This window comes from Nematostella vectensis, chromosome 14 (assembly GCF_932526225.1).
Source record: "Nematostella vectensis chromosome 14, jaNemVect1.1, whole genome shotgun sequence".
NCBI lineage: Eukaryota > Metazoa > Cnidaria > Anthozoa > Actiniaria > Edwardsiidae > Nematostella > Nematostella vectensis.
The window spans coordinates 8307053-8378174 of record NC_064047.1 but is presented as its reverse complement, the minus strand read 5'-3'; the positions used below and the strand labels follow the sequence as shown (position 1 = coordinate 8378174).

General features: G+C 40.7%; 5 protein-coding genes across 10 annotated transcripts in view; 3 read left to right on the top strand and 2 right to left on the bottom strand.

Annotated features, from left to right (window-relative positions):
* The window catches only part of LOC5510448 (mannosyl-oligosaccharide 1,2-alpha-mannosidase IA), a 16245-nt gene extending 7092 nt beyond the window's left edge, over positions 1-9153 (bottom strand). Inside the window, exons 1-10 of the mRNA XM_048722001.1 lie at positions 8858-9153; positions 8506-8780; positions 6780-6995; positions 6392-6472; positions 5900-5994; positions 4677-4800; positions 3023-3116; positions 2416-2531; positions 2148-2246; positions 1486-1603 (exon numbers count right to left, since the gene is read on the bottom strand). Coding sequence (XP_048577958.1) covers positions 1486-1603; positions 2148-2246; positions 2416-2531; positions 3023-3116; positions 4677-4800; positions 5900-5994; positions 6392-6472; positions 6780-6995; positions 8506-8780; positions 8858-9104 — 1465 coding nt within the window. The 5' untranslated portion in view covers positions 9105-9153. The remainder of the gene's footprint in view (positions 1-1485; positions 1604-2147; positions 2247-2415; positions 2532-3022; positions 3117-4676; positions 4801-5899; positions 5995-6391; positions 6473-6779; positions 6996-8505; positions 8781-8857) is intronic.
* Positions 9154-13278: 4125 nt separating this feature from the next.
* Positions 13279-24189, bottom strand: LOC5500840 (zinc metalloproteinase nas-14). 6 transcript variants are annotated; one of them, XM_032369216.2, is made up of 18 exons: positions 24078-24187; positions 22558-22640; positions 21840-21908; positions 20561-20740; positions 19386-19497; positions 18242-18426; positions 17631-17849; positions 17064-17234; positions 16719-16898; positions 16454-16588; positions 15863-16119; positions 15404-15671; positions 15153-15257; positions 14816-14920; positions 14622-14726; positions 14170-14274; positions 13817-13923; positions 13279-13367 (listed from the first exon to the last, which is right to left on the bottom strand). In XM_032369216.2, the coding sequence occupies exons 2-17, from the start codon at positions 22634-22636 to the stop codon at positions 13817-13819; spliced, it is 2382 nt and encodes a 793-aa protein (XP_032225107.2). In that variant the 5' UTR covers positions 22637-22640; positions 24078-24187; the 3' UTR covers positions 13279-13367. The 6 variants fall into 6 exon arrangements, with proteins under 6 accessions (XP_032225107.2, XP_032225106.2, XP_032225108.2 ...); XM_032369215.2 differs by having other exon boundaries at positions 22558-22643; positions 24078-24186; XM_032369217.2 differs by having other exon boundaries at positions 21840-21905; positions 22558-22643; positions 24078-24186.
* A 4001-nt stretch (positions 24190-28190) lies between these two features.
* Positions 28191-38628, top strand: LOC5500839 (L-ascorbate oxidase-like). The gene is made up of 11 exons (XM_048721702.1): positions 28191-28588; positions 29345-29468; positions 30100-30228; positions 30417-30526; positions 31815-31954; positions 32355-32523; positions 33295-33634; positions 34258-34623; positions 35902-36115; positions 36759-36997; positions 37615-38628. The coding sequence occupies exons 1-11, from the start codon at positions 28359-28361 to the stop codon at positions 37771-37773; spliced, it is 2220 nt and encodes a 739-aa protein (XP_048577659.1). The 5' UTR covers positions 28191-28358; the 3' UTR covers positions 37774-38628.
* Positions 38629-49461: 10833 nt separating this feature from the next.
* On the top strand, positions 49462-62912 carry LOC5500400 (L-ascorbate oxidase). The gene is given in 12 exon segments (XM_048721703.1): positions 49462-50845; positions 52462-52585; positions 52799-52927; positions 53797-53906; positions 54627-54766; positions 55299-55467; positions 56358-56697; positions 57342-57668; positions 57670-57702; positions 58759-58972; positions 60145-60383; positions 61004-62912. Coding segments are annotated over 12 exon segments (2214 nt in total). The 5' UTR covers positions 49462-50615; the 3' UTR covers positions 61163-62912.
* Positions 62913-64152: 1240 nt separating this feature from the next.
* Positions 64153-71122, top strand: part of LOC5500835 (peroxidasin) — a 15244-nt gene continuing 8274 nt past the window's right edge. The window contains exons 1-5 of the mRNA XM_048721704.1: positions 64153-64283; positions 67023-67170; positions 68053-68299; positions 68889-69204; positions 69368-69631. Coding sequence (XP_048577661.1) covers positions 67038-67170; positions 68053-68299; positions 68889-69204; positions 69368-69631 — 960 coding nt within the window. The 5' untranslated portion in view covers positions 64153-64283; positions 67023-67037. The remainder of the gene's footprint in view (positions 64284-67022; positions 67171-68052; positions 68300-68888; positions 69205-69367; positions 69632-71122) is intronic.

The following is a 71122-nucleotide window of genomic DNA, read 5'->3' as shown; positions in this document are numbered from 1 at the left end:
AGCAGATTGTGCGTGACACTAAGAGCGGCTGGTAAGCAGATCGTGCGTGACACTAACAGCGGCTTGTAAGCAGATCGTGCGTGACCCTAAGAGCGGCTGGTAAGCAGATCGTGCGTGACCCTAAGAGCGGCTGGTAAGCAGATCGTGCGTGACACTAAGAACGGCTGGTAAGCAGATCGTGCGTGATACTAAGAACGGCTGGTAAGCAGATCTTGCGTGACACTAAGAGCGGCTGGTAAGCAGATCGTCAGTGACACTAAGAACGGCTTGTAAGCAGATCGTGCGTGACACTAAGAGCGGCTGGTAAACAGATCTTGCGTGACACTAAGAGCGGCTGGTAAGCAGATTGTGCGTGACACTAAGAGCGGCTGGTAAGCAGATTGTGCGTGACACTAAGAGCGGCTGGTAAACAGATCTTGCGTGACACTAAGAGCGGCTGGTAAGCAGATTGTGCGTGACACTAAGAGCGGCTGGTAAGCAGATCGTGCGTGACACTAAGATCGGCTGGTAAGCAGATCGTGCGTGACACTAAGAACGGCTGGTAAGCAGATCGTGCGTGATACTAAGAACGGCTGGTAAGCAGATCGTGCGTGACACTAAGAACGGCTGGTAAGCAGATCGTGCGTGACACTAAGTGCGGCTGGTAAGAAGACCGTGCGTGACACTAAGAGAGGCTGGTAGGCAGCTACACAATAAATCCGCTTCAAGACTTTTGAAAGATGGTAGCCAGAAAGCGACTCAGCTGTTGAATATCGTCGAGGACAGTTCAAAGAATATTGGGAAGAGGATTTTTCCTAAAACATTTAAAAAATTAAGTAAAATAACCAAAATTAAAAAAAAAAACTTAAGAAAATGTATAGATTAATCCCAAAATAAAGACATTGTATAGATTAATCCCACTAGATTCTCTGTATATCTTATTTATCACAGACAATTAACTCCTTTTCGCTAATTAAACTTGGTAATAGTCAACAAGGCAATTTATTCCCATAATACAACTGCTGTAGTGCCATTTTTAACGCCACAGAAGAAACACTAATCCCCATCAACAATGCGCGAATATTCATTACCCATAAACAGTTATCCTGACTAAGAATATCCTGGGATAGTCATTCACTCGTCTAAAAACGTATTTTGTTAACTATTTGCGTGTTGTTAGTGATCTATTTTTTCGAAAGTGAGAAAATCTGTAATGAAACTTAAAGAACGCCAATCACGCCGCCATTTTATGCTTCCGCTCAATGCAAAGTAACTCAAAGCATCCATTTCCATGGGCTGATTCAAGCGGATAACCAAGAAATTTTCAAAATCAAATATTGTCAAATAATGAATCAGCCTTCGTTTTTAGATTGTTATTTTTTACTTTCGCAAGTTTCATTGCAAAAAAACACTTGTATTTTCAATTATAAACAATGATAAAGGAGTGGTTGATGGACATTCTTTAAATGGCGAGTCTAGCTGGCGAGAGTGCAATAACAAAGTCACCTGTACGCTTGTATGCCTCATGGCACGTGTTGGCCAACTCAGCACCAAGTTGTAAGTAATGCTTTTCGTTCTTGGATTCTTTTGCTCCCAAAGCGAACATTCCAGCCGTGAAACAGGCCTATTGAAGGTGTCAAAACATACACGTTATTTATTACCATAGTACACTTAATTTTCGCGTCACTTTAATTTCGCGAATTTCGCGATTTTAAAAGATTCGCAAAAATAAAGACGATAAAATTTAGTGTCGCGAAAATAAGGATGCGCGAAAATTAAGTGAGTACACAAGAAGCCTTCGGGGGAATATTGGCCGTTTAATAAGCTTTATGGAAACACCTTGTCTATTTAGTCATCTAATGTACATATAGTACGGTAAGGGGTTGAGTTGGACTTGTATTTATAGATTTTTTTCCAGCTTTGATGATAACAGCACATTTTTATTCCTCTTGTTTTGCTTGATTTTATTATCCCAAAATCGCGAAAACGCGAAAATAAAGTGATCTGTGTTTTTACAAAAATCGCGAAAATAAAGTGTCGCGAAATATCCCCTAAATTGAGCCTGCAACAGGTCTGAAAATGACATAGAAAAAAAGCTTATTGCTGAATATTTGCATTTTACTGAAAGCGCTGATTTTGATAAAACATAACAATGCCACTGGTCTCACCAGGTGATCCATCTTATGCTCAAGCCGACCATACTTATACTCCGCCAGGTATGTCAGGTTGGACTTCCGAGAACGTTGGACAAGCATTCTCTCGATTGCCTGCACAAAGAGAACACGAATGATTTATGAAACTTCCAATAGACACACTGCTTTCAATATTTTGAAATATTTTTCGCGTTTTCCATTAAAAATCATCGGAGATTGTTACGTGATCGACCGGAAGTAAACTGGTGACAATGCGGCTTTAATGGTAAGTAAGGGAACAAACCTCCACTGCCTTGTCGTACATGTCTCTCGCTTTTTTGTCCATCTTCCCTGACATTATCCAGGACTTGAGAAGGTATTCGTAGAAACTATCACCGAGGGCTCCGAGAGACACATGTTCTGTGATAGAAATTTTCACCTACATAAGCATGGGGCTTTTTCTTAGATACCAAACCGGCAAACAGTGACATACATATGTAACTTCAGTAACGGTAAGGCCCAAACGTTTACTTATTTTTCCAATAAAGAGCTTTGACAGGGCTTTTGAAGAGGCGAGAGTGGGGTTGGAAGCTTATCTTAGAGGAGCACTCCGTCAAGCAGTGTAAGGGTTCTCCACTAAAATGACGTCAAGCAGTGTAAGGGTTCTCCACTAAAATGACGTCAAGCAGTGTAAGGGTTCTCCACTAAAATGACGTCAAGCGTCATATAGGAGCTCCGCTATAATAATAAAAAGAGTGATGCACCAAACCAACATTGCACTACAGGGGAGCTAGCAGTTTTTGTTTTGTTTTGCAGAGGGGGATGGGTGGGGATTATAGAGGAGCGATCCACCAAGTTCCGCATGGGAGCTCCGCTACAGGGGAGCTAGCCCTTCTTAACCCCTGACTTACGTGAGCCCCAAACTCCAGTGCGAGGATTCAGATAGTTCGGATAGAGCCCATTCGGCTTTTGCACCTGATCCACAACTTCACGAACTCGATGGACCTTGAGAGTTATAACAATATCAGTGCAATATCTCTAATCTTTACACAATGTTAGGGAAATATGCTAGCGTGAACTGGGTGCTATCACGAAACCTTAAGCATGCGAGCGTAGTCAGAACGTCGAGAACGGTGTGGGCGCAAATCCAACGTCCGCAACGTTCTACATTTTCGTGTGCTTAACACATTGACCCCTCAACCGGCCTGTACCGGCTTTCGAAAGTACCCACAACCCAAAAAATTCATATTAAATGCAAAATAAACACAACAAGATGAAGATACTCAGGCATCAGTCTAAGGGATAAATGGTCTTGCAGATATGCATCCAACCAAGGTGTTGGCATCTACTCTTAAGCCAAATAATAGCACAGGTTCTTTGACAAATTTCAAATCGAACAAGGAGAGAAAAGCAGAATCACCCATCTCAATAAAACGCTCAAAATACCACACAAGGGAGAGAGATCAGCAAACACAGCTCAAGACACAAATAGATTCCTTTATTCTTATCCTCCAGGTACATTTCCATGGCCTCAAAACACAATGTCCACTCCTTGAAGGCTTGTACAACCACGAAGATGTCTTTACGTATTGCAAAGCATTCTGGGAGATCCAGGGGAAAATTCACGAGGGGAGGGCCAGTCAACACTCCTCTCCCCAAAGTCAGACGTCTTTTCACCCAGAAGCCAAACAAATCAATTCCAGGTCATACAGACCCAGAATAGCAGTGTAAACAATTTTGGAATCAATTTGGTTTCAGAAAAGACAGCATTTAGGAGAGCTGTGGTGATTCATTAGAAAATTATTTTCTCATCCAGGCAAAGCCAAACAAGAAAAAATCATCATGAACCCACCTTTGCTTGCAAATATCCATAAGCAAAGCACTCAATTATGCCCCAATAGACTTCATGATGTCCTGAGACACTCTCCTAATATGCTCATAGCTGTATTTTTTTATGAAAAATACAAGCAACCATCAACTTGTGCTGGCTTCAGCACATCGACGAGGGATTAAAAGTGGGGACCACAAAGCACTGTTGGAAAGCTTGGATACTGCTGACTAGGTGCAGCTGTGTTTGACTTTGACGGGCTGTATAAAACTCAGAATAGGGAGGGAGGTATCTGTTTTCAGTCTGTTTTTTGTAAATTCAGCTCAAAAAAAGCCATGAGTCAATGGGTTAAGGTCCCTATTGTTCTAGATCTCCATACTGTATTTAACCATGCTTTGACATGCAATGGCTACAAATTTCAATGCTTTGTTTCTTTACTCAAACAAGCACTTCAAATCAACTGTGCTCCTTGTGCATTTAAAAACGCTAATGGTATAGTTCTGCTTGCTGGAAAGGCAGACTAAGATGCATAAACAATTGATGCAATAATAACTTTCGAGAGTTTAGAACAAAACAATAGAAAAACTTGATATAACTTGATCACCTCTCTGAAATTTGCAAAAGGTCCCCCTGAAACCTAGGCTTCCCTGTTTGATGTGTCCTTGGTGTCTCTTTACAACAGACACACGGAAATCCAAAACTGGACTATTGTGTCTTCCATTGCAGACATTACATACCTTTTTGGCATACACTTGGTTGCCAGTGATGTGTGAAAGGTAGACAAACTCAAGGTGCAGGGTACCAAACTCTGCTAAGATAGAACAGCCGCCAGATGCCCAACCCCAGTTATGGCCACTGCCACTGAAACCAGATATCCAAAGTCATCACCTTCTTAAAGCCGCATTGTCACCAGTTTACTACTGGAGGTCTGACGGAAACCTCAACCGTTAAAAGACAAAAGAATCTATTAGAATCCGAGATATTTAACAGGCCATCCGCTCTAAATTATCGATCACATCCTCGAAGAAACTTCCAATAGACACACTGTTTTCAATATTTTGAAATATTTTTCACGTCTTCCGTTAAAAATCATCGGAGATTGCTACGTTATCAACCGGGAGTGAACTGGTGACAATGCGGCTTTAAAGTGGCAATGTTATCAGTTTACTTCCGGTCGATTGTGTAATCTCCCATGATTTTAAAGAGAAAACATAAATATTTCAAAATTGTAATAGCAGTGTGTCTATTGGAAGTTTCTTTGAGGATATGATTGATAATTTAGAGTGGATGGTGTGTTAAATAGCATGGATTCTAATTGATTCTTTTTTTCTCTTGTCAGGTGGAGTTTCCATTTGCCCTCCGGAAGTAAACTGTATGGTTGTGGCTTTATACAGTACAGCTAGATAATGTTGTCTATCTAGAGAGCAGTTCACCATCCTAACCTCTTTGTCCCTGTACTTACAGTATCATGGACATTTGTATTACCCACTTCTCATAAAACAAATGTTTACCCACAAGAAACAAAAATTACAAGTATAAATGCTTCTTCATCGTGTTATGTAAAAGAGTTTCTTTGGGAGAATTCAAGAGTGTAAAATTTATGAGTAAATCAGTGTAGAATTCAAGAGTAGATCAGTGTGAAGAAATCAAATGTAGATCAGGGCTTTTGGGGGGAGAATTCAAAAGCATCGGTGTAGAATTCAAGAGGAGTTCAAGGTTTCTTTGGAAGAATTCAAAAGTAGATTAGTGGGACAAGAGATTGCAGATCTATAACCAACCAATTTGAATGCTTCTTAGCCCAATACAGCCACATTAAGGATGAAAACACAAACTCAATATCCAGTTCAGGCTTGTTGCATCATTCCAGGAAACATAAGCAAATATGCAAAAGACAACCTTTGAAACCTTCTCCCCTAATGAATGACAAGCTCCACCCTCCCCCTCCCCCTGACTTGCTTACCTCGCTAGGTTGACCATAGCCCAGGGTATTCCAGTCGGTGTGTTGAATGCTGGTAAGAGCTTATCTCCAAGCTCCTTGGCTTTCACTTTAAACACCTAAAAATAACAAGCTTACTTCAAGGTGGTATACACCTATGAATTTTCAAATAAGAATGCACTAAAAAATTCAATTATCGTAACCTTCCCTTGTTAAATAATAACCAATTACTGTACATAAGTCTCAATTGTAAACAAAGCCGTAGAATGCTTGTTCATGTTCCTGTGAATATTTGATGATTCAGCCATTAATATGTTATCCATAAAAGTGCTGCTAGTTGTAATACGTTGATGCAATGTTATACTAGCAGAATTTTTGGAGCTTTTTTTCTAATAATTCAACATTATTGTACAGTAGTAATTATTTTAAAAAAAAAACTAGAAAAAGTAAATTAATCTGTAAAGCATTATAATTTTGCTATTGTTAAAATGTAAGCTACTTTTTTTTATGTCATACCTCCTCGCCTGACAGAGCGTAGGCACTTAGAAGTCCTCCAAGGAACCTTATGGTCATCTCAAAAACAGAGATATCAGATGCCTGGAAAAAGGCAAGGATAATAATATATTAATTTACAGCGCAACCTCACTCACAAGTTGTTCAAACAGTCAACTAGAAACATGTCTTAACAAGTCTCAGGGTCTGCCTCTCACGTCTGACTCTTCAGAAGACAATAGAAACTCTACACAGGATTAGTTGGTTGATTAGCTAAAACAGACCCACAAGCCAGGCTTTTTTTTTCCTTTTTAGCTTCCACCTTAAATGAGAAATATACTGTACTATGCAAGTTCATTAATCTCCAGAATTTCCCCTCTGTCCATTGTGCAGTAGGTTAACAAAACAGTACCTGGTTAAAATTGAGATTCTGCGCAACCCATTTTCGTCCACGTTCAAATTCCTCATTCATCCCCATCAATTTCAATGTAGAGAGAGCATCCACCACAGTTGCACCCATGGAGCCACGCCCAAAGATAGACGCTGAGTGTCCAGTATGACTAATAGGTCGGAGTTCATTGCTTCCCCAGGCATATGTCACATATCCATTCCATGCATGTTTCATCATCTGCAAGACAACCATACATACTTGTTCCCTGAGTATACTGTATTATTTGATGTTAGATTAAGTAGGAGGGCTGACAACAAGTAGAAGGCAGTCAGCTCTCATCATGGGTTATTCAGATTTTTTTTTTTTCAAATGTCGGGACTTCTGTGGTGCAATGAAGGCCAAGACTCAGCTTGACACATAGCCCCTTACTAACCTTCTCAATATGCAACAGAATTTCCAATATTAAAAAAAATCCAAATAACCCTGAATGGGAGCAAGCTAGCAGGGTACACTACAAGTTGCTTGGCCAACTTTAGAGCAATATTTTTTAGTTTCAAGCAACTTTTCCAATATCTTACATTTGAGCAACTTTTTCATTGTTTACTTTTTACATTTTATAATTTTCAAGTTAATAACCTGTAAAGCAGATACATGTTAGTGTTTTCACCTCATCTGCAAGGAAATCATACATACTCCCCTGAGTATATTATTATTTGATGGTTTAGTAAAATGATAAAATAACATCTCAATGATTTGTTAATTCCATATTAGGGACCTTAAGCATGTGAAAATATGGAGCGGGATTGGATTTGCATGCAAATCCTACTTCTGCGCCATTCTAGGTTTTTGCATGCTTAAGGTCCCTATTATCTATTATGCTCTAGAGTATATGCTCACAAGCTAACACCTTTTTAAAAAAAAGTTGTCAGTGCATAGGCAAATGTTGATAGGCAAATGGAAGTTCTACAGCCGAGACCTATACCAAAACAATTTTATACTTAAATACCACAGGAGCCCCACTCTGTAGTAAACACCCTATTGTCAATGGATTTTCCTTTGTAACCATGTCAAGTTGCATCACTGAGTTAAATCATATGGTTTGTTAACAGTTGAAGGAAAAAAAGTTTTTTCTTCTAATTCTGTGCCAAAACTGATCCCAGGACCCATACTATTTTTATTACTCAAAAATGTTGTGGCTATGTTGTACCATAGTTAGTCCTAACTATGGTTGTACCAGAAGGAGATTACATAGCTTACTAAACAAGAGAAACCCACCTTGCAAACCAATAGACAATCTCCACTTTGTTTAATGCAATTTAGGTTTAGAAAGCTTTTTAAAACCCCAAATTTAACCAATTTCCCATATGGAGAATTTTGAGAATTTGGGATTGCTTCTTAAATATATCTTTTTATTTATTTTATTTCTATTATTTATTTTTCTATTGGCTTAATAATAGATTAGCTGTCTCATTAACATAGCGGCTGAAATATTCCAGTCCAGCTGTATAAACAATTTTAGGGAGAACCAATTATCAGAACTCATAATTCATCTGAATTCATATTATATGTCAAATCAGACATGCAAATTGCAACCAACCTATTTTTTCACGTGTGAGGAATAAAGTCAATAAAATAAGATCAATTGGAAGAGACTTGAAATAGAATTTGCGTGAAGCATTAAGGATTCATTATTTCGAATAATAAAGAGGTCTTGTATCTTTAGATAGACAATAATAATAAACGGTACCTTTTTCACGAAGTCTCGCCGTTGTCTTGTTAATGGGTCCGGTGGAGCACCATCGATTATCTCAACTGTTCCAGTCTGTTTGGTAGCTAGCAACGACTCTAGCTCGGCTTTTTTAGCTGCTTCTTTCTGGCGTTTTTGCTCTTCAATAAACTTTTCTTTCTCTTCTTTTATATCTTTCATAAGCATGCTATGTATGGAAGGTTCAACGAGTACAGTTGAAATTCTATCAACTTTTTTAGTTGCAGGTATAGAGAATTTCGTAGCTGCTTGACTATCTGAAACAATACAAAAACACAAGACCCCAATATTATTGGCTTTAACATTACTTGATAAAAAAAGGACAATGATTTACCTTCAATTCTAACTTTTGGAGTTTTTGGAGGTTTTAGTGGAAAAATTTCGCCCCCAGCGCCTACGAAGCGTTTATAAGCATCTTCTAAATACGTCCTATCTCTTAAATCCGGAACGTAAAAAAACGCTCCAAAACATAACATTAGAAAAGCTATAAATATAAGAACTAATACGTATTTCTCTCGAACTCTAAGCCCCGATCTCTGTATTGGAATCGTTTGGAAACGATGAGTTGGCAGGATCGCCATCTTGAATCCTAGCACCTATTGGGTAACACCGCTGGTGCTAGGAGCGTGGGCGCCATGGTTACTCTGGAGTTCATAAGTGTATCACAGGTCCCCCAAGCTATTGTTGTATTTTACGTGTTTCATTCATAGTTACTGTAAGTATATGGTGCATTACGATAAAAAAAATTGGGACAAAAAATATAATAAAATTCCTTCAAATTTTTCTTACATGTTTGTGGAGTTGTTATTTACATCACTGTGAGGTTTCAATACATTTGGGGCAATATTGAGCGATTGAAGTTCCCCCATACTAAGAGAAGAGAAAGGTAATGATGCCGATCGGCAAAACGGGCGGTAGAAAATCGCTTCTAGAAAACTGGGAATTCGAAATTTCGCCAAAATACATGCAAACAATATTATACCGATACTTTACACTACCACACAGAAATTATGAATCCAGTTTATCAACTCTTTGCGTACCTAAAACGCCATTCTTTACCCGCCTTGCTGAATCAGGTATGCTTGACGCGAACCCATGGGATGGATAGTTCAACCGTCGTGACAAAACAGCCCGTCTACATCCCCCTTCTAACAAAAAGCAACAACTAACTACGAATACTCTCTTGAACTTCATCGATTTCGAGGAAGAGAAATAAACACTCAGCTTTATTTGTCGAGGACTGCATTTAATCGTATTTATAAGCTACATGTTTTCTTGTGTTGAAGTTCGGGAGAGAGTATTCTTAGTTAGTTGTTGCTTTTTGCGTTAAGGCTTTTGGCGTTTTAGGTACGCAAAGAGTTGCTCAACTGGATTCATAATTTCTGTGTGGCAGTGTTAAGTATCGGTATAATATTGTTTGCATGTATTTTGGCGAAATTTCCAGTTTTCTAGAAGCGATTTTCTACCGCCCGTTTTGCCGATCGGCATCATTAGAGTGCTACCTTTCTCTTCTCTTAGTATGGGGGAACTTCAATCGCTCAATATTGCCCCAAATGGATGGAAACCTCACAGGGATTTAAAAAAAACAATTCCACAAACTGGTTAGAAAAGTTTGAATGTATTTTATTTTCGTCCCAATTTGTTTTTTATTGAAACGCAACATATATTTACAGTGAATGAGACACGTAAAATACAACATATTAGCTTGGGGGACCTGTGGTGTTATCCTGCGTGACTGACTACAAGTGGTTATTCTAAAATGTTTTGTTTTAGAATATTAGAATATTGGGAATTCTGTGGCGCGATGAAGGCGGACGCGCATCTAGGCACGCCACAGGAATCCCAATATTCAAAACAAAAACATTTCTAAATAACCCCGAAAGAGAGCCGACTAGCCGGGCAACTTTTGAGCAGCTGTTACACATGCGATCAACTTTAACAATGCAGCTTTTAGTAACTTCTTTTCATGCAACAAATAAAATATATGAAAAGCTGTCATGCCCTAATAGCAGGGTAAACTACAAATTGCTCGGCAACTTTTGAGCAACCTTTTCACTCTCGTGCAACTTAATGGAGTAAGTACGCAGCTGCTTTGTCTCCTATTATCTTTGTTCTATAAAAGAGTTCTTTTGTCTCTATTCTTCTCGTTCTGCAAGACATGTTGAAGATGCTCGGTTTCCAACATGTACTTAGCCCGAGTATCAGGCAATTTTATTTTTCAAAAGTCGGAGAGGAAAAATAGCCTCCCGGTATATACTTCATAGGGAACGATAAAAGGGCCTGACACTCGGGCTAACATGTCCTTTGTCTTGTATCATCCGGCGAGGAAAAAAGTCTACCGTGGCAGATAAAGGACACAGCATAATTTATAATATAATGTAACGGCTACTTTCTCGGTTAATAGGTCATGACTATGGTGACATTCTGTTGGTGTGGAGGGAACGAATGGCTTGCTGTTACAGACTGATGTCCACATGAAGTGTTCTAGCAGTCAGTTCATAGAAGAAGAGTGTACACAGGATTTGTCTTGGGGGGGAAGGTTCTGGGTTTCTTTTATGCCACTGTAGTATCTCCACGGGACGTTTTTTATCGGATTTGGCTACAAAACATTTGACTTATCGATTAATGATCAAATGCCCTTTTTATATAATTCGCTCGTGCTTTATAGTTTTGTTTTCAAATAGCAGGGGCCGGTTGCACAAAGCCTGGATAAGTTTTCCGCTGGATACGCGCTAACGTATCCGGCGGAAATCCCTATCCAGCAAATAGTTATCCGGCGGATAAAATAGCGTTGCACAAAGCGTGGATAGAAGGCTGGATAACTATCCGCTGAATAGCCATCATTTACCACTAAATGGCTTCCCGTTTCCATGGTAAATATGCAAAGGTGGCGCTGTTTTTCCTTCAAACAAAATGGCGGCCGCTGAAAAATCTACTAAAAGTGCCAGAAAACAAACAGTTTATTGAGGCAAAGTGCATGTAAATCATGGAATGATCACAGGGGATAGTGTTTAGCTTCTTCCTGTCTTTGGGAGTCACATTTCTCGACAGAACGGACAATATAGTTTGATTCCAGTGCTGCCAGAGCTGCATGTTAATTCGTAGTTCATTGTAAATTTACCAACTGTAAAATTCGTCGTTTGCGTCGTTTTCACTGCGTTTAAATTAATCTAAATACTGACGAAAAATTTTGAAAGCAAGACGTAATTTTGTTTTCTCATCACATTTATTCGGTGGATAAGATTTTATCCGACCTCTATCATCCGGATAGCTTTAACCGTTGTATAACTTTTATTCGGGCTTTGTGCAACCGAATCACGCAACTCGGATAACTTATATCCGCTGGATAAGGATTTAACTGGGATAAGATTTATCCTGGCTTTGTGCACCAATAGACCGGCCCCTGGTCTATTGGGCAAGGTAAGCTTCAGGCAGGCTGGCAGCCAATCCTTAACTTATACATTGTTGTTCATTAAAAATTATATGTTTTGTCATTTCCGCTGGACAATAAAAGTTTTTACTGAATCGACGCTTACTGCAGCGCAAATTGTCCTGCTTTTAAGACTAAGAATAACCTATAAAAATAGGCCCGGACTTACATGTAGCTACTGTAGGCAAGTATTTGCAACTGTAATGTTATCATACATTTCTAGGCTATTTCTTATTATAATCATACTATAAAATGTATAGATGAACGGTATAAGACTCAAATAGATTTTTAAAAAGGAAAAAGAGAGAGAAAAAAGAAAAGGAAGGAAAATATTTAGTGTTTGAACCTGGACATTATGGGTTATATGTTTGAACCTACAGAGAAACCTCAATAAAGCTTTGCAACTTGACTTAATGTCGAATCGGATACGGGTGAAAAAACTTGAGCTTCAATACCAAATGAGAGCGTGTTTACATGAGATCGTGTGTTCCGGCACGTATTGCAAACTCTTTATAAATAAATAACCTGACTTTAAGTTTTTAACCGATCATAACTCAGAATGTGAATGGAATGCAGCCGCATTCGAGTTTATCAAACCAAGCCGTAGAAGCGAATATGTAAAAATTGTTTAACAAAACCCAAAAGATTTTTATTATTAAGATGTTTTCTTCTTTAGCTACAAAAAGGTGAAAGGACTACGTGAGAACTAGCACGCATGCTAACGACTCGCTAGTCGATAACTTGACGTAAACCGGTCGAGACTAAATCGGAACATGAGTCGAACACAGCCGTGTTCGAGTTTATTTATCCAAGCTATCTTACACAATTTGTATGTAGCGAATAAGTAGGGATTGTATGAAAGAACTCAAAAACTTTAGATTATTTATATGTTTGCTCCTTTATAAGTGATTCTAAGTTACCGCTTGGAAACAATCATAGCCCGAAATATATCCGACGACTAATTTTCCCAGCTAATCTCGCAGGCGTATTCTTACTTACGTTTTCCTTTTCGACACGACGACATAGTAGCTACCGCACACTAAGTGCAGTAGCTACAAAAATGGCTTAAGGTAATAAAAAGTTATTTGGGATCAGTGATCAGCTTTATTTTTGTGGGGTCGGGTTTTTTTTTTCAGAATATTTGGATCATAACATCTTTTTTTTGGATCAGGGCTCATTTTCTCAAAATCGTACGGGATCACAAGATTTTAGCCCTTAGATCGGGATCACTTGCAGAAAAATTATTACTCGTTACTGCTCTGAGATGGCTGGCTGGTTTTAGGAGGATGTAAAAGTTAATGAATGACGTAGACAATCAACATAGCTTGTTTTAATATGATTTTATTGACATCTTTTAAAGCCTTACAAAGTCCTCATCTCTGTTCAAATGAATTTGCACTTCAAGAGCACAGCCCTGCAAAAAAAAGATTTGTATAAGTCCCTACGTGTATTGTGGATTGGGAAATATCAGACATGAAGATCCAAGTCTTGCAAGGTAAAGGAAATAACCTAGGCGCTTTGCTACCCAAAAACATTTAAAGAATGTCTATCAACCATTCCTTTGTTATTGTTTATCATTGAAATTACAGCGGTTTATTTGCAAGGAAGCTTCAAAATAACAATCTAAGGATGAAGTCTGATATGTTATTGACGATATTTGATTCAAAATGTCTTGGTTAATTTCTTGAATTAGCCGATGGAAATGGATGCTTTGAGTGATAAAATGGCAGCGTGATTGGCATTTATACGTCCTATTACCGAAGATACGAGGTCTCTTTGACATGACAAAATCACAAGAAAGTGTAGATGGTTAATCAGCGAAACGTGATTTCTAGTAGTATCCAAGGCAAGTTTATTACCAACCTAGCAAACTTTGCATGTCTTAGAACAGAATCTTCTAATGTTCTCATAACGACAGTACTGTCCGTAGCGAGGACACCAAGATTTCTTGTCGTTGCAAGCTGCCAAACCTGCAATACAATCAAAGTGAAGTTATTTTGATGTTATCCAAAACCTTTGCAGAGTGTCTTAGAGAAAACCTTAAAAGTCGTTTGGTACGCAGACCAACAATTGAAAGGAAAACCAAAGCAGATAGATTCGAAAATTTAAATAAAACGGCTAAACATTTGAACATGGAAATTCATTCTTGTTGGGGCTGCGCTAGATTTATGATATTCGAATCAGTAATATGCAAGTGTAATTAACAAAAGACCCACCGCAGACTTGACAGCTTTTTTTACACTTGTCCTTCACGTATTGTGATTTGTGGCAGTACCCTGCTCTGGCCCACGCCCCACATTCTTTACGCGTATCAGAGCAATCTAAAAAAAAGACAAGTTCTTGTCACAAAACTACTCCTCAAAAACTCCAAATCTCCTTTCTATAAAGGACAGCTCTATCCATCTTTCTCGGCGTAGCCTGCTTGCAGGCGGTACTGGGTGTTATCATCGCGGAACACCAACTCCGTTCGGTGAATGGGCACAAGCTAGTATTTTGGGCCGCGCGGTTCCTGGGGGCGAGCGCAACAAAACGGAAAGAATGGTAACCTGGACGTTTGTGGCAGAGATGAGGGTTAGTGTCTGCCCTTCTCTTAACTGGGAAAGATTTATTTTCGTTGCGCTACTATTTATGAAATCCCAATCAGTAATATGCAAGTCAAAAGACTCACCGCAGACTTGGCAGCTGTTCTTGCAATTGTCCTTTACGTACTGTAATCTGTGGCAATACCCTGCACGAGCCCATGCCCCACATTCTTTACGCGTATCAGAGCAGCCTAAATATACAAAGACAAGTTATTTCCGTTGTGCTATTATTTATGATATCTTAATCAGTAATGAAACTGAGTAATATAAGAAGACCCACCGCAAACTTGACAGCTCTTCTCACAATTGTCCTTCACGTACTTTGATCTGTCGCAGTACCCTGCCCTGGCCCACGCCCAACATTCTTCACGCGTATCAGAGCAGCCTTAACACAAAGTTCTAGTTACAAAACAATTTCTTTTCTATAAAGGTCACCTCTGTCCATCTTTCTAAGCATTGCTCTCGGCGCTTGGACACTTGGTGAGGGCTAGTGTTTGCGTTCTCTTAATTTCTCTCAACTGGGAAAGAAATTACATTCTTATTTTCCTTGCGCTACTTATGAAATCCATGATAAAATCCCAATCAGTAATATGCAAGTGTTATATCAAAAGACTCACCGCAGACTTGGCAGCTTTTCTTGCAATTGTCCTTTACGTACTGAAATCTGTGGCAATACCCTGCACGAGCCCATGCCCCACATTTTTTACGCGTATCAGAGCAGCCTAAAATACCAAGAAAAGTTCTAGTTACAAAATAACCTTATTTACATAGGGACAGCTCTATCTAAGAAAGTCCAAAAGCATAAGGGTATGTCAGGTATGTCTTTCGAAGCATTGCTTTGGGCGTTTCGTTGCCATAGCAGTCATACCTGAGGGTGTTGGCCGTTCCGTGGTTGGCTCCTGGGTCGTCGGCAGCTCGGTAGTGGGTTGCTTGGTCGTCGGCAGCTCGGTAGTGGGTTGCTTGGTCGTCGGCAGCTCGGTAGTGGGTTGCTTGGTCGTCGGCTGCTCTGTGATCGGCTGTTGGGATGTGGGCGGAGCTTGTGTCACTGCGATGTCACAAGCATGTTCTTTGAATGTGACGTCATCAATGGCAATATCTCCTCTGTAATTCACCCCTCGTATTGCCTGAAACACGATCTGTGGCATAGAGATGGTTATTGTGAGCACAACAGATTCGATAACTCAGTGACTATCTTTCTATGTCATGGGAAATAACGACGTTCTCTTTATCTCGTGATACTCATTAGACACTTTACACGTATTTGGTACGTGTAATTGTAGTAGAATCTGAAAAAAATCTAAAAAATATCATAGCGCTTAACCCACACCTTGTATTTGTTACTGCTGGTAATTGTGCCATTTCCAGGAATCCATGAATTGCCCTTATTTCCGCTCTTGGTAAAGATCAGAGTCTCTGTCCCATTTACCGAGTCCTTCACAAAAACATTGAGTGTTCCAATTGCTGCACCGTTCATGTTGTAAAAGAATCTGACGCATCGACCAGAAGTAGCGAGGAACGCCTTGCTAACAAGGTCAGCCTTCTGTCCTTGTGCCACATTTGAAGCTTCAGCATATAGATAATAACCTGGCGAGGTTGGTAAACATAGCTGTTACCGAACGGCACGGTAAAATTGGATATAAAAAGAATTTGATACTAAGATAATTAAAAATTTAAACAATATAGCTTTTGTTGCCAGCTACGGAGTTTCGTTTATGTACGCTTGACTATGTCCGCTTTTCTTGCAATGCCTTGGCTAGTTCAATGATCGCCTGATGGTCCTACCTTGGCCAGTAGAGTGATCGCCTGATGGTCCTACCTTGGCCAGTAGAGTGATCGCCTGATGGTCCTTCCTTGGCCAGTAGAGTGATCGCCTGATGGTCCTACCTTGGCCAGTAGAGTGATCGCCTGATGGTCCTACCTTGGCCAGTAGAGTGATCGCCTGATGGTCCCGTGTTGGAGCTAGGAGTAGAGAACGATTTTCGTATCCATTGATAACCGTTAACAGTCTGGGTCCAGTTGCACATTCCAAGCTCAAACTCACAGTCATCTGGACCTGAATAGATATTTTTACGTTTGTTTGTTGTCCCTAATTTCGAGATTTCTTCAATGCATTCTTGTTATTGTTTACATTATTTTAATGCAAGGCAAAAACTGTTAATAACTTGAAAGATAGCGGTATTTACCAAGTCCACATGTGTGTTGTTTGCACGATTGTGACTGTTTGGAGTTTCCGGGACACGCTTTCCCGCCATTTTGCGGTTTCGGATCGTCGCATAGCCTCGTTCTCGTGTGTTGTCCGTATCCACATGTCTTACTGCAAGCGCCCCATGATGACCAGCGACCCCAGTGTCCGTCAACCGGTGCTGAAAACATAAATTATTGTCATGATGTAAATACCGATGACTGAGGGTCTGGAGGTCTGCTTCCATATACGCAATATATTTTTTTTAAACACGGTGCATGCCATATAAGATTGAGTGAAAGGTTATTCGATGACCTAAGTGTTTAATGATTAGCATATACATTACCGTAGCATTCTTTGTTATCGCATTGAATTTCCTCAGTCCCTATCCCATATACATTTGCCCCCGGACACTTGGTCTCCCTGTCTTCGGCGGTGCAGAAGCGTTGTCTATTCTTTTTGCAGGCGGGACTGCATGGGCTAAATGTTCCCCAGTTACTCCATCCGCCGGAAGGGCCTGAAGAACATATTGAGGGTTAAGACCCATCACGTCGTCATTGTACGCTTCTGCTCAATGCCAAGTCACCCAGAGAATCCATTTCCATAGGCTTATTCAAGCAAGTGGATGAAAAACTTCTAATCAAATTCCGTTGATATAAAATTAGGCTTTAATCTTGGGTTGTTATTTTGAAGTTTTATGCTAATTTACAGCTGTTATTTTATTTGATTGTAAAAAATGCCGGTGGAGTAATTGATCCACATTCTTAAACAGGGCAACTATAAACAAACGAATCCCCAGTTACTCCATTACACACCAAGGGTTAAAAGGGGAAATGTAAACAAAAGAACAAAGAAAAAAAAAACTGGCTCCAGAGCAAGCAATCAATAACTTCACAGCTAACGTTTAACGTACCTTTGCAGTCGTACAAAGCGTTCAACTCGAAAATATCGTTGACGCTGAACCCATCCCTCTGACCGAGACCCTTCGTGGGATCGCCGACCGCCTGGATGGTTCGCTTCCCATTTTTGCTGAAGCTGAACGACCCATAATGCATCAGGCTGGAGAAGTCGTAGTTAGCGTTCAAGTCGTCTATTTGCCCTCGGTCGTACTTGTTGAAGTTGTGGGATTTCCCTAAACAAACGTTTTAAACAAACTTTTAGGGCAACGGAACAAAACGCATCGATTCCAATACTCTGGACCCTACATGCATTGTGCTGTGTTTTTGTTTCAATTGGAACATTGAAATATCTTAGAATATGAGAAATGAGAAAAAAAACTTTGTTATCCATATATTGTTTTATCGTTTCCTTATAGAATGAAGCCGTTCGTGGTACAGGATGGATTGAATTTCATAATGATTAAAGCTAGGTGCATTTCATCATTGGTCATTCTATTCATACTAAAATTTCCACTTTCAAACCACCCTGTTGTCTGTTTCTTTTGCAAGATAATGTTTATAATAACACATCTCTTTAAATAGGTTCAATTGTCCACTTGTTAAATGTCATCCTTTCCACACTCACCTTCCGCTATATTTTCCCACATAACCTCCACGTAGTTGTTCCTGTCGGGTCTGGACTGCTCGTGCCAAAAACCGGAGGCGTGCATCATTTCGTGCATAATGGTCCCTTTGTTGTGACACCCGTCTCCTAGCGATAACTGCTGGAATCCTGCGGACCAATAACTTTTTCCAACTAACGACCAGCAGCTACAGATAAGAGATAACAACAAAGTCATGAATGTACCTGTTCTCGAACATACATTCCACAAGGCCGTAGCAGGGGGTGGGGCAACGGGGGGCACGCCCCCCCCCCAATATTTTCAAAAAGTATAAGAAAATGACCAGTAGGGGCGTGGCTGTGCCCCCTATTGTTTTCTTAATGTTTATGTATTGTGCCCCCCTCCAATAATTACAGTCCTTGGTAAACTATAACACGGGTGGCCTAGTGTGTTAGCGCTTCGGCTTCTCTCCACTGTGGCCTAGGTTCGAATCCTGGCTCAAACTGCCTTGATTTGAATTTGTGTCACAAATGAGTTGAAGTTATTCTCCCGTATTTCCAGTCTTCCTGGATAAGGAAACTAAACCAGAGGTCCCGTCTCTTCAAAGCTGCACTACACTAATCTTAATGGAAGGGACGTTAAAAAGCACTAGGGATGCAATAAACACTCTGGCAGTGAACACCCCCAGTAACATTACTTAGCAACAATACACTAAACAGGCCCGTACCCAGAATTTTTCTTGGGGAGGTGCGAATTCCGAAAAGGGGACCTATTTTTTCAGGGGCAGGGGGGGAGTTTTCTGATATAAATCTGACCACCACCGAAAGAACAAAAAGGGTTTAAGATTTAACTATAACTTTAATAACTTTAAGATTTTTGACATATCAAAGTGATCTAGAATGCCTTTTTTTGTTTTGTCTACAATGTACGTCAATTGTGAACCGGACTTTCCGCCGTTGTGGGAGGGGGGCTGCGAACGCACCCCCTGCACCCCTCCTGGGTACGGGCCTGCTCAAGGGGGTACTTGACTTGGAGTAGCTCTGTTGTACCTTCCGAACCAGTATAGCTGTACACGACGGACACAATGCTATGCATATAGTCCTTGGTACACAAAGGTGGAACTAAGAATCTCACTATACGGCTGAGAAATAAAACAATGTCTCTTACCCTGTTTCTTTGACAATCTTGACCCAGTTTGCTTCTGTTGTACGCGGTACCCAGCGAATGCACGTGTGTTTATTGAACTCCTCGATTGCCGCGCCGATGTTCGATACACCGGCTTAAAATAACAACAGATCAGAGTTTTCATCGTTTAGACGTGCAACGTTTATAAAAGCCGTTAAAAGCTCAGCTAACCAATAGGCTATTACATCTATATAGCACGCGCGCACGGCATGTTGGTTAATGTGGTAGATTTGTCGACCAAACTATACAAGTGGTAGTTGTGGTAGTTGGCCTCGGCATTGAATGAAAACGAGCGCGCGCACTTATATCTGGAATTGCCTATTCGAAACCACTAATGGTAACTTCATGCTCAGATTTTTCTGTGTCTAATCGATAAAAAAAAAGGTAGAAAAGCTTATCAGCGATTGCTGCGGTTTTAATTATTCTGCGAACTCTCGCCAACGAATCCCAATATCTATATTGTCTTCTTGCTTTCGCCATTTTTTTTTAAATCTTTGAAGCGTTTCCATTAGCCAACACTGAAATGGCTACTAATCACGCCAATCTCCGCAGCGCTGACCAATCAAAAAGCAGCAATGTATTTCCGTTACTTTGAATGAAGGAAGCCAAAAAGTGGTTTAGCAGTTTGAAATTACCGAAGATACACTGTAAGTAATGAAAGTACTGTAATTAATCAATGATAATAACCGATAATAAATTTGAGCAGAACATTATATTGACAATTAGAAATCTTTGAAATCCTGTTCGCTTTCAAAGTCCATTGATCCGACCTGCCAGACGTATGGTTACGTAGGTTACGCGTAGTCCTAATGCAAACGAGATGTGATAATCAAATATGAATCCGCTTGAATCAGAGTCCATTATTTCCTTGTGTGTACAAAATATATATATTTTTTATTTAGAAATGACCAAAGTCGATCTGCGGCTCTGCTTTTTCGATTTTTACGGAGCTCTGCACTTGACGTGGTCTAGTGGGAATGACGACTTGGAGAAGGTCTGCGCTTTTATACCGCGGGTCCTTGTTTTGCAGGGAAGGTTGTATTTTAAAAATGAGAGTTTTAAAATATTTAAAACAAAAATAACATTGGCACACAAGTCGGATCTACGGACTTTAAGCGCATGTAAAGCATGTGAAGGTTATCAGGTTATCAAAGTACCTAGCTCTGGTACGACTTCGAATGGAATAACCTTGGTCTTCCATATGGTTAAACGCGACCGGCGTGCATTGCGCGTGTATTTCTTGGCCAGCGGTCCATCCACATCTCCTTGCTCTCTCTGGTCCACGTCATCATGGTCCGTGACCACGATATCGCCCTCGAACAGATCCTTGTCTTTAGCTTGAAAGGAAATATCAATAGTTAGATAATGGCGGATCCAGGGCGAGGGGGTACACAGGGGGCGTCGGATTTCTAAATGAAAGCGCTAAAAAATGGCGCTTTTGCGACTGACGTGGACGGCTGCAAAGGAGACAAAAACATCTAGAAATGTTTATCTATCGTTATCTATAACTGGATGGATGGATATAGATCAAGCTGGTTGCAGACGACCAGTTACTCTTAGAGATATGAATGGGCCTTGACTTTATTATGTATTTTTTGCTTAAGCTTCTTCGGTGTAGATCTTAAGCGTTTAAACGTTTGTGAAATGATTGATTGAGAAAATATGCTTCGTATTTGCCGATCATTTTAGCAATGCATATTCTTCTTTATAGAGATTTATTTTGCCTCTGCCATTAATAACAATGGTTCAAAATGGACTGGGGGCCACAGAGCGAGAACAGGAAAATTAAATTTCACGATTTGGAAAGGTTGTCTCCCGTACATTATCCTTCATGAACATTACTTTTGAGAAGGTCAAAACCATAGGGGCGTAGTAGCAGGGGTCCGCCTAATCTCACGTGGCCTGCTACGGCTCTGAGTAGAGTAAGGGAACCGCTATATAATTGGGCCTTTTTCTTTTCTTGAGCTTCCCCCTTCTCGGTATAGAATTATTAATATCTTTTTTATTCACCTCAACTTTTGTACCAATTACCGCAGAGAGACAGAGGAAAAAAATGGCATGAAATTTTCCAATTCTCAATATATAAGCTCAAGATTTCGCATACAAGGAGTTCCTCTGACCAAAAGCTTAATTCCAAATTTCAAAGAAATTTTGAAGATTTGAAATTTAGATATTAGCGAGGAAAGTTGGCTTAATTTCTAATCAGAGCCCGACTTCTCTCAAAAATTAGGAGAATTCATACTTTAAACATTTGAAAATTGCACTTCAAGCCTCATATCTCGAAGACGAATCCATTAGAAAAACAAATACTTTTTGATATGTTGGTTTACATAACATAAGAAACCTCTATGCAAAAATTCAAGCTTACCAAACCTAACCAGACCTTATTTTGGGAAAACCTACCATATTTTTGCTCTGTCCCGCAGAGAGGTTTACCTTGGTTTATCTCCACAATCTTGTCCGTAGCACTTTTACCGTCATCTTCAAGGAGACTTTCTGAATCTGCTTTGTTAACGAAAAACACCCCACACATTAAAAAGAAGGCCAATCACGCCACCATTTTTAATGGCCCCCGAATAGTCTTTGGCGAGCACTTGCGAGCTTGCAAGCACCCCGTTTTTAATGCGAGACCGAGGATTTTTAGTTATTGAATAAATCGAGCAGCTAGCACATCGAAAAATACAATGCGAGCACCGCGGAGAAAAATTGCGCGAGCATGCGAGCATTGGCCGAAAACTGAGCACATCGAAATTTCGGGGGACCATTCGAGGGCCCTTTTTTGATGCTCCCGCTCAATGGCGATTTACACAAAGCATCCATTTCCATCGGCAAATTCAAGCAAGTAAACCAAGATTTTTTCAATCTAATATAGTCTATAACCTATCAGGCTTTATTCTTAGATTATTATTTTGAAGTTTGCTTGCAATCGCTGTATTTTAAATGATAAACGGCAATATCATAGTAATGGTTGATCGACATTCTTTAAAGACTTGAATCCTTCATTCAATCATAAAAGATAACTAGTTTAAATCCCTATAAGAAATTTAACTTCCCAGAAAATGTTTTTTCGGTCAAATCTAATGGCAGAACTTTAAGCTTTTTTGTGCATCCACAAAGGACGTTTTTCTGAATACTTTAAGAGTTTTAAAAGTACCTTCCTCGAAGAGATCCATAGTTCTCCCTTTGGCACAAACCAGCATAGCGACACAGGCCGAGATGAGTAGAGCTTTCATGTTGCTGCTTCAGAGTATTCCAAATGAAAATGAATGTTAAATTCTATTCTATAAATTTATATAGTTAATTAAAAGCGGGTAATGTTAGCCTTTAAGGAATCAACGACAGCGTATTCCAGTGTATATTTTCACCACAGGAGACGCCTTATAAATCAATAAAGATTAAAATAATTATTTCTTTATTTGTATACCTGGGTAGTTAGCCCTCATTATTATTATCGTTGTTCTCTATTGCTCTCAATACATTTAAATACAATTTCAAATATAAGCTTAGACCATCACTTCATGGGACTATATAGTCTCATTAACTCTGGGATTTCATTGAAAGCCCTCTCTTGTTTTTGTTTTCGTGAGAACAAGTGTTAGAGAAAGCAACTGTTCAGTATTTCGTTTAAAACAATTTCAAATACAATTCTAAATATAAACTTGACCATCGTTTCATGGGACTATAGTCTTATGAACTCTGGAAGTCCTGTAATTCCGCTGAAGGCGTTTCACCGCGTGTGTCCAGCTAGCTTTAACCCTGTCAGGGCCGTAGCCAGCATGAGGCAAGTATGGAACTCGCCTCGGTAAAATTTTAATGTTTAATGTTTCACAATTGCAAAGTATGAGAAAACACCTTTTGGATTTATCATGCAGTTTCTAGCTTTGCCTCAGTACAAGTTTGATTCTTGCTACAGGCCTGTCTGTTTTACTGTCTTTTACTATTGTTGATATTCTATTTGTACAAAATTAATGTGTAGTTTGTACGTCCTTAACAGATAATTAACAAAGATGATCATTAGCCACTTAAGCTCCATAACTGGATTTGACTTTGATTTGCATGTCCATGTCAAATCGTCCTACGCGTTCTATATGAAAAAATCGCATTCTTTAAATATCAAACATTTTAAAATACCTAAGACTAGATTAGATAATGTAGAAAATAATGCAGACTTGTCCCAACTCTTTGAATTATTCTAATAAGCGCGCCATCAATGTTCATTTTCCTCAGTAAGCGGAAGCAAAAAAAATCTGGCGCAGGGTACATATTAAAAGTCAGTTTCTAAAAAGCCAACCAACGAACCAATAAAGTTCTAGACATAATAGAGCACAGTCTTCTTTAAAGAAAAAAAGTCTACATTTAAAAGCAGGGAAATATGCAAAACATTTATCATATTACCAGTGTCTTAAACTAGAAATCGAGTGTTTTGAGAGCTTGATGATACGGGCACTATAAAACCGCTGTAGAAGCTATTGTTAGGCATTCTTCCCATATTTGTTTAGGATGGCCCATTTCTTCATTATAAGTCTATCTCATGTCATTAAGCTTTCGATAATATTTGTCATCTATTTTGTGCTGTATAGCCCCTCAAATAATCCCTCTGAATTGAAAAATACATTTTAAAGGATCTAAGCTATCTAAAGATCCCATATCGATACCTCAATTACGTTTTCTTACCTTAAGCGGTGCTCGCTGCTTGCGACGCGTAACTCAAGTAAGTTGTAACACTGCACAGTTGCTTGAATTTATAAGGACGGGCACCGAAGCATTTTCACAATACATTGCTTAGAATCGACAATCTATATTTTTTTTAAATAAACTGCAAAGGTTTGCAAAAATAAAAAAGGGTTAGATAATCTATTGAATTCGAGCGTTGTTTGGGGTATCTAAAAATACTTTAAAAAAATCCCAAACGACGCTCGAATTCAATACGTTGTATAACCTATTGTAGCGGCAATACTTTGCAGTTTTGCAATACTTCAGTGTGTAAATTTTATGTTATAATGATAAAACTTTGAAAAGATTTTGTACACAACAAATTTTAAGGCTAAAAATGTGCGTTCTCTCTAAGATTATTTCATTAGAAAAAACAAGTATTATTATTCGTATACGACGCGCGAAATAAATTCCATAACCCCTTTGTAGTGGCAAAGCTTTTGCATAACTTGTCTTTGATATGCTGATAAACCTTTGAAAAGAATTTTGTACACAACGAAACTTTAGTGTGTATGTAGAAAAAGAAATACAAAAAAAACATGTATTGGACGGACAACGGCCAATAAGATTGTTCGTGGGATGTTGTCAATGTTTTATTTCCTTGTCAGCGGGATCTTTTATATCAACTCGAAGGGTAAAACAAAGCATATGATACCTTTGTTGTTGCAGGGTTTGCGGGGGACTCATCCTAGGGGACCCAGGGCGTCGCGGAGGTCAGTGGAGGCCCCCTCCGCCGCGCTCGCCTCCGCTGACCTCCTCGACGCCCTGGGTCCCCTACCCTGCCCTCCCCTACCCTCGAACGTCTCTCTGTTTAGTGGCCAGCGAGGTTGACCGAACGTCTCTCTGTTTAGTGGCCAGCGAGGTTGACCGAACGTCTCTCTGTTTAGTGGCCAGCGAGGTTGACCGAACGTCTCTCTATTTAATGGCCAGCGAGGTTGACCGAACGTCTCTCTGTTTAGTGGCCAGCGAGGTTGACCGAACGTCTCTCTGTTTAGTGGCCAGTGAGGTTGACCGAACGTCTCTCTGTTTAGTGGCTAGTGAGGTTGACCGAACGTCTCTCTATTTAGTGGCCAGCGAGGTTGACCGAACGTCTCTCTGTTTAGTGGCCAGTATAGTTGACCGAACGTCTCTCTATTTAGTGGCCAGCAAGGTTGACCGAACGTCTCTCTGTTTAGTGGCCAGCGAGGTTGACCGAACGTCTCTATTTAGTGGCCAGCGAGGTTGGCCGAACGTCTCTCTATTTAGTGGCCAGCGAGGTTGACCGAACGTCTCTGTTTAGTGGCCAGTGAGGTTGGCCGAACGTCTCTCTGTTTAGTGGCCAGCGAGGTTGACCGAACGTCTCTCTGTTTAGTGGCCAGTGAGGTTGGCCGAACGTCTCTCTATTTAGTGGCCAACGAGGTTGACCGAACGTCTCTCTCTTAGTTGCCCCCCCCCCCCCCCCCTTCAGGAGGAACAAAATTTTCCATGTCCTTAAGCTTTATGGAAACACTTTGTCTATTTAGGCATCTAATGTACGTATACTACGGGAAGGGGTTGAGTTGGACTTGTATTTATATATTTTTATGAAACTAAATTTAGCCCACGCATCTTTTTGTTACAAATTATTCCAGTTTTGATGATTACAGGGGGGGTGGGGGTGGTTTCGGGGGCGCGGAAGAACTCAGGAAGAGAGGTCCCGCTCTAATGAAGGAAAAGCCATTAAATTTTAAAACCAATGCGAGCTAGGACGAACTACTCAAGAGAAAATCGTCCGATAATGGGTAAACGAGCAAATGCTAAAACGACGCCCGAATGCAACAGATTTCAAAAGATCAAGAAAAGAACTAAAATTATTGTGTTGTGTGTGTGTGTGTGGGGGGGGGACACTGACTTAGGCATGCACATAAAGAGGCGGCAACCTGGCCTTAAACACAACCAGGAGAAACTTTGATTTTAAGCCCCTTTTTCAGTATAGGGGGTCAGGGGGCATCCCCCGCCCCGCCCCAAAGTGCGCCTGTGCACATTACTACAATGATGTTGATGTTCAGTGCTGGGAACGAACTGCTCCCCTATGAAAATTTTGCCATTTTCAATATGAAATGCATACCACGTCTGAATCTGCGCTCTCGTAATTCAGCTTCCCAGCTGCGTGGTGATTAGCTACTCCAATTTATTTTTATTTAAATTTATTTTTTTATTTATTATTGTTAAAACCTAAATCGAAAACAGCATCATTAGGTCCTTCCCAACTGAAATCTTATTCAAATATGTACCACCAATACCACCAATCTGAAAGTTAGTAGGGGGGACTTTGACATGAATACAAAATTGTAAATTTATTGATGGGAGTGATAAAACTAAAACTGCAATAGATGAAAATAGTACAGGTCGCACTTTAGGGGATAATAATTTTCAATGCCAGCCAAAAGAAAGTCATAAAAGTGCAAGCAGAAGGCGCATCACATGAAGGCGCATCACAAAAAATTTATTCCAGACTTTTAGGCGGCTCGGAAATTTATCAGAAAACCTGTTGAAAAAATAAAGCCTTTCCCTAAACCCTGTATCAAAAATTGAGGCCCTCCCCGAAATAAATGCTCACAAAATAGCAACCCTCCCCCCAAACATAGCTAAACATACCTGCCCTCCCTCCCCCCCCCCCCCCCCCCCCCGCGTTAAATAATGACCCTTCCCAGGAGAACATGTCCTCCTGCCCTTTTCTAATGTTACCATAAAGTTATTACTTTGTGAGAACAGCTACATGGCGTGAGCACCAGACTTATTATTTTTCATTCAACGATTTCGTAGTCTGATTTTGCTTTGTTTTATAAGCGAATTGCTCAGTTTTGACTATCCTGCGTTCTACAGGAAATCCTTGGGTTTCTTATTCTTCTTTATTTTCGCGCATCTTAGATTTCGCGATAATTTTCTTGGCACATTTCGCTAAGGCGACCTCCTTCAGTACCAGAAGTTTGACACCTCTCAACTTTGCGCTTTATTTTGTTGCACGTAGGGCGTGGTCTCTCCAAGATAAAACGTCACCCTACCTAATCTAATACCAATAATACTGCTTCCAGATCGCAAGTTTAAATGAAATAAATCCACGGAGCTTGAAGATACTATTGTTTTCCAATTGCGGGGCGATTTTGAACAATTTTCACATGAGCGTTTTTGAGAAAATGAACGATGTTGATTTTTAAGGTTTAATGTATACTATATTAACCCGTATTATTTAGACCACTACAACTTCGTCCAGGGAGGTAAATTCGACAACCGAACCTGTCTAGTATTTTGCTTGATACCTATTTCTAAGAACTGATGCCAAAACCGATTGAATGTTTTTTTAGATCGCGAGATTTCTTTCTTATAACGTTGATGATGCCTCGCCATCTTAGAGAGCTACGTATTCGTAACGCCAGGAATAATTAGAGGTTCAAGTTCCTTTTTTCGTTTTTACAATAAAATGACGTTTAATGACTACTGAAACAAGACCAATATATTTGAAACAAAACCAACACCCTGTCCCTAAGCGGCAGCTGAATATGAATCTCCTTAAAGTCAGTCTTACAGTAATGGAAAAGTGTTCTTGTTCTCTCGAGCAATTATCGAGTACCGTTACACATGTCCTCAATAGAACCTTTAACGATTTCTCTATTAAAGCCGCATTGTCACCAGTTAACTGTAAATAAGTAAATTTACTTCCGGAGGTCAGACGGAAACCTCATCCGTTGAAAGACAAAAGGATCTATTAGAATCCGAAATATTTAACAGGCCATCCGCTCTAAATTATCAATCACATCCTCAAAGAAACTTCCAATAGACACACTGCTTTCAATATTTTGACATATTTTTCGCGTTTTCCGTTAAAAATTATCGGATATTGTTAGGTAATCGACCGGAAGTAAACTGGTGATAATGCGGCTTTAAATTTCGCGAGATCAAAGTCTTTGTCTTTGTTTTTCGCAGGTCTTTAAGTTTGCGAATTTTTAAAATCGCGAAAAACGCTAATATAAGTACATGCGAAATTAAGCAGAATAGTTTCTTTATAGTTCACAGGTCTCTTTTGGGGCAGCCATTCGTGTCGGAGTCATGTTGCTGCTGAAACGAATAATCCCTGGGGGATTAATTTTATAACTTATTATTATTGCATAAAACTTGTTATATAACACCCCCACATTATTAGGCTTCTTGTCAATGACACAGAAGGGGCTTCACAGTCCTTTATCATTTGAGCAGTAAAATACGAGCCAAGGAAATCTTTTCAATATGGCCACTAATTGGCAAATGATAAGGAAAGCGGTCGGCTCGATTATAATGTTTATAATGTTCCATGTTTCTAATACGGAGATTTGCACCAAGTCGATTTGCGAGTACGAGTTTGTTGTGCGGGAGACGAAGACCATGATGTACTCCGCGGACGCTAATAATGCGTACCAAGTGAAACTCGAAGACGACGGTTCCTTGTCTCTACTTGCCACTCCACATGGCTTTCACAGGTATGGCTGATGTCCTCTCTACGCTATCGCTTTGCGTGAGGGAATTTTGGTTTAGCATGACCTTGACAGCACTCAATGTGTAATTGCTTATGTAGTTTGCGCGACGAGATCTTTGAGGATCGATAACGTAAAATTATCTAGGGGCAACATCTTATTTTGCAACTTTTCGAGAAACTGCTGTTATGCGATTATCAAATTTAACCTTCTATTGCTCTAATTGACATGTCAAGAACTTATCTCCCATATCTCTCAAACGTTATATTATTAGCCATACTTAATGCAAGTGCATGTAAATGAAGATTCGAGAATCGGCTTTGTTTGTGTATACACAGGTAGCCCAAGCTCGGTCAATGAGTAATTTGAACCGACCGGCTCATTGACCGAGAGAACATATGGTGTTGTTACTTTATGCTAGTATTCTTAAAATGTAATAAATTCACTCCAATATGATGTAGTACTTGTAGTCGTCTATTATTTCCACGTTTAAAAGATTTAGAGCGTATTTGGGGCCGTTTTATTAGGGATGTTCGGTGAAATTTAGAATTTCCTTTATCGATTCTATAGTTCAAATTAGTCATTGACAGAGCTTGGGCTATTATTTGATGTCGTTCTCCCTCAGCCTTGCTTTAGCACTTGCCATTTTTACTACGCTTCAGTGTTTGCTTTTGAGTGACAGCTGAAGCGAACAAAATAAATACCTGGGGCTTGCCCCGCTGAACAAAGTTTTCTATTCAAACTGTATTTTTTTGTGTGTAGGACGGTACCAAACATTAGTATTCCTTTGGACAAGGTGCACACTGTTGACGGCATCAATAGAACAATCATTACTATCAACGACCAGTTCCCAGGTCCGACTATTGAGGTCACTGAAGGGGCCGAGGTAAGAGATCAGACAGATATAGGTAATGTCATTTCCCAAGTCCGACCATTGAGGTCACTGAAGGGGCCGAGGTAAGAGATCAACAGGTAATACATAGGTAAAATCAATTCCAAGGTCCGACTATTGGGGTTATGGGAGGTGCCGAGGTAAGAGATCAGACAGACGACTATTGAGGTTATGAAAGGGGCGAGGTAAAGAGTTGATAAGAGATCAGAGACATAAGCCAGAGATAAGACTGCTAGTCTTGATATAGAAGCTTTTCAAGTACGCAGAGGCTAGAGAAAACGATATAAACGTCTACTGTCGCATGTTTGATTTGCTAACTTTTCGGAACCCTTCTTTGTGGAACCTGCGAAGAGAGCAGGGGCGGAACCCCCTTTTAGGATATTGTGTTTAAAAATAGCAAGAAATATAAGGAAATCCCTGGAAGAACAATGAATCCGGTCCCCCTTTCTTGAAACCCTTGCTTCAACCCCCCTTTTTAAAACTCCTGGATCCGCCCCTGAAGAGCAACTTTTGCTAACAGGTTATTCTTTGAGGTAACATTTATGGAAAAAATAATCCAAATTGGTACGAATGAACCTAACTTAATCATTGTCAAAAAGGAAGATTTCTGTGTCGTATGTTTCAGGTTGTAGTGACAGTCGTCAATCACCTGTTAAAAGAAGGCGTGACTATTCACTGGCATGGAGTGCACATGCGCAGTAACCCATGGATGGATGGAGTCGCGTACATAAGCCAGTGTCCAATCCAGGTCAAGGTAACGCGTCACGTGACTTGTGACACGTGATCCTTTTCCTTGTGGGGTAAGTAGTATGGATTGCCAATCCAGGTCAAGGAAACGCGTCACGTGACTTGCGGTCTTTTTCCTTGTGGGCGCACATAGTTTGGATTGCCAATCCAGGTCAAGGTAACGCGTCACGTGACTTGTGGTCAATTTTTTTCTAGCAATCTTTCCAGTATCGATTTATCGCTGACCCCCCGGGGACGCATTGGTATCATTCGCACTTTGAGCTCCAGAAATCTGACGGGCTTTACGGTGCACTAATCATTCACAGGTAGAAAATTAATGCTTTATATATACTATATAATGCTTCTTATATATACACACCTGTTAATTATAGACCCCTGTCAGCCAATCACGCCGCCATTTTACGTTCCCGCACAATATAGAGTGACCCAAAGAATCTATTCCCGTCGGCTGATTCAAGCAAGTAACTGCGAAACTTTTAACCAAATTCCAATAACAATAAATTCCCCTGTCAGCCACACCTTTAAAGAAGGCCAATCACGCCGCCATTTTACGTTCCCGCACAATATAGAGTGACCCAAAGAATCTATTCCCGTCGGCTGATTCAAGCAAGTAACTGCGAAACTTTTAACCAAATTCCAATAACGACTAAACCGCTGTATTTTCAATGGTTAAAAACAACAAGGAGTGGTTGATAAATGATATCTAAAACAGTGTTTTCTATTTCATTTAGCAAACTCAATTCAAAATTTCAAAATCAGCCATAAAAATGGATGCTTTCTCACACATGGTGGATGATAGAGCCCCCGTAGATGACAATGAAAATACACTGGGGCAAAAAGAGCTCTCATATATTTAAAGGATATTTTCCATTGGTGCAGTGTCACATAAAGTCAATAGCCAGTGACCAAGAAAATGCTTACGATTTCAATCCTAAACATACCTATTTCCAGAGCTCTTTTTAGACTAACAAGACCCTTAATAAAGTCAATAGCCAGTGACCAAGAGATGCAAACGATTACAATCCTAAACATACCATTTCCAGAGATCTTTTCAGACGAACAAGACCCTTAATAAAGTCAATAGCCAGTGACCAAGAGATGCTAACGATTGCAATCCTAAACATACAAAGGAGCTCTTTTCAGACGAACAAGACCCTTGATGTTGCCCTTAGAGTATTAGGCTCAAGCTCTGACATAGAAATACGCCTAACTGTCGAATCCGTTGTATCGCGACCCGCGTTTTCAAAACACGATTTTTGTTTTGGTTTTCTGTTCCGTCAGTAAAATTATTCTGAGCCAATCAGAGTCTCGCTTTGTGAACTTCACTGGCTATCCTATGGACGAAAACCAGACAGTGTCGCGACAGAAAGCCAGGCAACTGCAATAGGCGAGAGATGGCAAGAACCTGATTGGCTTAGAATAATTCGACTGGCGGAACAGAAAACCCCAAAACAAAAACAAACCGATGTTTTGAAAATGCGGCGTTGCGATACAACGGATTCGATAGTAACAGAAACCCTAATTTGATTGAACCATTCGTGTGGGATTTAACATCCTGATTTTCAAAGCAAACTTGGAACACTTCGTTTCCAGATCGCTGCCCCGCCTGCCGTATCACGTCATCACTTTGAGTGACTGGTTTCCATGGCACTCCACTGAAATAGAGATTTCAAACCCACTGCGAATAACACGGAAAGGATATGGGGATATCTTCTATGCCGATGAGAAACGCAGTAAGGGGATTATTTATCCTTCCATGACCCGATGTTGTGTGGCTTGTAATCTAACGTTACATTATAAACTCCTTACAGACACAAGAACCCACCTCACATCTTCTTGCGTCCAAGAGGCGAATTAAAGATTTCTCTCAGTGCTTTATGTGCACCGCAATATGACTATTTGAAAATATGTAGCGGATATTCTTACCAATGCACGTCTCAAAGATGGGGTAGTTAGACAGATGGAAAAGGTAGCAAACAGAAAGGGCAAATATTCTGAATAATGTTCAATACTTGACTTTTTGTTTGATAAAAATAAGATATCTTCAAATTTTGTTAACCAATAGCTGGGATAACCAGCTAGGTAGAAAATAAGTGCTCTGACTAGGAATTTGCGATTGTTGTGTGTTTGCAGGTTATATGTTTGACTGGACGATTGAAAACCCCTTGCACTATTGGTCGGGTTTAGTGAATGGAAAAGGTCGCCATGGCAACAACACTGCACCGCTCAGCATCTTCAGGGTCAAACCGGGATCAACATACCAACTGCACGTGATCAACACGGGACTCGTCTATCCGTACAGGTAAATACACATTTACCAGCTGCACGTGATCAACACGGGACTCGTCTATCCGTACAGGTAAATACACATTTACCAGCTGCACGTGATCAACAAGGGACTCGCCTATCCGTACAGGTAAATACACATCTACCAACAGCACGTGATCAACACGGGACTCGCCTATCCATACAGGTAAATACACATCTACCAACAGCACGTGATCAACACGGGACTCGTCTATTCGTACAGGTAAATACACATCTACCAGCAACACGTGATCAACACGGGACTTGTCCATCCATGCAGGTAAATACACATCTACCAACAGCACGTGATCAACACGGGACTCGTCTATCCGTACAGGTAAATGCCTATCTACCAACAGCACGTGATCAACACACATACCAGGGCCGTAGCATGCCTCGAAATATTAGGGGGAATGGTGGTATAATACAGAAACATTAAGAAAATATTGGGAGGGGCACAGCCACGCCCCTACTTGTTATTTCCTTGTAATAACGGGGGTGACACATGCTCCTAGTGCCCCACCCCCTGCTATGGCCTTGCATACACATCAACACGTGATCATCACACAAATAATTTTATAAAAGAAACTAAACATTTTTCCTGTGGCTGCTTTTGAATCTCCAAAAAAGATTTGGCTCTCATAGCGCACTGAAGGCCCCCAAATAATGTTTTTTTTTAAAATATTGAGATAAATGCAAGTAAAAATGTTGTACCTTTTTATCTGTCTCTATTACTGTTTGATAATCCGAAATATGCCCTACGCAGATTTGCCATAGACCAGCATCAGCTGACAGTGGTTGAAAGTGATGGCCATCGCGTCAAACCCGTCACTGTAGATTCTGCGATTATCTTCAACGGCGAGTCCTACGTGTTCGAGTTCAAAGCGAAGACAAAGCCCACACACACTCGCTACTGGATGAGGGGAGTGAACTTCCGGACGGGCGTTGGACCAGGTGCTCCCCCAGATGGCTGGGTTTGGGACGCGAGGGCCGTACTCCAGTATGAATCAGAAGACAGTCGGGAGGACCCGATGACGGAAGAAAAAGCATGTAGCGAAGAGTCCCCCTGTGTGGTACTGAACTGTCCGTGGAGAATCTACAGCAAGGTACGGTGGTTTCTAGATAATGGTTATCCTGTGCATTTTAACGCGAAATAGAGATTGTTTGCCACTTGTCTAGTTCAAGATGCAATAAATGATCAATATGCATTAATAATTAATTTTTTGCATCTTGTACCAGACGAGAGGCTTTTAAAAGCTTTGAGAACGAGAAAGTTTTATGCTGGTTGCAAAACACCTCCGACGAGCCTGCTTAACAAGCGCTTAGTTGCGCTAGTAGCCGAGCGAGAATTGATCTTATTTGCGCGAGCAGGTTTTGGAGCCAAGATCTGGTTACATTAGCACATTAACCAGTAGTTCATTTGAAATGCAATGTATTGTTTTCCCTAAGATCTTGCTACATTGTGATATTGTGATTTTGAGATGGACTGTTCTCCCTAAGCAATAGCGGATCTAGGGGGAGGGTTCAGGGGGTTTAACCCCCCCCCCCCTCCTTTTGGCTGCCAGAAAGCAATATGGCAATATGTATAAAAAAGAACCTCACCCCTTTGTCATTGAGCAAAAACCCCCTTTTAGCGAAAAGCTAGATCCGCCCCTGCTATGATCTGGTTACATTAGCGCATTAAACCAGTAATTCAGTTGTGATATTGCGATGGACTGTTTTTCCTAAGGTCTGGTTTCCACACCACACCTGTATCCCCGTATCAGACCTACGCTTGGACAAAACATACTACGATCCCGAAGTCATTGACAATCAGCCCGAGCGCAACGACGACGTGCACGAAGTCTTTCTCAATTTTGGCTTCCCAATTGGCTCCTCTGTCAACGCGCGAAGGTTCATTAGTCCCCGGGCCCCGCTCTTCCAAGACCCTGACACGTGGGGACTCACGGACTGCGCGAAGGCGTGTTCGGACGAAGGCTGTTGGTGCACCCACGTGGTTGAACTCCCACCAGGGAAGACAATCCATCTAGTGCTGAACTCCTACAACAATGCAAAACTCAGTCATCCCGTCCACGTCCATGGCCACAGCTTCCAGGTACAGGCCACGTGACAGGTACAGGCCACGTGACAGGTACAGGCCACGTGACAGGTACAGGCCACGTGACAGGTACAGGCCACGTGACAGGTACAGGCCACGTGACAGGTTCAGGCCACGTGACAGGTACAGGCCACGTGACAGGTACAGGCCACGTGACAGGTACAGGCCACGTGACAGGTACAGGCCACGTGACAGGTACAGGCCACGTGACAGGTACAGGCCACGTGACAGGTACAGGCCACGTGACAGGTACAGGCCACGTGACAGGTACAGGCCTAGCTCCCGTTAACTTACCGGGGATTACCCTGAATGCGAAAATTGATACCCAAAACGTTGTTTTTCCTTAATATTTTCAGCTGAATTTATAGATCAACTATTCATCTTGAATTGGCCAAGTTGAAATATCAAAATTTGGTGCTTTTTTTCCGATTAAATATCGCCATTTTCAAGTTGTGTCGAGTTGTTGTGAGTCTTTATCACTTGAGAAAACCATTCCACTGCCCGGAAAGAAGGGGGCCAATCACGGCTAACATCGTTTTATGGGATTCCCTACCAGCCAATCAGGTTTTTTTCTCTCGAATAATTTGACATTTAGCTGTAACCGTGCGCCTTAAAAATGTAAACAACTTTGCGAAGGTATTGGAAGTTTTGCTTCAAAACGAGACTTTATCTACTTGTTTTTTGTCTTTTTTTTTTTAAAGTGCCGATGCCACAGCAGTGTTTGGGGTACCAGTTGTCTACAGACATCGACAAATCCACGATTTTTATTGATATTCAATAATTATTTTGCCAATCTATTCATTAACTCTGAAAATTATAATTTGCTTGTCGGGAACCCGTAAACAACCGGGACCCTACCGCTAGCTTTGAGAAACGCTCTTCCTCGCCCGGAAAACTCTCCCGGTACCCTAACGGGCCCGATTATAACCGGGAGTTTTGAGAAACGACCCCCAGGCCCGAAGCCAAGATTTTGAGAGGGGCTTCGTTTACCCATTTAACAGACCATTTTCTCTATCCTCTATCCTCTTTTATTCGTCTTAGCTCGCAGTGGCACACAGTTTGCTTTCATTACTGAGGATTTTCCAGTCAAGTGGGGGAGGGGGGGGGGTTCCAAACAAACCCTATGGGCCTGCTATCAGTTCTTTCAAAAATTCTAGATAAGATAGGAATAAATAAGCCGGACATTAGAAAACCATTAATTTTGTGATAGAATCAAAGTTTTGACTCTTTCAATCAAGTTCATCTGTGCTCTCTTTGCTGTTATTTGATCAACAGGTGTTGAAGATCGGCTACCCCATGCAGAACGAGACGACCGGTCAAATCTTCGGCATCAATCCCGACATCACTTGCGACAACGACTTCTGTAGCCGACAGAGATGGTCCGCGGGGCAGCCCAAGGATCTCAATTTCGACAACCCCCCTCTAAAGGACACGGTGGTTGTCCCATCGTTCGGTTACACGGTCGTGAGACTCAGTAAAGAGAATCCAGGTGCGTGCTATAGGAATACGCAGGGCTGTAACAGGGGGGTGCACTGGGGACACGTGCCTCTCCTCCCCCCCCAGTAGGGACGTGGCTGCCCCCCCCAGTAGGGGCGTGGCTGCCCCCTCCCAGTAGGGGCGTGGCTGCACCCCTCCCAAGACTTTCTTATTGTTTCTGTATTGTGCTCCCCCGAATATTTCTGAGCCTGCTATATTCCTGAAAGGAGTATAACTTTCGAACTCATTGAAAGAATCAGTCCATGTTCAGAAACGAGCGTTGCGCATAATGATCTCTTGAGTGCGTTAAAAAGACGCTCTCGTCAGAACTTTATTTCCAACATCAAAGGAGATAATAATACTCTATACCCGTAAATTTCAACATGTCGAGTCACAGAATGCCAGGTCTATTCACTGAGATCTAGTATAACTAGTTTTTGTAAAGTGTTTAAAACAAAACGGTTTTCCGAATTTGTGACTATACATAATAATAATAGTAAAAAAAATAATAATCTTTGATGGCGTTTTAAACTAAAAATTTAGTTGTAATACTGCAATTGGTTTAAATAAACACGTCTATCCATCTATCATCTATCTAACTTACACGGGAATCAGCTTCAATAATGTTTTCTACTATTTTTTTTGTTTCGTCGAAGGCTATTGGTTCGTTCATTGTCACGTGGGAAATCACATGACCGAGGGTATGGCGCTGATACTGAATGAGTCGTTTGCCAAGCAACCTCCCGCCCCGCCTGCATTCCCTACTTGTCAGCAGTTCTCTCTCGGGCAGAGTGCCTTCCAGGATATGCTAAAAAGCAATGAAAAGTGTCTTGATGGAGTTTGTACTGCGCATGCCCATCTTGTGACCAAGACGAGGAATGACGAGTATTGTGAGGTGAGCATTTGGTTGGATGCCTTTTTTAAAATCTTTTTTTTTTTAACTTATGTTTTTCCAGCTGCACAGTCAATTCATCCTTATTAGGACATTACATGCCATATTTGGAAGTCTGCTTCAATACCTTTTTCCTCGCTTTTTAATCGCCTCAGAACTGTGTACGTCGAGTGAATTTCCACTGCGTAAATTTGCAGGAATTCGGGTTTTCTAAGATTTCGCAGGCCGCCATTTTGAAAAATCCACCCAGGCCTTAACGTTTCAGAACACCACAAGTTTCCACCACAGGTCTTTGGGCCATATGGCTTCTAACATTTTAAAATTCTTTAGTGATGCCGGTCTTCTACCAAGATCTTATATATTATATAATTTTTATTTCGTGATATTTCGAGAATCTTGCGAATCTCGTGAAATTAAAACAATGCGTACATTTTAGGTACTAATATTAGTCAATTTCATCTCATTTTATTTGATCTCACTATATTTTCAAATTTCATTTTCACTCCACCTACTTTTGTTCTACGTCGACTAATTTACTTGTTCCTAAAATAAACTATCTTGATAGATATACATTTTTATTTTTTATGATTGTTTTAACTGATCACGTGTCTGTGTGACAGGTCCTGGTGGGTCACGTGACCGCTATCCTTGTTGTCCTCATTCTATTGGTTGTGCTGATGCTAGTGGTAACTGTCGTCTGCACCTGTTTACTTGTCAAACAGAGAAAGGGAAGTGACAGTGCAGTCATCTTTAGTTCTTCAAAAGGAGTACATTTGTGACTTTATAATTTTCTTCACAATATGACTTATCTAAAGGTACTAATACGAGCAAAAATAATTCAAAATTGTTTCGCAACATAAACGGTGCAAGCTGAATAAGTTTGTTTCAGAAAGTAGAAGGTCGTTCTACCTTATTCAACAAAGCTTGTGAATGTTGCGCGTACTACCACAAAGAACCAGGTTTTCTCGTAGCAAAATGACGTCAACACAACTCAAGCCACACTGACGCTTGTGATTGGTTGAGACAAGTTGGATGGTATTGTTGCTGATATTACCGTACCTTAAGCTAAATAACCGCCTCTTTGATAACTATGCATAATACTCAAGGTACTTTTCGTATTCATTCGCCAATCAAAAGTTAGGCATTCTGTCAGGGAACATCCTAAATGGTGCACATTTTTAGGAATTTGTGTGTGTGAATCAGAAAGCAAATTCCATAACAGAAAAAAAAACAGAACCTCCATATTATGGAGGAAGTCTCCCTCCCCACGCTTTCAACGAAAAGTTACATCCGCTCTTTCAACGAGAGAACAGACAAACTTGCCAAGTCTAAAATATTTCTATAATATAATTTTACACGTAGACCTCGAGTTTGAAGACGCTATTATTTTTCTGAATTATCAGTTTCTTTGTCAAATGTAACTATTGTATATTTTGCTTTTACTGAGTTGGTTAAGTGATCGAATGCGAATTACTAATTGAATAGCAGTCAAACAGCGAATTCTTCAGTCAAGGTCACTGGGGCAACCAACACGAGTGAACAAAAATAATCTTTTGAGCACGGGCTTTCGGATGGTTTCACAAATATATTTAGTAATGTCTTTTTTGTTTTAAATAAAAATATTCCCACCTCAACTGGTTGTATTTGCCCTGTTTTTGCTCAAGGTACAGTAATACGAGCAACAAAATCATCCAAAGTCTTGCAACAAAACTATTTGAATGTTGTGCGTGTTACTATAATGAATCAACTTTTGTTCTCGTATCAAAATGACGTCACATCGCAAGTCACACGTCTGAAGCTTGTTTGGTTGAAAGAGCAACAAGTTGGATAATTCTGTTGCTCGTAATACCGTACCCTTAAGGCCGATTTAGACGATACTATTTTTGCCTTTATCATCGTATGCGAAACGCTTGCGTCAGCATAAAACTCAAGACGCAAGGTCTAAATCAGCTCTACAACTCCGCTACGACAAGAGCTTACGACACGAAAAAGTTTTTTAATTATTTTAAATTTTTGAATCATGTTTCAAAACTCTACGACTTTGTGCCCATATTTGGTAAAACTCTACAACTTTGTGCCCATATTTTGGATTTTTGAATCATGTTTCAAAACTCTACGACTTTGTGCCCATATTTGGTAAAACTCTACAACTTTGTGCCCATATTTGGTAAAATAACAGAAGCATAGAGGCGAATCGTTCTTTCAGGGGAGAGACGGAAGGCGATGACTGTTTTGGTTTGTAAATATGGCGGAAATCCATACCCCATACGAAGATATCGTCGGCGTGGATATACGTAGCTCCACTAAGATTGAACAATATGTCCCATTCTGTCAGCCGTTTCTTCTCTCGGATCCTGCTTCGTCTTTTTCCATTTGTTCACGGCGTAAAATTTCATCAGCAAGTGCTTCAGCTGCAACAGTGCGACGGTCCGCCATGTTTTTTGTTGTTGGTCCCAGTCCTCGACGAGTAAAAAGCGCAAAAGTCGTACGCGATTTTCTATAGACGTGAGCAAAAATTCGTGAGTGTCTAAATCAGAGCTAAGTCATGTCGCATGCGATGGTTGTAGGCAAAAATCGTAGCGTCTAAATCGGCCTTTATTAAAGCTTTCGCGATGACAAAGCACTTTTCAAAGCTTGTTAAAACAGCAAAAACAAAAAAAAAAACAAAAAAACAAAAAAAACAAGCAATTCCAATAGGGAGAAAATAAGAACTTCAATGTCACAGAGGAGAGATTTGTACGACACCTCTCATTTGACGCAAATATCAGACGACGGGAGTCATTTGTGAAGTGTTACATATATTAGCCAAGAGTATGATACATCGTCAACTAGAGAGATTAGACCAAGAATGCCAACCATCAGCATTTCAATCTAAAGGAGAGTTTATTATTTGACTGGATTACTCAATTGTCAAATAACACTTAGAGAAATGCTCCTTACTGCTGTTTGCTACTTTTACCACATATTTTTATATCAAAATGGTGGTTTGCGTTCGGGTGCCTAATATTGATCAACTTGCCGTGTTCTAATTGTGTTTGAAACAGATATTGCTGTAAATACTGGTCTGTTTCGTAGAACAATAATTCCCACGGTTTTGTGTTACACCTAGAGATTTTTTTTTAGTTCCGAGTGTGTATATAGATGAGTAGATAAAAACCTTTCCTTATTTCCTTTTCTTGGCCGATCACGCCGCCATTTTACGCCCCCGCACAATACCGAGTCACAAAAAAGAAAATTTCCATTGCTAATTTAAGCTCAAAGCTTGTTAAAAAAGCATAAACCAAAAAAAAAAAAAAAACAAGCAGTTCCAATAGGGAGAATATAAGAACTTCAATGTCAAAGAGAAGAGATTTGTACGACACCTCTCATTTAACTATAAGAAGCAAATAAGATCAAAGCGGCTGAGGTGCTTTCAACCGAATACTCAAAGTCCCCCCACATCTGTACATAATAAAGGCCGATTTATTCTGATCATTTTCAGTACAAGGAAATATAGTAATAGTATATTTACGCTATGTTTACGCAATCACAAGTTTTATCAAAAAAGCCCAACTCCTCACCATGTCCGCAATGCATTGCGTCAGGCTGCCATTTTTGAAGCCGCCGAAATGCAAAACTATTTTGCAGTAGATTTTTCACATTATCAAAACAAAAACGACGGGTCCTTTTGATAGGGGCGTTTTGATAGAGTTAGAGGGGCGGATTCAGAAATTAGTTAGATATTCGACGTCCACTCGGATAAGGACTTTAAATCGTAGGTCCCGTCTCTCCAATACTACTCTACACTACACTAATCTGAACCGGAGGGACGTAAAAAGAAAATGAACCGCTGAGGACGCAAGTAGACACCATGGCAACCCTCAGTGACAATACTGACATTACTAACCCACACTTATGATTGTAAACTGCCTTGCGCAGTCTGTTATGGAGGATTAGATATCCTAGCATATAAAGCGCTTAGAGCTATCCGTATAAGCGCTATACAAATGCACAGATGTTTTAATTTTTGTTTTTTGTATATCAATTAAAAAGCTGAGTGAAACTATCTTTCGAGGGGCTTTTCACTTAATAAGACGGGTTAATTATTCCTAACGCTTTTTTGATCATTTAAGTCTGTCATGGATTTGCATTACATTTTTGTGAAATCAAAATTTCCAGATGGGGTGGGGGGCGAGTACTATATCTGAAAAAATGGTACCCAAAATGGAAATTCCAGAGGGGTGGGGGGTCATACCTCCGGGTATGGATATATTATGGAACTACACAATAAACGTATAGTTAATAGGGTGGTTATTTTGAAGTTTTCTTGCAAAGAAAGCGACGTATTTTCGAATGTAAACAGTAATAAAGGAGTGGATGATCTACATTCTTTAAATACGAACTTGTATTTAATGACAAGGTGCAATCGCGTGATAACCGATCAAAAGGCTCAAAAGCTGATATTACAACCAAATAAAAATACAACCTGATAACAATACTGTTGTACAATGTGTATTGTGCATAAAAATAATGTAAAAAGGCAACTTTACTTTGATTTCATTTTAAAAGGACTGGGATACGGTCTAAAATCTCGAAATGTTAAATGCATGTTATGAGCGTGGGACTCAGCACGTTTTGCAAACGCTTCCTACATCGATTTCTTTGGGGCCAATTCGTCCATTAAGAGCATTGGTAGTTAATTAACATCAAACTATTAAAGGAACGCAAAGTATTCCCAAAACATCAAACTATTAAAGGAACGCAAAGTATTTCCAAAACATCAAACTTACGCAAAGTATTCCCAAAAAAAGAGGAATATTATAACTAAGCACAACTTCAAAGGATTGGTGGATTGCAAGAGTACCATAGTGTAGCCCCTATAAAGGAATTTTAATAGAAACATAATGACAAAAACAAAATTAAATGAAGCGTGCTGCGGATGCAGCCAGCAGGAAAAGACAGCCGTCTGAACTTTAATTCCATTCTTTTCAAATACCGATACCTTCGAGCTAGCTACAACTTCCCGGTGTTAATATAAAGGGGTGATGAGCCCGGATAGAAGACTTCAATCTATGTCCGAAATCAGACATATAAGCAACTTTTGATAATAAATAGATCCTTACTAACAGGAAAATATATGCCTTTGTGTTTCGCACCCATGCTGTTTTTAACTCTGTTAACTTTCTTAAACGAGGTCACGAAATCTGTCTTTTTAAATCATGCACAATCTTAATTAAAAGCTTTGAACCGGTAAAAAATATTCCACCTTCCTTATATAACACATACCATTCGATTTGAGCCATTATTTTGGGGATAGATACACAACAAAAATTTTCCCAGCATAATGTGGAACGTGCGTGTACCACTTTGTCACAGAATGGCAGGTCCTTTCTTGAGAAGTTCCGTTCTTATTCTTATTCATTAGTTTAAAAGAATCCGGTCTTGTGAAAGTTTGTTACGGTTCTGAAGACAAGAATAAGGAGCTGTTGTTTCACCGTCTGATAAACATGGTAGTCACGTCTGATTATTTGGAAGAGCCTAGACAAGCCTCGGAACATTTTTTAGAAAAACAAGGACAAATACCGACACTTTTTATCGTTCACTTCCTATGATTGATACGAGTATGTAATCGAACAGACAGTCAAACAAAATCATTGTTTTTCTGATCAATCGGTTGGTCAGACTTGTGGTGATACGAATTAAAAGCACACCTGTAGGATCATAATTGTCATGTTTCTTTTTTTTGCTTTTTTATCGCTCTAGAGCTTTGTAAGTCGATATTTTCCACGTAAACTTGCAGGAATTCATATTTACTACGATTTTGCTGGCAGCCATCTTGGAAATGGAGCCTAGTCCCTAACGTTTTAGAATATCACAGATCTCTGGCGCGCTCACCCCAGGCTCTTTTAGACCATTAAGAAAAACGACAGCCATTGATTGATATGAACAGTATGGGCGTGGCTGTGCCCCCTCCCCCCCCCCCCTCAACTTAATGTTTCTGTATCGTGCCTCCTTCAATATTTTAAGGCCTGCTGCAGCTCTCAACTCACCGAAAATTGCTTCGCGGCTCTCCAGTTTTTTTTTCTTCGAATATTTGATTTTCGCGAGCCAAAAAATATTTTAATATTATTACAATAATAAAACAACCCATCAAAAAAATAAAATAAAATAAAAACTTCTAACCCGTAGCTTTTTTAAACCCGCACCCGCGACTTGAAACCCGCTCAAAAGCGATCACAATAACACACGCTTCTGATAATTGTTTCTGAGGTTCTTCTTAGAAGTATATTTTTCCTTTTTGATGATCATGTTTGCTGAATGATGTTTTGCTTTCGAAAAAGTAAGTTATAAATATAATTTGTAAGCTAATTTAATTATTTTTCATGGAAATAAATGCACCAAGATTGTACTAAAGGTTATGGGGTCGAAATTATTTTTCGAATGTAGGTCTATAAACGGCAAAGAGATTTCTCAACGGGAAAATGTTTATAATGGATTGGGAAGTTCGTTGAAAGAATGTTTTGTCGTAAAAATAAATTTCGATATATAGCTGTCAAACACAACTATGTAAGCCTTCAACTCGAAAAATCTTATTGGGATATGAAAGAAGATACTAAAAGCTTTAAATTAAGGTGCCTGAATCTTTGTCGAAAGGAAAAGCTTTCAACCGGGAAAAGTCTGTTATCAATAACATAATTAGCAATCGTTCGCGTTGGTTGAATGGAAGTTTCCGTAAAATAAATTTCAAATAATTTAATGTATCATTATTTTTTTTAATATTTAACATTTAATCTCTCACATTATTGTTTTGTTTCTTTCTGTTTGTGTATCTCTTTTATAAGCCCGCCAGGTACACGCCATTCACTTTTTTCACGTATTCCTACCGTTTCTGCTGCCTGTACCTCCGCTTATTATTTTCGCTCAATATAGGCCACCGCATAAGCTCATCGCTTATCTTAGAGCGCGCATCGTTACATAATCTCTCTCTACACGACACAATATAACATCCCGTACTCAAGGAGCCAACTGTCCCATACTTATATAACCACTATCTATCTTCTATTTGCCATCCATTTCTTTTTTTTATACCCTATCTGCACGCTTTCATATTTTATCCCTATCACTGGCCTTGTAATTCCATTTAATTGTCTACAAGCTCACATTACACCCCATAATATTGAATAATACGTTATCACAAGAAGTCATCAACAGGTAATTATCACCTTCCTCCGAAGGTCAAATACACAGTTGGTCGGTCCGGCGATAACTGTTTTACTGACAATTATACTGTTTAGAATTGTAAGGCGCGCGGGTTCCCTGTGGGCCCTACCCACAATGCCCGGGGGCGCGAAGTTAGTGAAGTTCTTGGAGAGAAGCCATGCTTTGTTGACGCTTTTTCGGTGTCTTGTATTGTTGAAATAAAGATCGTATTTTTACCCGTGTAGAGGGAACAACAGTTCTCCCCTAACATCTCACTGCTAGCCTATTTCTACCTCTCATATATAGCCACTACTCCGACCCTTACAGCCCCCAATGCAATACACCATATAAAATAGCCAGACTCACAGCCATTTTTCTAATGTTACCATAAAGTTATTACTTTGTGAGAACAGCTACATGGCTTGAACACCAAACCTTTTTATTTTTCATTCAACCATTTCATAGTCTGAGTTTGCTTTGTTTTATAAGCGAATTGCTCAGTTTTGACTATCCTGCGTTCTACAGGAAATCCTTAGGTTTCTTATTCTTCTTTATTTTCGCGCATCTTAGATTTCGCGAGAATTTTCTTGGCACATTCCGTTAGGCTTTAATTTCGCGATTGTGGAGAAAAATTGTGTTCGCAGGGGATGTGCCTTTTTTTCGTTTTTACAATAAAATGACGTTAAACGACTACTGAAACAAGACCAATATAATTGAAACAAAACCAACACCCTGTCACTTAGCGGCAGCTGAATATGAATCTCCTTAAGTCAGCCTTACAGTAATGTAAAAGTGTTCTTGTTCTCTCGAGCAATTATCGAGTACCGTTACACATGTCCTATTAAATTTGGCGAGATCAGAGTTCGCGGTCTTTGTTTTTCGCGGGTCTTTAAGTTTGCGAATTTTTAAAATCGTACGTACGTAAGTACGTGCGAAAATTAAGCAGAATAGTTTCTTTATTGTTCACAGGTCTTTTTTGATGCAGCCATTTGTGTCGGAGTCATGTTGCTGCATAAAGGAATAATCCCTGGGGGATTAACTTTATAACTTATTATTATTATTGAATAAAACAGAAGGAGCTTCACATTCTTTTATCATTTGAGCAGTAAAATACGAGCCAAAAAATCTTTTCAATATGGCCACTAATTGGCAAATGATAAGGAAAGCGGTCGGCTCGATTATAATCTTTATAATGTTCCATGTTTCTAATACGGAGATTTGCACCAAGTCGATTTGCGAGTACGAGTTTGTTGTGCGGGAGACGAAGACCATGATGTACTCCTCGGACGCTAATAATGCGTACCAAGTGAAACTCGAAGACGACGGTTCCTTGTCTCTACTTGCCACTCCACATGGCTTTCACAGGTATGGCTGATGTCCTCTCTACGCTATCGCTTTGCGTGAGGGAATTTTGGTTTAGCGTGACCTTGACAGCACTCAATGTGTAATTGCTTATGTAGTTTGCGCGACGAGATCTTTGAGGATCGATAGCGTAAAATTATTTAGGGGCAACATCTTATTTTGTAACTTTTCGAGAAACTGCTGTTATGCGATTGTCAAATTTAACCGTCTATTGCTCTAATTGACATGTCAAGAACTTATCTCCCATAACGAGCCCCAGCAATTCCGGAAGTCGTGCTCGACGTCATAATCCAATAGTAGAAGTGTCAAATTCAATAATAAAAATGTCACCTACACTGCGTACTGGTGCCAACAATCACTCAGTACATCGGGATACTCTCCCTGTGTAATCTGAACTATTTAGTCTTAATTTATTAGCAATGTTTAATTTAAAGGGCCGGGCTAAGGAAAAAACCGACATGGGCGCCAAAATAGTATCACGAGACGCGTAGTAAATCCCGCGCTCGCTCATAGATAACAAGTTAACTCGCGGAGAGGGATTTGAACATAACAATACAGGGAGTATTTCCTCGAAAGTTCGAAATACGAAATACATTAGCTACTAACTCAAGAGACATGTGGCTTTCCAGGGAAGGAATTCAGCCTACTCTAAAGCAATCATAGGCGGAATATAGAATTATCGACAGCTATGCCATAGACTTGAAAACGCGGAGCAGAGCACCGGAGAGGACCGGCAAACTGGAGGTTGTTATTGCCCATGCCTTAAGCGTAATTCCGACCTTATTGATGTAGAGCGATAGCAATATAGATAGATGGATTTAAGCGGCCTTGCAATGATATTGGACAATACGAAGGCGACAAGACAAATCCAAGCCCGGAGAAAGAAAACAACACTTGATATTCTGATATAGCCGACGTAGATCAATCGGAATTGATCAACCCAACGCAGTCAATCCAGTAGCCGCACTCAGGTACAAAATAGAATAGCGTCTTTTTTTCTTATCTTTATGCATTTAAACTAAAAAAAGCAAATTTGATCTAGTTTTTTATTTCTGTACCTTAGCCGATTTATCCGGGCAAAGGATCTGTCATTGTAACATGACTGAACGCCTTGGGTACAAAAGAGAAAAGCATTTGTACATAAAAGCAAATTTGATCTAGTTTTTTTTTCTGTACACTGTACAGGACCCGAAATGATCCCAGGACCCGAAACGATCCCAGGACCCGAAATGATCCCCAAAAGTACCCCAACTGATCCTCGTACCCGAGACGATACCGAGGAGTCCCCGAAATCAACCCCAAGGAATTGCGGTAATGGACAAAGGGAATCAGAATCAATACTTGCAATTCTTGAAGCATAATTAAGGGTTAACAGCGACTCGATTTCTAAACAACGTGACTTAAAAATATTATATTCCAACACAATACTTCTATTTATTACATTGCCAGGCGTTAAACCCAAAAACACAACTTTTAATTGCTACGGAAATACAGCATATATAAACATAACACAGCTTTGCTCAGATCAACCAAACTTTTGACCTTCCATCACACTCTAAACATTTTGCGGTTCCGACACATGACTCTGACACTCTAAATCTTATTTCCGGTAAACATCACCCCTAAAAATTAATATGCATTCGTAAACCAAACATGTATTTCACCACGAGTATTTACCGACACATTTAGGCAGCCGGTTTGGCCGAGAAGATGGAATGACAAAAGCACACTGAGTAATACGCTCTAACAACCCTTCTACTACCGATGCTTGTTATGTAAAAATGATTTATCCACGCCGGGTTCTTCAAATTACTATCACAAAGAATTGTTAGTTGACCCCAATTTCTGACTCAACCACTGTTTTCCCCCCGCAGTCGTATATTAAAATCTTAATACTATAGTTTTAGTTAAGGTAAATTTCCTTTTAATAACACAAACAAAGCTAAATGTTTCATATGCTTTTAAAACTGAAAGCCAATCCTTACACATTCCTTTAGTTGTCCATTACTGTAATTCCTTGGGGTTCATTTCGAGGACTTTTGGGGATGGTTTCAGGTCCCGGGATCAGTTGGGGAACTTTTGGGGATCGTTTCGGGTCCTGGGATCATTTCGGGTCCTGTACAACAAAAGAGAAAGGCATTCGTTTAGGATTTACACATAAAAGCAAATTTGATCTAGTTTTTTATTTCTGTACCTTAGCCGATTTATCCGGGCAAAGGATCTGTCATTGTAACATGACTGAACGCCTTGGGGTACAAAAGAAAATTATATTCTTTTGCAATTCAAACTTAAAAGTAAATTTGATCCTGTTGGGCGTACAGGATTTTCGTGGAACATCCGAACCCTTCGTGCTGGATAGCCTTTGTATATTTTGCAGAATGTATCGTGCGAATTATAATGATAACACCCTCACTTAGGATATGCCTTTGAGAGATCTTCAGGCCGGTTCGTCGGCCGCCTCCTATATTTGAATATGATCAAATTTGTTATAATATTGTCATGATAGTATTAGAGACTTGATAGTAGACAGGGAAAGGTCAGGATAGTGAGAGAAACTCCGCAAAATACATTGTTTGATTCCAAGAAAAGAATGATTATGAAGTTTACTTCGCATAAAAAGGGATTTCCATAAGTCATTTGTCTCGTGTCCCGTACGAGCAGCTACTAACATTTCTAAGCTCGTCTTAACGGAATGTGGAACGCAGAAAGAACTACACAGATCCCTATTCCAATAAAAGAGTTAAACACAGAAGGGTGCCGTTGTCTCGTTTTGATCAGCGAATTACAAAAATCCTAATAATGAAGGTTTTTTTTAATACAAACTGAGAAACAGATATCAAAGAAAGCGGCGCGAATATAAGCCTAGTATAATGCGTTTTGCCTTGTAGTTTACGCTTGGACCCCTCCAAAAATAATTCTTAACCAGAAATCTATCGGAGCAAAACCTGGTTTGTACCCTACGTACTTTGCGTCACACATTTTGAAATTCACATTTCCTAACGGAATTCACGATAAAATTCCGCATTCCCCTTACTTCGATTGCTTTGTTGGACTACTAGACACACTGACAAAAGTCATATACGTTGACAGATAAAGCACACGTTTCCTCACCCCACACTTAGAGATTACGACAGCCTATGTGTTGGGCAGGAATGTTCTCATTACTAGAAACCAGGGTGCCCAACGTCGAGATGGTACGCGAGACGTACCATCTCTGCGCGATCCAGAGCTCGTTGCTAAGGAGCTTAGGAGCTGGGGCTCGTTATAACGTTGTATTATGAACCATTATTAATGCAAGTTCATGCAAATGAAGATTCGACAATCGACTTTGTTTGTGTATACACAGGTAGCCCAAGCTCGGTCAATGAGTGATTTGAATCGACCGGCTCATTGACCGAGAGGACTTATGGTGTTGTTACTTTATGCTAGTATTCTTAAAATGTAATAAATTCACTCCATCGTGATGTAGTACTTGTAGTCGTCTATTGTTTCCACGTTTAAAAGATTGCTGCATAAAGGAATAATCCCTGGGGGATTAACTTTATAACTTATTATTATTATTGAATAAAACAGAAGGAGCTTCACATTCTTTTATCATTTGAGCAGTAAAATACGAGCCAAAAAATCTTTTCAATATGGCCACTAATTGGCAAATGATAAGGAAAGCGGTCGGCTCGATTATAATGTTTATAATGTTCCATGTTTCTAATACGGAGATATGCACCAAGTCGATTTGCGAGTACGAGTTTGTTGTGCGGGAGACGAAGACCATGATGTACTCCTCGGACGCTAATAATGCGTACCAAGTGAAACTCGAAGACGACGGTTCCTTGTCTCTACTTGCCACTCCACATGGCTTTCACAGGTATGGCTGATGTCCTCTCTACGCTATCGCTTTGCGTGAGGGAATTTTTGAATATGATCAAATTTGTTATAATATTGTCATGATAGTATTAGAGACTTGATAGTAGACAGGGAAAGGTCAGGATAGTGAGAGAAACTCCGCAAAATACATTGTTTGATTCCAAGAAAAGAATGATTATGAAGTTTACTTCGCATAAAAAGGGATTTCCATAAGTCATTTGTCTCGTGTCCCGTACGAGCAGCTACTAACATTTCTAAGCTCGTCTTAACGGAATGTGGAACGCAGAAAGAACTACACAGATCCCTATTCCAATAAAAGAGTTAAACACAGAAGGGTGCCGTTGTCTCGTTTTGATCAGCGAATTACAAAAATCCTAATAATGAAGGTTTTTTTTAATACAAACTGAGAAACAGATATCAAAGAAAGCGGCGCGAATATAAGCCTAGTATAATGCGTTTTGCCTTGTAGTTTACGCTTGGACCCCTCCAAAAATAATTCTTAACCAGAAATCTATCGGAGCAAAACCTGGTTTGTACCCTACGTACTTTGCGTCACACATTTTGAAATTCACATTTCCTAACGGAATTCACGATAAAATTCCGCATTCCCCTTACTTCGATTGCTTTGTTGGACTACTAGACACACTGACAAAAGTCATATACGTTGACAGATAAAGCACACGTTTCCTCACCCCACACTTAGAGATTACGACAGCCTATGTGTTGGGCAGGAATGTTCTCATTACTAGAAACCAGGGTGCCCAACGTCGAGATGGTACGCGAGACGTACCATCTCTGCGCGATCCAGAGCTCGTTGCTAAGGAGCTTAGGAGCTGGGGCTCGTTATAACGTTGTATTATGAACCATTATTAATGCAAGTTCATGCAAATGAAGATTCGACAATCGACTTTGTTTGTGTATACACAGGTAGCCCAAGCTCGGTCAATGAGTGATTTGAATCGACCGGCTCATTGACCGAGAGGACTTATGGTGTTGTTACTTTATGCTAGTATTCTTAAAATGTAATAAATTCACTCCAGCGTGATGTAGTACTTGTAGTCGTCTATTGTTTCCACGTTTAAAAGATTGCTGCATAAAGGAATAATCCCTGGGGGATTAACTTTATAACTTATTATTATTATTGAATAAAACAGAAGGAGCTTCACATTCTTTTATCATTTGAGCAGTAAAATACGAGCCAAAAAATCTTTTCAATATGGCCACTAATTGGCAAATGATAAGGAAAGCGGTCGGCTCGATTATAATGTTTATAATGTTCCATGTTTCTAATACGGAGATATGCACCAAGTCGATTTGCGAGTACGAGTTTGTTGTGCGGGAGACGAAGACCATGATGTACTCCTCGGACGCTAATAATGCGTACCAAGTGAAACTCGAAGACGACGGTTCCTTGTCTCTACTTGCCACTCCACATGGCTTTCACAGGTATGGCTGATGTCCTCTCTACGCTATCGCTTTGCGTGAGGGAATTTTTGAATATGATCAAATTTGTTATAATATTGTCATGATAGTATTAGAGACTTGATAGTAGACAGGGAAAGGTCAGGATAGTGAGAGAAACTCCGCAAAATACATTGTTTGATTCCAAGAAAAGAATGATTATGAAGTTTACTTCGCATAAAAAGGGATTTCCATAAGTCATTTGTCTCGTGTCCCGTACGAGCAGCTACTAACATTTCTAAGCTCGTCTTAACGGAATGTGGAACGCAGAAAGAACTACACAGATCCCTATTCCAATAAAAGAGTTAAACACAGAAGGGTGCCGTTGTCTCGTTTTGATCAGCGAATTACAAAAATCCTAATAATGAAGGTTTTTTTTAATACAAACTGAGAAACAGATATCAAAGAAAGCGGCGCGAATATAAGCCTAGTATAATGCGTTTTGCCTTGTAGTTTACGCTTGGACCCCTCCAAAAATAATTCTTAACCAGAAATCTATCGGAGCAAAACCTGGTTTGTACCCTACGTACTTTGCGTCACACATTTTGAAATTCACATTTCCTAACGGAATTCACGATAAAATTCCGCATTCCCCTTACTTCGATTGCTTTGTTGGACTACTAGACACACTGACAAAAGTCATATACGTTGACAGATAAAGCACACGTTTCCTCACCCCACACTTAGAGATTACGACAGCCTATGTGTTGGGCAGGAATGTTCTCATTACTAGAAACCAGGGTGCCCAACGTCGAGATGGTACGCGAGACGTACCATCTCTGCGCGATCCAGAGCTCGTTGCTAAGGAGCTTAGGAGCTGGGGCTCGTTATAACGTTGTATTATGAACCATTATTAATGCAAGTTCATGCAAATGAAGATTCGACAATCGACTATGTTTGTGTATACACAGGTACCCCAAGCTCGGTCAATGAGTGATTTGAATCGACCGGCTCATTGACCGAGAGGACTTATGGTGTTGTTACTTTATGCTAGTATTCTTAAAATGTAATAAATTCACTCCAGCGTGATGTAGTACTTGTAGTCGTCTATTATTTCCACGTTTAAAAGATTTAAAGCGTATATTTGGGGACGTTTCATTTAGCGATGTTCGGTGAAAATTAGAATTTCCTTTATCATTTCTATAGTTCAAATTACTCATTGACAGAGCTTGGGCTACCCCCCCCCCCCCCCCCCCTCTCTCTCTCTCTCTCTCTCTCTCTGTCCTTGTCTCTCTCTCTCTCTCTGTCTCTCTCTGTCTCTCTCTCTCTCTGTCTCTCTCTGTCTCTCTCTCTCTGTCTCTCTCTCTCTCTCTCTCTCTCTCTCTCTCTCTCTCTCTCTCTCTCTCTCTCTCTCTCTCTCTCTCTCTCTCTCTCTCTCTCTCTCTCTCTCTCTCTCTCTCTCTCTCTCTCTCTCTCTTTCTCTCTCCCTCTTAAATTTTATTATTTGATGCCGTTCTCCATCAGCTTAGCCTTATCACTTGCCATTTTTACTACGCTTCAGTGTTTGTTTTCGAGTGACAGCTGAAGCGAGCAAAATAAATACCTCGGGCTTGCCCCCCTGAACAAAGTTTTCTATTTAAATCGTCTTTTTCTTTGTGTAGAACGGTACCAAACATTAGTATTCCTTTGGACAAGGTGCACACTGTTGACGGCATCAATAGAACAATCATCACTATCAACGACCAGTTCCCAGGTCCGACTATTGAGGTCACTGAAGGGGCCGAGGTAAGCGATCAGACAAATATAGTTAATGTCATTTCCCAGGTCCGACTATTGAGGTCACTGAAGGGGCCGAGGTAAGAGATCAGACAGATAAGACATAGGTAAAATCAATTCCAGGTTATTCTTTGAGGTAACATTTATGGAAAAAATAATCCAAATTGGTACGAATTAATTAAACTTAATCATTGTCAAAAAGGAAGATTTCTTTTGTTTCAGGTTGTAGTGACAGTCGTCAATCACCTGTTAAAAGAAGGCGTGACTATTCACTGGCATGGAGTGCACATGCGCAGTAACCCATGGATGGATGGAGTCGCGTACATAAGCCAGTGTCCAATCCAGGTCAAGGTAACGCGTCACGTGACTTGCGGTCTTTTTCCTTGTGGGCGCACATAGTTTGGATTGCCAATCCAGGTCAAGGTAACGCGTCACGTGACTTGCGGTCTTTTTCCTTGTGGGCGCACATAGTTTGGATTGCCAATCTAGTTCAAGGTAACGCGTCACGTGACTTGCGTTCTTTTTCCTTGTGGGCGCACGTAGTATGGATTGCCAATCGAGGCCAAGGTAACGCGTCACGTGACTTGTGGTCTTTCTCCTCGTACGTGTATGTAGTGTGGATTGCCTGTGGTGTGTATGTGTGTTAAAGGATTGTGTGGGAAATCTTGATAACAATTACATTGATGATTGCTGGGTTGTAATGCCGCTGCTGGTAATGACCCGTCCCGACGTACCTTTTCGTTCCGTTCTCAAAAGCACCCGCGTCCACTTGAAACGTTTTTATGATGGCACGTTCACACGAATACTCAAAGTATACGATACGAAACGGTACGACCTGCAGCGCAAACATTTTTTTTCTTGTTTGAATCATGCGCGCCAAGTGAATCATCGAATAGGCCCGATTTGGTCCGTCCACGGCACCCAAATGGTGTCGTTTTTAAAGTTTTACATTCTGGAAACAATTTCAAATAATAGTTCCGTTTTCAGTTCATCGTCTTCGGGATAACGTGTGGACGATACCTGTATCTAAAAAAAAGGTTGCGTTATCAATAGAAAACGAATACTCGGGGACAAGGTCTAATAGTGACGGTAACGGCGATAATTACGTGGATGATAACTGTCGATATGAAACCACAGAAGAAAGCGTTTGGACAGAGTTAAATGTATTGGGACACTTTGCTGATGTTTTTTTTTTTTTTTCATTTATTTTTTTTTTCTAGCAATCTTTCCAGTATCGATTTATCGCTGACCCGCCGGGGACGCATTGGTATCATTCGCACTTTGAGCTCCAGAAATCTGACGGGCTTTACGGTGCACTGATCATTCACAGGTAGAAAATTAATGCGATAGAGCCCCCGTAGGTGACAATAAAAAAACACTGGGGCCCAAAGAGCTCTCATATATTTAAAGGAGATTTTCCATTGGTGCAGTACCACACAAAGTCAACAGCCATAGACCAAGAAAATGATTACGATTTCAATCCTAAACATACCTATTTCCAGAGCTCTTTTCAGACGAACAAGACCCTTAATAAAGTCAATAGCCAGTGACCAAGAAATGCTAACGATTTCAATCCTAAACATGCCTAGGAGCTCTTTTCAGACGAACAAGACCCTTGATGTTGCCCTTAAAGTATTAGGCTCAAGCTCTGACATAGAAATACGCCTTACTGTCGAATCCGTTGTATCGCGACGCTGCGTTTTCAAAACACGATTTGTTTTGGTTTTCTGTTCCGTCAGTAAAATTATTCTGAGCCAATCAGAATCGCTTTGTGCACTTCACTGGCTATCCTCTGGACGAAAACCAGACAGTGTCGCGACAGAAAGCCAGGCAACTGCACTAGGCAAGAGATGGCAAGAACCTGATTGGCTTTAGAATAATTTGACTGGCGGAACAGAAAACCCCAAAACAAAAACAAACCGATGTTTTGAAAATGCGGCGTTGCAATACAACGGATTCGATAGTAACAGAAGCCCTAATTTGATTGAACCATTCGTGTGGGATTTAATATCCTGATTATCAAAGCAAACTTGGAACACTTCGTTTCCAGGTCGCTGCCCCGCCTGCCGTATCACGTCATCACTTTGAGTGACTGGTTTCCATGGCACTCCACTGAAATAGAGATTTCAAACCCACTGCGAATAACACGGAAAGGATATGGGGATATCTTCTATGCCAATGAGAAACTTAGTAAGGGAATTATTGCATTACATTCTATTACGTTGCATTAAATATTATATCAGTGGCGGAAGTAGGGGGGGTGGGGGTGGTCCCCTCCTTCGGACTGAATGGTTTGAAAAAATGTATTGGAGCTGAAACCTACAAATTATTTATCCTCCCATGACCCGATGTTGTGTGGTTTGTAATCTAACGTTACATTATAAACCCCCAACAGAACACAAGAACCCACCTCACATCTTCTTGCGTTCAAAGAGGCGAAATAAAGATTTCTCTCAGTGCTTGTGGTGCACCGCAATATGACTATTTGAAAATATGTAGCGAATATTCTTACCAATGCGCGTCTCAAAGAGGGGGTAGTTAGATGGAGAAGGAAGCAAACAGAAAGGGCGAATAATATAATAAGCGAATAATGTTCATTACTTGACTTTTTGTTTGATAAAAATAAGATATCTTCAAATTTTGTTAAACAATAGCTGGGATAACCACTGCAGCACAAAATATGTGCTCTGACTGGGAATTCGCGATTGTTGTGTGTTTGCAGGTTATATGTTTGACTGGACGATTGAAAACCACTTGCACTATTGGTCGGGTTTAGTGAATGGAAAAGGTCGCCATGGCAACAACACTGCACCGCTCAGCATCTTCAGGGTCAAACCGGGATCAACATACCAACTGCACGTGATCAACACGGGACTCGTCTATCCGTACAGGTAAATACACATTTACCAGCTGCACGTGATCAACACGGGACTCGTCTATCCGTACAGGTAAATGCCCATCTACCAACAGCACGTGATCAACACGGGACTCGTCTATCCGTACAGGTAAATACACATCTACCAGCTGCACGTGATCAACACGGGACTTGTCCATCCATGCAGGTAAATACACATCTACCAACAGCACGTGATCAACAAGGTACTCGTCTATTCGTACAGGTAAAAACACATCTACCAGCATCAGCACGTTATCAAAAAGGGATTCGTCTATCCGTACAGGTAAATTCCCATCTACCAACAGCACGTGATCAACACGGGACTTGTCTATCCATACAGGTAAAAACACATCTACCAGCAGCACGTTATCAAAAAGGGATTCGTCTATCCGTACAGGTAATTTCCAATCTACCAACAGCACGTGATCAACACGGGACTCGTCTATCCGTACAGGTAAACGCACATCTACAGGCAGCACGTGATCAACACACATACCAGGGCCGTAGCATTCCTCGAAATATTAGGGGGGGGGGGGGTGGTATAATACAGAAACATTAAGAAAATATTGGGAGGGGCACAGCCACGCCCCTACTTGTTATTCCCTTGTAATAACGGGGGGGGACACATGCTCCTAGTGCCCCACCCCCTGCTATGGCCTTGCATACACATCAACACGTGATCATCACACAAATAATTTTATAAAAGAAACTAAACATTATTCCTGTGGCTGCTTTTGAATCTCCAAAAAAAACTTTGGCTCTCATAGCGCACTGAAGGCCCCCAAATAATGTTTTTTTAAATATTGAGATAAATGCAAGTAAAAATGTTGTACCTTTTTATCTGTCTCTTTTACTGTTTGATAATCCGAAATATACCCTACGCAGATTTGCCATAGACCAGCATCAGCTGACAGTGGTTGAAAGTGATGGCCATCGCGTCAAACCCGTCACTGTAGATTCTGCGATTATCTTAAACGGCGAGTCCTACGTGTTCGAGTTCAAAGCAAAGACAAAGCCCACACACACTCGCTACTGGATGAGGGGAGTGAACTTCCGGACGGGCGTTGGACCAGGTGCTCCCCCAGATGGCTGGGTTTGGGACGCGAGGGCCGTACTCCAGTATGAATCAGAAGACAGTCGGGAGGACCCGATGACGGAAGAAAAATTATGTAGCGAAGAGTTCCCCTGTGTGGTACTAAACTGTCCGTGGAGAATCTACAGCAAGGTACGGTGGTTTCTAGATAATGGTTGTCCTGTGCATTTTAACGCGAAATTGAGATTGTTTTCCATTTGTCTAGTTTAAGATGCAATAAATGATCAATATGCATTAATAATTAATTTTTTGCATCTTGTACCAGACGAGAGGCTTTTAAAAGCTTTGAGAACGAGAAAGTTTTATGCTGGTTGCAAAACACCTCCGCTGGTTGCAAAACACCTCCGACGAGCCTGCTTAACAAGCGCTTAGTTGCGCTAGTAGCCGAGCGAGAATTGATCTTATTTGCGCGAGCAGGTTTCGGAGCCAAGATCTGGTTACATTAGCACACTAACCAGTAGTTCATTTGAAATGCAATGTATTGTTTTCCCTAAGATCTTGCTACATTGTGATATTGTGATTTTGAGATGGACTGTTCTCCCTAAGCAATAGCGGATCTAGGGGGAGGGTTCAGGGGGTTTAACCCCCCCCCCCCCTCCTTTTGGCTGCCAGAAAGCAATATGGCAATATGTATAAAAAAGAACCTCACCCCTTTGTCATTGAGCAAAAACCCCCTTTTAGCGAAAAGCTAGATCCGCCCCTGCTATGATCTGGTTACATTAGCGCATTAAACCAGTAATTCAGTTGTGATATTGCGATGGACTGTTTTTCCTAAGGTCTGGTTTCCACACCACACCTGTATCCCCGTATCAGACCTACGCTTGGACAAAACATACTACGATCCCGAGGTCATTGACAATCAGCCCGAGCGCAACGACGACGTGCACGAGGTCTTTCTCAATTTTGGCTTCCCAATTGGCTCCTCTGTCAACGCGCGAAGGTTCATTAGTCCCCGGGCCCCGCTCTTCCAAGACCCTGACACGTGGGGACTCACGGACTGCGCGAAGGCGTGTTCGGACGAAGGCTGTTGGTGCACCCACGTGGTTGAACTCCCACCAGGGAAGACAATCCATCTAGTGCTGAACTCCTACAACAATGCAAAACTCAGCCGTCCACGTCCATGGCCACAGCTTTCAGGTACAGGCCACGTGACAGGTACAGGCCACGTGACAGGTACAGGCCACGTGACAGGTACAGGCCTAGCTCCCGTTAACTTACCGGGGATTACCTTGAATGCGAAAATTGATACCCAAAACGTTGTTTTTCCTTAACATTTTTAGAAGAATTTATAGATCAACTATTCATCTTGAATTGGCCAAGTTGAAATATCAAACTTTGGTGGTTTTTTTCCGATTAAATATCGCCATTTTCAAGTTGTGTCGAGTTGTAGTGAGTTTTTATCACTTGAGAAAACCATTCCACTGCCCGGAAAGAAGGGGGCCAATCACGGCTAACATCATTTTATGGGATTCCCTACCAGCCAATCAGGTTTCTTTTCTCTCAAATGATTTGACATTTAGCTGTCACCGTGCGCCTAAAAAATGTAAACAACTTTGCGAAGGTATTGGAAGTTTTGCTACAAAATGAGACTTTATCTACTTGTTTTTTGTCTTTTTTTTTTTAAAGTGCCGATGCCACAGCAGTGGTTGGGGTACCAGTTGTCTACAGACATCAACAAATCCACGATTTTTATAGATATTCAATAATTATTTTGCCAATCTATTCATTAACTCTGAAAATTATGATTTGCTTGTCGGGAACCCGTAAACAACCGGGACCCTACCGCTAGCTTTGAGAAACGCTCTTCCTCGCCCGGAAAACTCTCCCGGTACCCTAACGGGCCCGATTATAACCGGGAGTTTTGAGAAACGACCCCCAGGCCCGAAGCCAAGATTTTGAGAGGGGCTTCGTTTACCCATTTAACAGACCATTTTCTCTATCCTCTATCCTCTTTTATTCGTCTTAGCTCGCAGTGGCACACAGTTTGCTTTCATTACTGAGGATTTTCCAGTCAAGTGGGGGGGGGGTTCCAAACAAACCCTATGGGCCTGCTATCAGTTCTTTCAAAAATTCTAGATAAGATAGGAATAAATAAGCCGGACATTAGAAAACCATTAATTTTGTGATAGATCAAAGTTTTGACTCTTTCAATCAAGTTCATCTGTGCTCTCTTTGCTGTTATTTGATCAACAGGTGTTGAAGATCGGCTACCCCATGCAGAACGAGACGACCGGTCAAATCTTGGGCATCAATCCCGACATCACTTGCGACAACGACTTCTGTAGCCGACAGAGATGGTCCGCGGGGCAGCCCAAGGATCTCAATTTCGACAACCCCCCTCTAAAGGACACGGTGGTTGTCCCATCGTTCGGTTACACGGTCGTGAGACTCAGTAAAGAGAATCCAGGTGCGTGCTATAGGAATACGCAGGGCCGTAACAGGGGGGTGCACTGGGGACACGTGCCTCTCCTCCCCCCCAGTAGGGGCGTGGCTGCCCCCCCAGTAGGGGCGTGGCTGCACCCCTCCCAGTAGGGGCGTGGCTGCCCCCCCAGTAGGGGCGTGGCTGCCCCTCCCAATAGGGGCGTGGCTGCACCCCTCCCAGTAGGGGCGTGGCTGGCCCCTCTCAGTATGGGCGTGGCTACACCCCTCCCAGTAGGAGCGTGGCTGCCCCGGTAGGGGCGTGGCTGCCCCGGTAGGGGCGTGGCTGCCCCCGGTAGGGGCGTGGCTGTACCCCCAGTAGGGGCGTGGCTGCCCCTCCCGGTAGGGGCGTGGCTGCCCCCTCCCGGTAGGGGCGTGGCTGCCCCCTCCCAGTAGGGTCGTGGCTGCCCCCACTCAGTAGGGGCGTGGCTGCACCCCTCCCAGTAGGGGCGTGGCTGCCCCTCCCGTAGGGGCGTGGCTGCACCCTTCCAGTAGGGGCGTGGCTGCACCCCCAGTAGGGGCGTGGCTGCACCCCCAGTAGGGGCGTGGCTGCACATCCAGTAGGGCGTGGCTGCCCCCTCCCAGTGGGGGCGTGGCTGCCCCTCTCCCGGTAGGGGCGTGGCTGCCCCCTACCAGTAGGGGCGTGGCTACACCCCTCCCAAGACTTTCTTATTGTTTCTGTATTGTGCTCCCCCGAATATTTTATTTCTGAGCCTGCTATATTCCTGAAAGGAGTATAACTTTCGAACTCATTGAAAGAATCAGTCTATGTCCAGAAACGGGCGTTGCGCATAATGATCCCTGGAGTATACTACTAATACTCTATACCCGTAAATTTCAACATGTCGAGTCACAGAAAGCCAGGACTATTCACTGAGAGCTAGTATAACTAGTTTTTGTAAAGTGTTTAAAACAAAACGGTTTTCCGAATTTGTGACTATACACAATAATAATAGTAATAATAATAATCTTTGATTGCGTTTTAACCTAAAATTTTGTTGTAATACTGCAATCTATCTAATCTATCTAATCTATCTAATCTATCTATCTATCTATCTATCTATCTATCTATCTATCTATCTATCTATCTATCTATCTATCTAACTTACACGGAAATCTGATTCAATTAGATTTTATACTATTTTTTTTGTTTCGTCGAAGGCTATTGGTTCGTTCATTGTCACGTGGGAAATCACATGACCGAGGGTATGGCGCTGATACTGAATGAGTCGTTTGCCAAGCAACCTCCCGCCCCGCCTGCATTCCCTACTTGTCAGCAGTTCTCTCTCGGGCAGAGTGCCTTCCAGGATATGCTAAAAAGCAATGAAAAGTGTCTTGATGGAGGTTGTACTGCGCATGCCCCTCTTGTCACCAAGACGAGGAATGACGAGTATTGTGAGGTGAGCATTTGGTTGGATGCCTTTTTTAAAATCTTTTTTTTTTTTTAACTTTTGTTTTTCCAGCTGCACAGTCAATTCATCCTTATTAGAACATTACATGCCATATTTGGAAGTCTGCTTCAATACCATTTTCCTCGCTTTTTAATCGCCTTAGAACTGTGTACGTCGAGTGAATTTCCACTGCGTAAATTTGCAGGAATTTGGGTTTTCTAAGATTTCGCAGGCCGCCATTTTGAAAAATCCACCCAGGCCCTAACGTTTCAGAACACCACAAGTTTCCACCACAGGTCTTTGGGCCATATGGCTTCTAACATTTTGAAATTCTTTAGTGATGCCGGTCTTCTACCAAGATCTTACATATTATATAACTTTTATTTCGTGATATTTCGAGAATCTCGCGAAACTCGTGTAATTAAGACAATGCTTACATTTCAGGTACTAAATTCATCTCAATTTCATCTCATTTTATTTGATCTCACTATGTTTTCAAATTTCATTTTCACTCCACCTAATTTTGTTCTACGTCGACTAATTTACTTGTTCCTAAAATAAACTATCTTGATAGACATACATTTTTATTTTTTATGATTGTTTTATCTGATCACGTGTCTGTGTGACAGGTCCTGGTGGGTCACGTGACCGCTATCCTTGTTGTCCTCATTCTATTGGTTGTGCTGATGCTAGTGGTAACTGTCGTCTGCATCTGTTTACTTGTCAAACAGAGAAAGGGAAGTGACAGTGCAGTCATCTTTAGTTCTTCAAAAGGAGTACATTTGTGACTTTATAATTTTCTTCACAATATGACTTATCTAAAGGTACTAATACGAGCAAAAAATCATTCAAAATTGTTTCGCAACACAAACGGTGCAAGCTGAATAAGTTTGTTTCAGAAAGTAGAAGGTCGTTCTACCTTATTCAACAAAGCTTGTGAATGTTGCGCGTACTACCACAAAGAACCAGGTTTTCTCATAGCAAAATGACGTCAACACAACTCAAGCCACACTGACGCTTGTGATTGGTTGAGACAAGTTGGATGGTATTGTTGCTGGTATTACCGTACCTTAAGCTAAATAACCGCCTCTTTCATAACTATGCATAATACTCAAGGTACTTTTCGTAATCATTCGCCAATCAAAAGTTAGGCATTCTGTCAGGGAACATCCTAAATGTTGCACATTTTTAGGAATTTGTGTGTGTGAATCAGAAAGCAAATTCCATAACAGAAAAAAAAAAAGAACCTCCATATTATGGAGGAAGTCTCCCTCTCCACGCTTTCAACGAAAAGTTACATCCGCTCTTTCAACGAGAGAACAGACAAACTTGCCAAGTCTAAAATATTTGAATTTTACACGTAGACCTCGAGTTTGAAAATGCTATTATTTTCCTGAATTATCCGTTTCTTTGTCAAATGTAACTATTGTATATTTTGCTTTTACTGAGTTGGTTAAGTGATCGAATGCGAATTACTAATTGAATAGCAGTCAAACAGCGAATTCTTCAGTCAAGGTCACTGGGGCAACCAACACGAGTGAACAAAAATAATCTTTTGAGCACGGGCTTTCGGATAGTTTCACAAATATATTTAGTAATGTCTTTTTTGTCTTAAATAAAAATATTCCCACCTCAACTGGTTGTATTTGCCCTGTTTTTGCTCAAGGTACAGTAATACGAGCAACAAAACCATCCAAAGTCTTGCAACAAAACTATTTGAATGTTGTGGGTGTTACTATAATGAATCAACTTTTCTTGTATCAAAATGACGTCACATCTCAAGCCACACGTCTGACGCTTGATTGGTTGAAAGGGCAACAAGTTAGATAATTCTTTTGCTCGTAATACCGTACCCTTAAGGCCGATTTAGACGATACGATTTTGCCTATAACAATCGCATGCGAAACGCTTGCGTCAGCATAAAACTCAAGACGCAAAGTCTAAATCAGCTCTACAACTCCGCTACGACAAGAGCTTACGACACGAACAAGTTGTAGAACTTTTGAATCATGTTTCAAAACTCTACGACTTTGTGCCCATATTTGGTAAAATAACAGAAGCATTGAGGCGAATCTTTCTTTCAGGGGGAGAGACGGGAGGCGATGACTGTTTTAGTTCGTAAATATGGCGGAAATCCATACCCCATACGAAGATATCGTCGGCGTGGATCTTTGGCCATACGTTGCTCCTCTAAGATTAAACAATATGACCCATTCTGTCAGCCGTTCCTTCTCTCTGACCCTTCTTCGTCTTTTTCCATTTGTTTTTATTACGGCGTAAAATTGCAGCAGCAATTGCTGCAGCTGCAAAAGTGCGACGGTCCGCCATGGTTTTTTTGTTGTTGGCCCCAGTCCTCGACGAGTAAAAAGTGCAAAAGTCGTACGCGATTTCCTTGAGACGTAAGCGAAAAGTGTCTAAATCAGAGCTAAGTCATGTCGCATGCGATGGTTGTAGGAAAAAATCGTAGCGTCTTAATCGGCCTTTATTAAAGCTTTCGCGATGACAAAGCACTTTTCAAACTTGTTAAAAAAGCAAAAACCAAAAAAAAAAAAAAAAAAAAGCAGTTCCAATAGGGAGAAAATTAGAACTTCAATGTCACAGAGAAGAGATTTGTACGACACCTCTCATTTAACTTTAAGCAAATAAGATCAAAGCGGCTGAGCTGCTTTCAACCGAATACTCAAGGTCCCCCCACATCTATACATAATGAAGGCCGATTTATTCTGATCATTTTCAGTACAAGGAAATATAGTAGGGGTGGGGTGTGGGGGGTCAAAAATCGTACCCAAAATGGACATTCCAGAGAGGTGGGGGGTCATACCTCCGGGTATGGATATATTATGGAACTACACAATAAACGTATAGTTAATAGGGTGGTTATTTTGAAGTTTTCTTGTAAAGAAAGCGATGTATTTTCGAATGTTAAAAGTAATAAAGGAGTGGTTGATCTACATTCTTTAAATACGAAGTTGTAGGTGCAATCGCGTGACAACCGATCAAAAGGCTCAAAAGCTGAAATTACAGCCAAATAAAAATACAACCTGATAACAATACTGTTTTTCAATGTGTATTGTGCATGTAAATAATCTAAAAAAGGCAACTTTGATTTGATTTCATGTTAAAAGGACTGGGATACGTTCTAAAATCTCGAAATGTTAAATGCATGTTATGAGCGTGGGACTCAGCACGTTTTGCAAACGCTTCATAAGTCGATTTCTTTGGGGCCAATTCGTCCATTAAGAGCATTGATAGTTAATTAACATCAAACTATTAAAGGAACGCAAAGTATTCCCAAAACATCAAACTATTAAAGGAACGCAAAGTATTTCCAAAACATCAAACTTACGCAAAGTATTCCCCAAAAAAGAGGAATATTATAACTAAGCACAACTTCAAAGGATTGGTGGATTGCAAGAGTACGATAGTGTAGCCCCTATATAAAGGAATTTTAATAGAAACATAATGACAAAAACAAAATTAAATGAAGCGTGCTGCGGATGCAGCCAGCAAAAAAAAGACAGCCGTCTGAACTTTAATTCCATTCTTTTCAAATACCGATACCTTCGAGCTAGCTACAACTTCCCGGTGTTAATATAAAGGGGTGATGAGCCCGGATAGAAGACTTCAATCTATGTCCGAAATCAGACATATAAGCAACTTTTGATAATAAATAGATCCTTACTAACAGGAAAATATATGCCTTTGTGTTTCGCACCCATGCTGTTTTTAACTCTGTTAACCCTCTTAAACGAGGTCACGTAATATGTCTTTTTAAATCATGCACAATCTTAATTAAAAGCTTTGAACCGGTAAAAAATATTCCACCTTCTTTATATAATACATACCAGTCGGTTTGAGCCATTATTTTGGGGCTCGGCCTGGGAGATAAGGAAGGAGGACGTTTTTCAGGTGAGTGAGCTTAAATTGTAACTGTGATATTTTATCTTAAATAATAAAGGTTTTAAGATAGTTTTATGTTTTAATATTGACGCCCTTTTAATAAATAAAGATTTATTGGTTTTGATTGAGACACAGAAAGCTATTTTTGCAACAACTCGTAACATTCATGAACGAAAGCAGCAAAACTTTCTACCACCGCAGCACGGGAAGGTCTCTTAAATAATGATAAAGCTCTTAATGATACGCCCTTTTAATAAGTGAAGATCTTTTTATTTTGATTGAGAGGCAGAAATGCTATTTTTGCAGCCAATGGGACATTTCATGAACTAAACCGGCGCATCGTTCTGCTTCGCGAGAACGTCGATGATGGCTCATGACCATCAGCCTCCTCTATTAACAACTATACCGTTATGTTTAAATGAGAGGATATTACAAGCAAGTATTTTATCTTGCTGATAGTTATGTTTAATTGAATTGCGAACGTTGATGGTAGTTAATGGATGATAGTAGATGGATGGTTTCAGCCGGGTGCACAAGAAAGTAGACCATCTACGGCGTCATCTTTTTTTTTCTTATCGTTTCGCTTGTTATGAAGTTGTTCCGTAGGCCTGGTCCATGAATTAGGAAGAACATTATCTTATTTATTGCCTACCATCAAGCATTGTGTACATAAAAAGCGATGAAAATGGCAAACAATTAGAGTTTCTCTCTCAAAAAAAGCATCTGAAGTCTATTGCACATATAAATTACAAATCGGACAACAATATTCTTATATCTTCTTCAACAATCCTAATATCTTCAGTCTTAAGCGCTAACCCTAATTCCTAGATCTATAAAGTCTCTTGAGTCGATTTAGCCGCAGGCTTCGCTTTTGCACAGAAAGCACCGCTAGGATGTCCTATCGCGTCACACCACAGGAGGCCCGAGAAGCTGGTCCGATCTATTCCCGGTTTTAACTGAAAAAAAAAAATATAAGAATTTGGAAGGTTTTAAAAACGATCACAGGATAACGGAAGCAATATGTTCAATTACCCAAAACCACACAGAAATTAATGATAGATAGATACACAACAAATATTTTCCCTGCATAATGTGGAACGTGTGTGTACCACTTTGTCACAGAATGGCCGGTCCTTTCTTGAGAAGTTCCGTTCTTATTCTTATTCCTTAGTTTAAAAGAATCAGGTCTTGTGGAAGTTTGTTACTGTTCTGAAGACAAGAATGTGGAGCTGTTGTTTCATAGTCGTCACGTCTGATTATTTGGAAAAGCCTAGATAAGCCTCGGGACATTTTTTAGAGAAACAAGGACCAATACCGACACTTTTTATCGTTCACTTCCTATGATTGATACGAGTATGTAATCGAACAGACAGTCAAACAAAATCATTATTTTTCTGATCAATCGGTTGGTCAGACTTGTGGTGATACGAATTAAAGCACACCTGTAGGATCATAATTGTCATGTTAAATAAGGCCAATATCAAGCCGCCATTTAATGCTTAATGGAGGAGAGTCATCCAAAGCATCCATTTCCTTCAGCTAATTCAAGCAAGTAAAACCAAGATATTTTCAATCAAATATCGTCAATATATCAGACTTTATTCGTAGATGGTTGTTTTGAAGTTTCCTTGCAAATAAACCGTTGTGTTTTCAATGATAAACAATAACAAAGGAGTGGGTGATTTAATTAAGATGCTCTGACATTATTCGAAAGACTTTAGAAAAATTGTTTTACTTTTCAACATATATGTATTTATTCTTAGGACTTTATTCCATTCTACTTTGTCCATATGTCCATTCCACGTTTCTCCCTTGTTATTACAATTGTTCAGCCTCGAACTTCGATAGGTACGTTATATATGGTATTATATATGTTCTAACCCTAACCCCTACCATTGACAATATATAATATATAAAGTACCTAGGCGAATTCCACTGCCGCCCGCTGGTCATAGGCACTAAGGACGCATAATTGTCAGTATTTATCTATTGTTTACATTCACTCACTCAGTCACTCAATACCTTGACATAGTGAATAGCTTACTAGCAAAAAGAGGAGACAAATAGCTCACTAGCAAATTTGAAGCAACAGGGCCGTAAGGGCGTGGTTGGGGCACGTGCACGCCGTAAGGGATTGGGGTGTGGCACGTGCCACTCTCCCCCTATATGTTAAATAATTAGAAGGAAATGAACAGTATGGGCGTGGCTGTGCCCCCTCCCCCCTTCAACTTAATGTTTCTGTATCGTGCCTCCTTCAATATTTTGAGGCCTACTGCAGCTCTTGGCATAGTCTGCTTAGCAGGCGCTTTTAGTGTCACACACGCCTTCCCCACAAGCGGCTGCTGTAAACCAAACCACATTCCTTTCCCATTGTTTGTTTGTTTCCATTTGAAAACGCAATAAGCAAATCAGCGTGTAGATATTGTTTAACTACATAGACCAATTAGAAGTCGGAATTAGATTAGAGTAGGTCAATATGTCAGAGTTTGCGGGAAACCAGCCCTAGCACACTTCGAAATAAACTCCGTATGTCTTGAATCTATTCGTAAAATCATGGGATAATCATTGGGTAAAAACCCTCTGGGCAAGGAGGAATGAAAATCCCTCCCACCCCCCTTGATCGCAGAAAAGCGCAGTCTTGGCCACAGGTTGCCCAACGATAACGATACACTGACCTGCTAACCTTTTCTCGGATGTACCAAACACACAGCCTGAAATGACGCTGAATCTTTCATGCTCTCTTTATAGTTTTGACAGGCAAGCATGAGATATCTGTTGCTTCTCGCGCTGGTCTCCTGCGCATGCGCCAAAGAGATTACTCAAGAAGTCACCGACTCTTCTCTTGAGGATGATGACGTCATATACCCTCAAATCATTGACGAGGAAAATATGGAAGGTAATACATCAGATTTGTTTTGTCAAAATATGGTATGATGTACTTTGAACACAAAGTATGTAGCTTTTACCTCTATGGACTGATCTTGATAGCATTATAGGGGTGGATCTTGAATTTCTCCAGGAGAAAGGGGGAAGAAAAACCTTACTTACATATCATGAGAAATTCAGGTGTCCGCAGGCGGGACGCCCCGGGCCTTCGTAGATACGAAAGAAAAGAAAATGCTTAGTATGCCAGACAGGTAAAGTGGAGGATGAAGAGCATTTTCTGTTAGAATGTCCGGCCTGTAAAAATGATTGGGATGATTTATTGGAATTCCTTAAAACCCATGCAGGTATCAATGTTAGACACCATGCCAACAAAGAAAATAATTTCGTCAGAATTATGGGTTCAGCCGGAATAAAAACGTGAATCGGCGCTTAGCGAAACATATTTTTGAATGTATGAAGACAAGAAATGTAAAGCTTGATGACAACGTATGGTGACGTCACCTAATCATTCTAAACAACAAGAAAAAAAAAAGGAAATGGCAAAGTAAGAAAAACATATCAACACCATTCAATATCATTTATTTAATTATTTGTGGATTTACGCCGATGTAAATGTTTTATAAGGTGCCGTGAATAAAATATCTATCTATATATCTACGACTTCGACTGTGTTAAGTATATAAGCGTTAGTGTGTATGTCAGTAGCGGATCTAGGGGGAGGGTTTAGGGGGTTTAACCCCCCTTTGGGCTGCCAGAAAGCCATAAGTAACAAAAGATAATTACCCTCTCCTCCCTTTGTCACTGAGCCAAACCCCCCCTTTGGCGAAAAGCTAGATCCGCCCCTGTATTTTACTCGTTGCGAATAAGTTTCTGTGCTATTTGTCATATGAAGACGACCCAGAAGGAAATACTAAGAACAATGCCCTAGATGACATGCCCAAAGTCACAGAAGAGATGGTCGCGGACGCACTTGAAAAGGCAAAGAAGAGTTTGGCCGAGGAGGAGCCTGGAACCCCGCTGGACACTGAGCAGTCACTGCAGGCTCAGCACTATAGTCGTCAAGTACCCGAGCTTGAGCAAGGGCGAAAGGATGTGCTTCTCATGGAGGAAACTGCCAGGAACATCGCAAGGAAACTCAAGTATGTTTGTGTAACAACAACATCGTAGCCGTAGTAGGCCACGTAAGATCGGGGGGGGGGGGGACACAATGCAGAAACATTAGAAAGAAAATATTAGGGGGCACCGCCACGCCTCTGATGGTTATTTCCTTATCATTTTTTTAATATTTGGGGGGGGGGGGGGCAGATGCCCCCAGTGCCCCACCCCCTGCTACAGCCCTGAACATTTAATATTTCAGTCACTTTTTCACCCCCATGAGCTGGTACTGTATTGAATTTAGATCTTCCGGTAGTGACTATGATGATAGTGTTAAAGATGGTGGTGATCTGTTAATGGTAATGGTTATGAATGTGGTTATGATTATGATGATAATAACGGTTTTGCTGGTGATGTGATGATGTGTCGATGGGGATGATAATGACGGTGCGATGATGTTGATAATGATAAAGCTATGGTGGTGATTTGGTGATGTGTCGATGGGGATGATAATGATGGTGGTTATAATGATGATGATTAAGTTATGATGGTGGTGACAATGTGTTGATAATCATAATCATGATGATGATGATGATGATGATGACAAAGGTCTCATCATTTATCGTATCTCAGCATCCCTGTGTCGCGTGCTGCGCAACTACTACCAAAAGCTGAGGACCCACTCTCAGATAATGAATCAGACGAAGACTCCAAGAGAATTGTAAACAAATGCGACAGAAAATCCCCCTATCGTACCATAACTGGCGTCTGTAACAACCTGAGGTACAAGAACTGGGGAGCCGCTAACACTCCTTTCACACGTGTCGCTCGGCCGGCATACGCTGACATGATGTCCAAACCGCGGGCGGCGGTAGGGGGAGGGCAGTTGACGAATGCCCGTAAAGTGAGCTTCACTCTTTTCCAGGACAAAGATCGACCTTCAAAAAGGGTAAGAAATGTTCGCCAGTTGTGTAAAACGCTAGGAAAGGTTATTCTTGCCATTTTCCTTATATTCCCAAAGCTCTCCTTAGCTTGTTATCAATGTGGCAAGGTTTTAAATCTGTGTCTTGGCTTGTCACCAAGTTATGACGTCACAATCGCTCTCTTTTTAGATGTCCCACATGGCTATGATCTGGGGCCAGTTTATTGATCATGACATCACTCACGGCGCCCAGCCCAATATTAACTGCGAGAATAAGTGTGGCCTTCAAGGCGAGTGTTTTGGTATCGCGGTACCAAAGGATGACCCTCATTTCTGGGCTAAAGGCGTACGATGCATACAGCTGAAGAGAAATGTTCCCATTAACATACGTAAGCAGGGAAAGCTTGTGAGACAGCAAGTAAACACCAAATCATCTTTCATCGATGGATCGATGGTAAGTAAATTTTGGTATTGGTGGCAATGAGACATTGGGTGGATGTTATTGACAGCAACTTGAGTAATATCGGCAATACTAATTTAGGTGATGTTGGAAAAAGCTATTTGGTTCGTGTTGGCAATGATAGCAAATCGGATTATGTTGGTAATAGCAGTTAATTTAATGTTGGCAATAACAATTCTAAAAAATAGTTTGAGTGGTTGAAATTTTACAGTAACAAATTTAGAGAAGCGATCTGTATTTATGGGGACATCGTAATACTTCCTTTTAGAATGTGTTTTGTGTTTTGAATCAATAATTCTGTTATGAATCAGGGCATAAACCGGACTACTAGGCTTAATATCGTTAACGAATCTCTTCTTATCCACAATGTAAAGTCATGATGTTGGCTCGTACTGGGCGTCACAATACTTCATTCCAGGCCAGATGATACCTAAGGCCCTCTTATGAATGTTCTCTAATTAATCGTTAAGATATTTGAGTAAACCAGCGAAAACAACTGAGGCAAATTCAATCGACGCTCTAATCAGCGCACAGTAAATCAACACAATATCGGCGATGGAACACTACATTTTATTAGCTGCCATGATAGGTCACGTGATAAGTGCACTCCGAGCAACTTAAAGGTGTGAACCTGTTTGATAAGTGATCTTCCGATTGCAATGGGTCTGGGCACACAACTATTATAGTGAAGAAAGTCAACAAACATGCATTTGCACTTGAGCAATTTGGAGAGACAGTAGTTAAAATAGTTAGAAGAGTACGAAATGGAAAAAAAGAAAAGAATTATTGGTGGAAAAGCAACTTTTACATCCGCGAGCAGCATTTTGCATTTTCTAGCAAATCTTGTTACATTCGCGAGCAACACTTTGCATTTTCTAGCAAATCTTGTTACAATTGCGAGCAACACTTTGCATTTTATAGCAAATTTTTTACATTCGCGAGCAACACTGCTTTTTCCAGCAACTCTTGTTACAATTGCGAGCAACACTTTGCATTTTCTAGCAAATTTTTTACATTCGCGAGCAGCACTGCTTTTTCCAGCAACTCTTGTTTTATTCGCGAGCAACACTTTGCATTTTCTAGCAATTCTTGTTACGTTTGCGAGCAACACTTTACATTCTCTAGCAAATCTTGTTACATTCGCGAGCAGCACTTTGCATTTTCTAGCAATTCTTGTTACGTTTGCGAGCAACACTTAACATTCTCTAGCAAATCTTGTTATATTCGAAAGCAACACTTTGCATTTTCTAGCCATCCATGTTAAAGTTGCGAGCAACACTTTACATTTTTTAGCTGTCCATGTTAAAGTTGCAAGCAACACTTTACATTTTCTAGCCATCCATGTTAAAGTTGTGAGCAACACTTTACATTTTTTAGCTATCCATGTTAAAGTTTCGAGCAAGACTTTACATTTTCTAGCCATCCATGTTAAAGTTTCGAGCAACACTTTACATTTTCTAGCCATCCAGGTTAAAGTTGCGAGCA

Bases quoted from the DNA above. Each gene is read 5' to 3' on its own strand.
- LOC5500840 (XM_032369216.2), bottom strand. From the start codon at position 22,636: ATGAAAGCTCTACTCATCTCGGCCTGTGTCGCTATGCTGGTTTGTGCC. The intron at 19,498-20,560 runs GTACTTTGATAA...TGTTATTTTAAG, and splicing joins CGAAGTCGTACCAGAGCTAG to CCGGTGTATCGAACATCGGC. The intron at 16,120-16,453 runs GTAGGACCATCA...CAACCTCGCCAG, and splicing joins CGATCACTCTACTGGCCAAG to GTTATTATCTATATGCTGAA.
- LOC5500839 (XM_048721702.1), top strand. From the start codon at position 28,359: ATGGCCACTAATTGGCAAATGATAAGGAAAGCGGTCGGCTCGATTATA. The intron at 29,469-30,099 runs GTAAGAGATCAG...CGTATGTTTCAG, and splicing joins AGGTCACTGAAGGGGCCGAG to GTTGTAGTGACAGTCGTCAA. The intron at 36,998-37,614 runs GTGAGCATTTGG...TCTGTGTGACAG, and splicing joins GGAATGACGAGTATTGTGAG to GTCCTGGTGGGTCACGTGAC.